This window comes from Molothrus aeneus, chromosome 3 (assembly GCF_037042795.1).
Source record: "Molothrus aeneus isolate 106 chromosome 3, BPBGC_Maene_1.0, whole genome shotgun sequence".
Taxonomy (NCBI): domain Eukaryota; kingdom Metazoa; phylum Chordata; class Aves; order Passeriformes; family Icteridae; genus Molothrus; species Molothrus aeneus.
The window spans coordinates 30,193,313-30,264,126 of record NC_089648.1 but is presented as its reverse complement, the minus strand read 5'-3'; the positions used below and the strand labels follow the sequence as shown (position 1 = coordinate 30,264,126).

General features: G+C 47.3%; 1 protein-coding gene across 5 annotated transcripts; it reads left to right on the top strand.

The window, feature by feature from the left end:
- The first annotated feature begins 26,360 nt into the window (after positions 1 to 26,360).
- Positions 26,361 to 47,839, top strand: VEGFA (vascular endothelial growth factor A). 5 transcript variants are annotated; one of them, XM_066546578.1, is made up of 8 exons: positions 26,366 to 26,507; positions 32,296 to 32,347; positions 37,444 to 37,640; positions 39,300 to 39,376; positions 39,793 to 39,825; positions 42,543 to 42,614; positions 43,753 to 43,884; positions 46,122 to 47,839. In XM_066546578.1, the coding sequence occupies exons 1-8, from the start codon at positions 26,442 to 26,444 to the stop codon at positions 46,141 to 46,143; spliced, it is 651 nt and encodes a 216-aa protein (XP_066402675.1). In that variant the 5' UTR covers positions 26,366 to 26,441; the 3' UTR covers positions 46,144 to 47,839. The 5 variants fall into 5 exon arrangements, with proteins under 5 accessions (XP_066402677.1, XP_066402679.1, XP_066402678.1 ...); XM_066546581.1 differs by lacking the exon at positions 43,753 to 43,884 and having other exon boundaries at positions 26,363 to 26,507; XM_066546579.1 differs by lacking the exon at positions 42,543 to 42,614.
- The last annotated feature ends 22,975 nt before the right edge of the window (positions 47,840 to 70,814 follow it).

The window sequence follows — 70,814 nt, the reverse complement described above, 5'->3', positions numbered from 1 at the left end:
AATGAGCTCAGTTTTTACAACACAGCCTCTTGGTTGCAATTACATGGAAATTTCAGCCTTTTTTATTAGGACTGGATAACTGACCTTCAGAAATGTTTTTTCAGGTGTCATTTTTGTGGGTTCACCAGTGGGGAAGGATGGGATGAAACAGTGGAGGCTTGAGGCAGACTGGGGACAGCAGGAAGTGTTCCAGAAATGGCAGAATCCCTGGCTTGAGAAGACTCATCCCAAGCCCTGTATTGAGACCCAGAAGAGCGACTGGAAATGATCTGGCCTGTCTTTACCCAGATGGGTGGAAGGACTGGAGTGATGGAGATTTAACCATAGTTCTGTCTTTGTGTGGCTTCTTCTTTCAAAGCTGCATTAGGAAAAAAACCCCACCTAATAAATATCTTACCTTCTTGGAGATCTTCCTGGTACTGCTAGCAGAGATTTGCTGAATGCAAGTGTAGCTCTTGAACTGCTGAAGTCTGTGGCCTGGAGGCAGCCATGAGGTTAGATGAGATGTTCTGGCTGGCCCTCTATGGCCTTAAGGGGCTGTGAACTTCAGCTAAAACTATGTTACCCTGAATCAAGTTCAAAGTCTATGAATTGAGAATTCAAGCCTGAGCCTAGTTCAGGGGAAAGGAACAAATTCCTGGTATTTGATGACAGTGCAAGAAGTTACTAGGAAGTTTCCCTGTTTATGCATAGCAAAAGCCAAATAACTGACTGTGTTCATGTCCAAAACATTTATTTTTTTAATGGAGTGATAACAGAACCTGAAGTGCAATAAATAGCTTCTAGATCTGCCTTCATCTCAGTGCTAGTGCAGGAGGACTGGTAGTTTTAAAAGCTTGTTGGAAACCTGAGCTTTGATTGGTGCTATCAGGGTAGCTGCTGCCTTTCCCATGGTTTCATAAGGGATCTGTCCCCTAAATTTGTGCCTGGACCTAAGTCTGCATTAGAACCACTGGTGCACTTGGCTTTCCTCCCCATGGTGTGGTTTCAGTGATGGTGGGACCATGTGTGTGCTGGCTTGCAGATGCTCTGCACTTTTGCATGTCCAAAGAAGGACAGTTAAGCTGGTGAAGGGTCTGGGAAACATGTCCTGTAAGCAAGGGTTTAGAGAACTGGGGTTGTTTTGTCTGGAGAAAAGGAGACTTGGGAGGACCTCACTGTTTACTACAAGTACCTGAAAGAAGGCTGCAGTGAGGTGGGGACTGATCTCCTCTACCATGTCTCCAGTGAAAGGATGAAAGGAAATGGCCTTATGTTGTGCCAGGAGAGGTTCAGATTAGTTATTAGGAAAAAAACTCACTGAAAGAGCACTTCAGCATTGAAATGGGTTGCGGAGGGAGGTGGTGTAGTCAGCATCCCTGGAATGTTCAAGAGGTGTCTGGCTGTTGTGCTTGGGGATATGGTTTAGGGGTGATACTGGCAGTGATGGGTTGATGGTTGGACCAGATGATCTCGAGGGAATCCTCCAGCCTTAAAGATTCTGTGATTTTGTGATTCTGCGATATGGGTGGGAATATCTGTATGAAGAATGACTTGGAGATCTTGCTGGGGTTTAGACCTCTTCCTAGCAGGTTCTCCCTTGAGCTGGGCAGGTGCAGAAACACTTCATCCAGGTGACCACAGACAGGTACTTTAGGTAATGGACGTGAGAAATAGTAAATGCTCAATGGTTGCTCACACAATGAAGTCTGTCAAATAGCAGAGAGCTGATCATGGAAGTGTTATACCTTTTGTAGGCTAACAGCACAGTCAGTGATTGTCAGGGGCTTCACAGATTTTTGGTTTGGATTTCATAGAATTGCATTGTTGTTTTGCAATGATGGAAGAACAAAATACCTGAAGATAGCATATTGCAATCTGGCTTTTTACAAGCACAGAAATTGTACTTTATATTGCATTTTCAATTTTCAGGACCAAAGGATGAGTTATTTCTTTTCTTGCTTGAAAGATAACAAAAACACCACTGTGACTTTTTAAAAAAATTACTTCTGCATAGTAATGTTTCATTTTTCTTTCAGAGTCTCAGGCAATACCAAGGTGACAGCGGTATTTCTGCTGAATGGCACAGGGAACATCAAGATCACTTTGCTGAACTGTTTAGAGCTGTTCAGCGACAGATCCATTTCTACCTTGAAGCTGAACTCTTTGTTAGTGTTCTAAAATGTGAGTGAGGTTTTGCAAAGGGCTCATTGGTTCTTTAGAAAGTTGTTTAGGTTTTTTCCTGCTGCTCTGAAAGCATATTTTTGTTTAAACCCATGCTTTGTGAAATTCTGCATGCTTTTGCTGCCCAAGTAGAAAGTTATAACTGCGAGTGGTTAGATTTGATTCAAATCTTCTCTATGCTCAGGTGTAATTAACATGCCAACCTCAAGAAGCTGGCAAATGGCCAGCATGCTCCTCAGCACTGCTAACATCTGTCACCCTGGCTTTTCAGGAACCAGTTTCTTCTGCCTCCATAAGCAAAAGGGCTTTACTGATGTCAGGACTCTGCATGGTCCAGGAGGCAGAAACAAGTCTCCAAGACTGGTCATTACACTCAAAAACATCATTTGGTGGGGTCTGTTTGACTTCCTCCTCAGTCTCTGCTGTTCTTCTGCTGTCATAGTGGGGCAGAGCAGAAAGGGCAGAAATGTTTCTCTTGTGTCTGTACTCACAGAACTTTTGAAACTTGGGTGAGTGCCTAGATGGGATGGGCTCAGGATGATCCCATTCTGCATTATGATTCCAGGCAGAACAGGGTATGTGCTCACACTGCATGCTGGATTATGTGCAGTCACTGCTCAGAGGGCTGCAATAATGTGGTACAGATTGCCTGATCTATTCATGTCTTTTCTTCTTTGGTCCCCATCACCACAATATCTGAGCAATGTCTCTGGTAAAGCAGGGGATTTGGTAACAAGGGGACCCCTGGTTATTAATGTTAGAGTGGTGCTGACAGGTGGAGGCATTAGCATCCCTTTATGCTCACCTGGGGCCCAGGCATGCTTGTCTTGAAACTCCAGAGGGAAATACATCCTTTGCCAGGCTTTGCATGTTCCCTACACTGACTAGTCCCTGCTTGGGTTCCTTCAGAGAGCAATGGTGAATGAGAGGGATCTGCAGGCCCTGGTGCCTCCAAGGCTTCTCCAAGGTACATAGGGCTGCTTCCTAGTTTCACAGAAGGCACCTCTGGAACCTCAGGCAAGTGTCCTGCTCCTCAGGAAACTGAATATTGCTCTCTAGTACCCTCTAGGGTTCAGAAGACACAGAACCTGGGAACTCATGGATGTGAGATGGAGTCCATAGGAGTAGAACCACGGGTTGGGCAAGAGTGTGAAGGAGACACACTGGTCAGCTCACAAGTACTCTAATCCAAAGGCTCTGAAGCGCTGTTTTCCACAGGGGTGTAACTTGCCATTGTCTTGCGGGCCAGCCCGAGGCCCTCACATCACCTCTGTCCCACCTGCAGGGCTGACCCAAGCAGCAGATGGACGGGAGTGAGTCACCACCTCACAGCCAAGTCACTGAATCAGAGCATTTAGAGGCAGAGGCGTGGTAAGGATACTTGGGTTAAATCCCGACACTAAAACAATGAGCCTGAGGGGTCTTTATTGTCCGTGGCAGTGCAGACAATAATATTTTTGTTACCAGAGCAATTGCTAGGGGGATGTGGAGACAGCAAGCCCTCTACATACCACAAGGCACAAGAAAATATTGCTTAAAAGTTGTGTCATGTTTTGGATTGCTACTCTTGATTTATTGCTTCTCCCTGCCTCTGGGGATGCAGTGCTGAGGCAATCCAGGAGTAGGGATGCTGCATTTTTGGAGCACAGTCAGGGCTGGACCGTCAGCACTATTTGTAAACACAGTTTAGGTCTCTCACCAGGAATAAAAGCCATTTATCTGACAAACAAAGCTTGTTCAACTGTAGGCCTCTAACATGCTTCACTTTTCCCCTATTTCCTAAGAATAAGATAAGCTTATAATTATTAAGCTTAATAATTATAAGATAAGCTTATAATTATTAAGCTTAATAATTTTCATATTTTAATGATAAGGTAGCTATCTTTTTAGTTCCTTTTTCACTTTTCTTGCATTTGGACTTGTAGCCATGAACCCAGCCCTAGGCTTCTCTACATTAATTTCTTCCTAGAAAAAGCAGGCTGCAGATGTTTCCAGGAAAATTCACTCCCAGCCCAGGGCAATAGAAGAGATCTCTCTGAGCTGTTTCTTTTCCTTTACAGAGTCTCCAGGAAGAATATCTGCCTCTGGTCTTGGGGGAGGATCTTGTGGGAAAGAGGCTTGAGCGGGGGGGAGCGGGGAGAATGAGGGGGTGCCGAGGGGGAAAGTGGCAGGAGGTTTTGCTGCAGGCCAGTAGGGAGGGAGAGCACTGAAGTGGGCTGACCTCAGCCCCTGCCAGAAGGACATCCTCCACGCCACCAGCAGGACCCACTTAGATGCAGCCTTTAAGGGAGTTAGAAAAGATGTCCTTGAAGAAATGGGGTTGCTAGGGCATACTTTCAACGAGGCTAAGAGGGGGAAATAATGGGACTTAATAAGCCTCCTGTCCTGGGGAAAGAAAGACAGAGGAGGGTTGTAGCTTATCCTAGAGGTATCCCCATGGTTCACAGCAGCCAAGGGAGACATCCAGCTAGATTTCAGTTGTGTGAGGGTCAGCTTGAAGAGAAGGAGGAAGTTGCAGTGGGACACAACAACCTGAAAACTCAGTGGAAGCTGGGGTGCAACACATGGTAGGGCCTGCCCTGACATGAGCAGGAGCAGACTGCTGGCTCCCCTGCTATGTCTCAGTGAACAAATTGCCAAGGTGTGAAAGAGCCTGCCTTGCTGCAGGAGGCAGAGCTGTGCCTGAGCCTCGAAACTGGAGAAATTATCTATGTAACAGGAGGGAAGCAACATCGAGAAAGAAAGAGCTTGAAACCATGGAAACAGGTCTCCCCCCTCCTTCCCTTCACTCCCATCTGTATTTCCCAGAATAGACATTGAACTCTGGTTTCTTTTGATGAGACAGACTGGGGTCAGTAAAGTTGAGAGTGAAATGGCCATTGCCAGGCTAGGTGAAGCAAAAAACCAAAATCCTCTTCCTCACTTCTCCTGAAGCGGCCTCTTCATCTAGAGGCAAATTACCAGTCCCTCTGTCAGGTCACAAAGTCAGAGGCCAGGATTAGTATGAAGGGCTTCTAGGCAAACAGCCTAACTTTCCTCATCTCCTCCTTATCTTGTTTGGTGCCAGTGATTCATTTTCTCAACTGCAGATCTATTGGCCTTTTGAGCAGAGTCCTGACATTTTAGCTTGGCTCCAGAATTTCCCTCAAGATTTTGTTTTTAAGTGCATACAGACCACACTGCCCATATTGCAGATCCAGTAAGATTTCAGCAGCCACTCCACCCACTGCTGTTCGCACGCACGAGGAAAAAAATCTGTGCCCTAAACTTGTAAGTCTGGTAGGGCTGGGGAATGCAAGGATGAATGGTGTGAGATGGCTGGAGAGTCTTCCAGGGAAAATTGAGATATGGAGAGTAACTGATGAGGGCAAGGGCACCTGAAACCAAGGACAAGGGACAGAGTGGAAGGGAGGAGGAGGAGGAGGAAAGTCTGATTATGCATATGTAGAAACAGATGATACAGCTGAAGATTACTGAGGCCGTCAAAACTTGTGTGTTCATTCATGACTGCTAAAAAGGATCAGTTACGCTCAGGTAATGTTTGAAGAAGAGGGCGGCACTGATGGGCGTTTCACTTGAAACTGTACAAGGGGAACATGGAACTCTTGGGAAGGGCACCTGGAGGGGTTATGATGACTGTGCAGTGACAATACATCCTCCTTTATCTCTGCTTGGCTTACACTAGACAACCACCAAGCACAAAAATTGTTCTGCCATGGCCTCTCTCCCTCACTTTAAAAAAAAAACCATCCAATCAGAACAGCCTCTTTGTACTGATGCACCAAGATAGGCATGCTGCTAACGAGACAGACACATCATCCATAAGAAAATCTTTGTACTCATTCATCTCCATCTCCAAATATGAGATGTCAAGAATGGGACTCTCTGGGATGGTGAAAGGATAAAATCAAAGACAAATGAAACAACCTGAAGATGAAACTGAGGATGTAGTGAGAGAATTCTTCACAAGCAAAAATGAATATTCCTTCTGGAGATGATATATGCTCTGGGATGTACCAGGTGGCAGACAAATGTCATGAGAGGATAATTTCTAGCTAAAAGACGTTCCAAACTGAGGCAAGCAGTTTTCACTGTGAGCAAGAGATGAGAAGGGTCTCTTGCTTACCTCAAGGACTCTGGCACTAAAGAGAGGTAATGAGAACAAGGAGAGCTCCTGCATACGAAGACAAGCCATACTTCCTAAAGCAACGCCGAACACACTGTGTTCTTGGCAGTGCTTGAGCTTCAGCTGTGTTGAGATCAGGCTCAGCTGCACCCCTCTGCAGTAACACTAGCAGAGATATGCAGCATTCGCAGCGCTGGGGCTCCATGAGGCACAGGGCCCTTAGATGGATGCTCAGATTGCAGAACGCCACACTGAGCCCTCCCGCCGCCTCCAGGAAGTCCAGCGTACAAAGCGCTTTCAAAAGCTTTCATTATGATAGACACCACAGGGGGCTGAGGAAGGAGCCTGTGGTCACACTAACCTGTGCAAGCTGGGGATCTGTGGAAAATATTATTTCTGGTTATAAGGAAAGGAAGCCTTCCTTTTTGCAGTGGTATTTCTGGCATGGTTACAACCCCAGAAGCAGTGGAGAGCTCCTGGCTGGAATGTTGTGGGCATCTTGATACTGGAGAGAGCAATAAAACTGGCTAAAAAGCTCTGTTTTATGTAAGAGCAAGGCATGCTACAGGTGCCCTGCCAAGTGAAAATACAACTGGGTTTATGGCCTTGTTTGTTTGTTGACATTGTGTAATCAGGACAAGAAAGTAAAATGGGAAGAGGGAAAGGTTTCTGTTTCTCAGAAAGAAACAACAAAGTTTTTGCATTGGCATTTTCCTTGATTTTGATGTATGTTTCAGAATCTGCAGATGTCTCCTGTCTAAATTTACAGAGGGGTTGTTAACAAAGATACTATTATTTTCCTATTTTTATTAGGTGTCAATATTAAGAAAAAGAAATTAGTCCTTTGACTTAGAAGTCAACATGATTTTCTCTTTATTATGATGTAGGAAGTGCCAATAGTTCTCACGCCATGTCTTGATGTTCAGGTTATAGGAGTCTGAGTATGAAAATGAAAAGAAATCACTCCTTTTAAAATGCTATAAAAACACTGTTAAATATCTGCCTCTTTAAGCCTATAAATTCAAACAGGTTTTCTTTGGAGGTAAAGTTTAAAACATTCTTAAAATACAATGCTGTAATTCAGAAATTTAGCAGAAGAATCACATTTAGATGCAATCAGAGATTTTGAGCAATTGTTTTTCCTTGGTTTTGATTCCCATTATCCCATTCTTGTTTCTTCATATCCTTTCTGCTCTGGTTTTTAATTCCTAGCGGAGGTCAGACATTTGAAGCATCCAGTTCTGACTGATTGCCGTGGAAATAGCGATGAGGCAAAAGTGACAGCAGTGACATCATGGGAGAAACAGATGGCGAGAGCTGATGAACTTCTAAGAAACAAAGACACTTCTGCCAATAAGTGTTCCTAGAGAACAAAAAAAAAAAAAAAAAAAAAACAAAACAAAACTGAGAAAAACAATCCTAGTTCATAACACAAAGAGAGAGTGCAGGGAAATTACTCCTTAACAGTAGACTGTCTGAAAGGCAGAAGAACTAGAACTGTGGATAGTTTTTTGAACTCCACTAGGCCTTTGAGACAAATTAAATTAAAGCATTGTTGAATACTTGTAGAGCAGATCATTCAGGGTGCAAAACCTCCCTGACACTTCCACATTATTAGGAAGGTTGTTTTGAGTATAAAACTCACAAAAACCTTCCTCTTTGCTCAGGCATTTTTTGAAAATTTGCTTTTGGGCAACAAGACTCCCCACAACAATCCAGGGCTTTGCAGTTATGAAGAGATATTGGTGTCTTTAAAAGCCTTGTTGAGATGCTGACATTGTGTGAATGTAGCTAAATTTAGAAAGGAGAATGGATAAAGTGACAGTCAGCCCTGCTAATAAAGAAAGGAAAAAACAGTGCTTATCTGTTTTCTTGTATGAAAAGCATGAAGAAATGTTTGATTTGGAGAGGAGAGTGTCAAGGCTTTTGAGATTCATTCTACCACCTATCATAATATTAGCATTACAATTACTCTGGTGTCTAAATATGAGAATATTTTGTGATTACAAGGTTGATTAAAAGCCTGCTATCTGGGGTTTCTGGTCTGCACCATCAGTGCTGGTAGTAATTGCAATGCCTACTCTTAGGGGAGTCTGAGTGTGGCCTCCTCTCATGAGATGGACAAACTGAGGTCTCACTGGCAATGAGGTGCATGCTGTGCTAATGAGGGCGGCTGAGTTGATACACCTTTTTGAAACAAATTTAGAGACAATTAAGTATTTTGCCTCACATTACTCCGGGGACATATGAGCTGGCATTATGGAAGACTGCATCTGCTCAGTCTTCCAGCTCTTCCAGACAAGCAGCTCTTCCCTTCAATGAAGTTTGCTGTAAAGTCATTCTTCCTCTTGCTGAGACAAGGCAATTTGGTTCCATTGATGGCAGCAAAAATACTCGAACTGAAGTTGCTGGGTTTGAGTCTGAGGCTGAAGCCTGACTGTCTTTAGGCATGTGAGCAGATACCTCAAAAAAGGACTAAAGGGTTGTGATTCCTTCACAGAAAATACTCTTCTTTCTTTGCTGTTGCTATTTGATCACATAATGGAAAACACGTAGATATTACTCCATGCACTACAAAGACCCAAAGCCCAGTGACTACTGAAGTGCCTTTCTATTAGGCACTTTGAGGATCATACACTTTCATCTCCCTTAACTTTTGATGTTTATGTTTGAGCTTCTGCTCCAGGCAATCTTTATAGCCAATGGAGAGAGATAGGCACTTCCAGGACTTGGTTCATCTGAGCGCTTTTCAACATCTACCTTAAAATGAGATTACCCACGTCCCAGAATGCCTGTTTCTCTCTGCTGACTGTTAAAGTATGTCTAGACGTCTAGCTCTGATGTAAATGCCAACATCTGGACAGGTTTATCCCACAAGCAAAATGTCCCCATGTAAAATCCAGAGCAATTAGTATGTTTTCTTGAAAGGACAAACACCCAAATGAGGGGTGAGGGCAGAGAAGAGTGAGTCTGAAGAGAAATCCAGGAAGAAAATGATAAAGTGATCAAATTTCCACACCACTTCAAGGCCAGTAAGGATCAAAATGGATGCAGAGGCCTGGCTCATCCCCTTATCTATGGATTTGGTGGGAAGAATTTATAGATTTCAGAGGGAGGAGCAAGGAGGATCTGAATGTTTTGATATGGTTTGTAGGAATGAGCTAATAAGTACTGGCCCTGTATGTAAATGAAGTTACATAGTCCTGTTAGCCTAAATTCTATGATAGTGCTCTGGCATTGAAACATGACCTATTATATGCAAAGGATCTAAACGTTTTTGGGGGAAAAGCAAAGAGAAAAAAAAAAGTCTAAAACCAAAAGAAATTAAAATATAATGCTTCAATGTCTGAGAGGAACACAGAGCAACTGTGGCTTAGATTATTCAGTGACAACTGTACTGTTTTTCCACAATAGGAGAGAAAAAGCAATCCTAGGTGGAGTTTCACCAAAGAAGACTGCTTTCTTTTTTATCAGATCCCCCAGAACAAAGGATCCTACAGATAGCTGTTTTCTCACATACTCGAGAATACTTGACAATTTTTAAATTTCTTTCTTTTCTACCCCCACTCTTCCATCAAACCAATAGATACTGAATTATATCTCTTTAAATTTGGTCCCTTAGATACTGCAGCTTTAGAGTGCTGAACTTGCCCAAGACAGCACAACACATAATTTTGTGTTCACTCATTCACAGAAGCGCATCTTTCTTTTTCTTTTCTTAAAATTTCCTTCTTGGAAATTTAAGATACATCAATTCCTGTTGCTGCTTGTAAAGGCAATTACTGTTTTGTGTGAGCAACGCCCTCTGTGTGACCACAGTATATATTTATGACTGAGTTTTCTGCTGTAATAGAGTCAGTTAAAATTCATTTAGTGCAAGGAGTAAAATACCAGTGTGACTGGTGGAAAATAAACCAGCAACAAATGTCCTACATAGGTGTATTCATATATGACTTGTTACAAAATACAGCATAAAATATGAGAGGAAGAATGTTGCTATAATTAAAAACAAAGGACTGGAAGCAAGAATATCTGGTTTCTGCTTCTGGCTGTGTCACAGACGCTCTGTGTGGCTATGGAAGGATCACTTCTTTCTCCTGTGGGTTTCCCCATCTGGAAAATGTTCTAATGATACCTTCCAAAAAGGTGCTTGAGAAGCATGACTCATTAATATTTGTAAATATCCAGGGATCAAAGGGCCTGTGGATATACAATGTAACATATTATTATGCCTGTTCTTAGCCAATTTCCCTTCTCTGTAAGGATGAGCTCTTTGAATTTATTGCTTTTGACCCAGGAAAATGGCCCCACGGGACTCTGTGTTTTTATTGACTCCAGATGAAGTTTTCTCATGTTTACAAATAAAGTCATAACTTAGTGACCTCCAATGCCCACCACGCAAGCCCTCCCTTGGATCTGGTTCCCAGTTCTCCCTGGTGCATGGCAATAAGCAAAATGCCACATTTCTGGTGAGCAGAACCAGTTTTGTCTCTCACAGCTGGATGGCTCCTGTGGGGATAGCACAGAGGGAAGTGCCCTGGGTGGGAGTTTTGAGAGTAAGAAGCACAAAGCAAACCCAGTCACCTCAGCTCTGAAATAAGGAGTCATCACAGCTACAGATATTTTGCAGACCATGACACAATGCTGTTTTAGTAATGATTGGTCCTGTTTTCTCTGCTCTGGGATGCAGAGAGTTTACAGGTCTTCTTAGGAGGAAAATCACTTCTGCAGCTGCTCTGCTGAACCGGAAGAGCCAGAAAGCAGCTCTTGCAAATTATTTTCTCTAACTGAAGAGAATATATTACCAAACCAAAAGGGTCTTGGAAGCACTTGAAAATAACACCAGAGTTATAAACTTCCAGCTATTGGAGTTTGAGAGAGGGTCTGAAAGTGCAGGAGTCGACTGGATAACATTTCCAGAGAGTGATTCTGCATATTTGCAGTCAAAGTGTTTCATCAGCCCTTAAAATTTACTTCGAAATTCATTTATTGCTATTTTGTTCTTCAGGGACATCTGAATAAGTTTTCAGCTTGGTAAGATGAATGGGTAACTTTTACTTACTGAATACTTACATCTTTTGGAGGTGGATAGAAACTGTATTTTGTTTAAAATAAAATGGGTGAGCATTTCAGATATAGATTTCTCCAAGTGCACTGTATGACCCACTAGAGAAAAAAAAAGTCTGATGGCCTGAAGCCAACATTGGCTAAATTAGGGACAGAAGTTTTACCCAGAGGAAAAGTGCTTTAGTTTTGGGTAATTTTTTAAAAAAAATATTATTCAAAAATGTTAGCTTCATGGGAACAAGAGGTTGCAGAAGAGGCCAGGGCTGGCCACTTTGAGCAGGAAATTATTAACAATTCTTATCTTCTGGAATTTGAGTAGATTTGGTTGGTGATCTTTATAGAACAATATTTATCTTTCCCTGGTGGACTTTCTTTTTGTCTCCACCAGCTATCACAATTATAACCTGGCGTTCTGCTTGAGTGCTCTTGCAACTGTGAGCCAAGGGACCCAGGAGCAAGGACAATAGAATTATGCTTATGGTTGGCAAATTGTGAAGACTTTTTGTTTAAAGGTTGGATGGTAATTACTGGAGATTGGGGTTTGTGATTACTCATGGACCTTCAGTCCCCTCTCCCATGTGAGTCTTTGCCTGTACAGAGCTGCAAGTAATTGCATGGAATGAGACTTTTTTTTATATGCTGTAATGTGAGTTAAGATTTCAGCATGTTTTTTCCCCTTCCCCTGTTCTGTGTTTATGAAGGAGAGGAGAAATACTAATATTCTTTGGAGATCATCTAATGTTCAAAACTTTCTCATTCAAATTCATGTCTTCCTCAACCTCTCAACTGCCTTAGGCAAAATTTCTCATTTTCTTTCCTTCCTACACCACCTTATCTGTCCTTCCTCACTCATAAATACACTAGAATCTATATGTTTGTATGATTATTTTTTCTTAAACTATCTTGAGCTATTCCTGCTGCATATGCAATAGTAAACAATAACACAAACTGGTGGTGTTTTTTACTCTTTGTATATAAATGTGCCTAGTCCCAGTTGTTGGGAAAAGTTGCTCTTCACTTCCCTGCTTGAAAGCTGGTAGTGTTTTGTGGGTAAACAGTGTGAGAAATGTTCTACCACAGAGGAAATCAGTGCTGGATTCCTTACCAGATAGGTTCAGAGATATACTAAAAGTTTAACCTATTGCTGGTGGGCCTGTTCTGTCCCTTTTACAGCAAGGTCTGTGCTCCCTTACTGCTTTATTCAGAATGGTTGTGTGGTGATGTGCAGCCCACAGACCAGGTCACACACTGGCCTGTCATGTTGGTAGGCATACCAGGGTCCTTTTGTGCCAAAGCCTGGGATGCATTTTTCCTCATGAACCAAAATTCTGAAAGAGAGATTTGGTTGGGGTAGAGGGGGAACTTCAGCAAGAGTTACAGTCTTATTTTGGCAAAAAGATATTGCCAGAGAGATGGGGTTATCCCATGGGTTTCTTAAGCCTCAGCTTTCTCCAACTGATGTAATAATCCTGTTTTTCATCTTTGGAGTTTAGCAGCCTTGCCACAAAGTTCTCTACACACAAACAAAATGCTCAGAGTAGCTTCAGTGTGCTCAGGGTCAGACCTTCTAATGGCCTGATAGGATCTGGGGACCACAAGAAATATGAGGTGCAAGGCCAGTTGCATTTCACTCTGGAATTTTTCTATCTTCTTTCAGCTAGAATACATTCCCTGGAAAGCTCAACCAACATGCCCCTCCATTAGCTGCATGTTAATTATTACCAGCTATCTCAGAAACGGAAATCTTTACTCATTTTTCTCCTTAATCCCTATCTTCAGCAGAAAAGTCTGTCTTCAGAGGATGGCTGTCAGGAGGGAAGACCATTCCTTTGAGTCCTCTGTCTAGCTTCTTGGGAATAACAACAACAACAGCAATGCTAATAAGTTAATTTTTAGCAACCTCCTTCTGCTGGGGTTATGACCATCCTGTCAGAGGGCACAGGTAATGGGATTGTACTTCCAGCTATGAGTGATGCAAGGTGTTAATGATATTCCTGTTCACACACCTGCCCAATGGGCCTCCTTTGGTGCTGTCAGGTCTCTCCTATGGTGGCATTTGCAGGCAGAGACTCCCTTGGCTCAGGTGCCTGTGTTTTCACAGCATTTTTAATTTGTAGCATCAGCTGAAAAGGGGCACTCCTCATTGTTCCCCTCATCCAGACTGAAACCCATGGCCTGTCGAAACACGTGGGTAAGAGACATTTAATCCCACATACCTCCAAGGCATGGGAGTGGATGTCACTGTGATCTGTTACCCTCAGAATCGGGAGCAGAAAGCGCGGATGGAGCCAGAGATGGGTCGGGCTGCTGCGAGCTCCCAGCCCGCTGCCACCAGCAGGGGGGAGTGTGTGCAGCACGGAAAGGCAGCGCTCCGCTCCTCGGGGAACACTGCCAGCCCTCCAAAAAACCCTGCAAGGGGGTGAATGCCGGGGCGTGACACCCCAGGCTGTCTGCCCTGGGTCCCTTCCCTGCTCTCCCATAACGCTGGAGCATGACCTGGGCAAGCTGATAGTCCCGGGAGCTGCTTTACCTGCTCAGAAGGTGCCTTTAGCCACCCGTGACTTGAGTGTGAGGCAGCTCACAGCTGCTCGCTGGAGCTGGAGAGAGAGACACGGGCATCTTCCCAGGCGTCTGCAGGGTCTTCTTCCAGAGACATCCCTTGGGATTGAACAGTAGGAGTAGGGTTGGAGGAATGTGGAGACCTGGGGACACCAGGACAGGAATGTTGCAGTGGGGAGCCAGGAGTGGCCTGTGAGAGTTGGAACCTTGCGGAAAGCAAGAGGGAAGGCGATGTCACAGCTTCTGGTGACAGCAGTGAAGAAGGAAAAGAGGCTGTCAGGAAGGGAATTGCTACTGGATGCAAAGAAACAGCACTGACTGACCAGCAGGTAGGTGTGAATCCCTATTGCAATCAGAGCAAGCCACAAATACAGCTACAGAATACGACTTCTATAATAGATCAAGAAGCGTAGGTCAGAAGAGACTCTGGTGACCATCTCATCTGATTTGTATAACACCTGACAAAGAAACTTCCTGAGTTTCTCCCTGTTTCACTTATGGAGAAACATGCTCTTTTCTAGAAAGCTGTCTAGAAAGATTTCCAGTTTTCAGAAAATCCACCAGAGCTTCTTGTAATTTTCCTCCGTTGTATTTTTGCCTCATTTCTAATCTTCAAGATTTCCTTGCATTGTCTCCTCCCATTGGCTCTTTCAATATTTGTAACTAGTAAACCAAGGAGAACCTTGTTGGTGCACTCCTGTCTCTAGTAGAAAATTCTTTTATGCCATTACCAAATCACCCATGACCTTCTCTTTCATCCAAAAACAGGCTACATCATGGCAACCCTCCTCCATGGCATCTTTTTCAGTGCTGCAGTCATCCTCTGGCTCTTCTCAGTGCCCTCCCAACTCCTCCCTGCCCATGCCATGATCCCAGCAGCAGTTTTCTTGGCACTAAAGGCTGGCATAATGCAACCTCCCTTTTCCTGTTTAATAGTTCCTGTTTTGCAGCCCAGGATCTTATTACCCTTGACACTGTATTTCACTCTGGCAGATACTTCCATGGCCTCCAAGTCCTCTTCAGATTTCTGGCTTGCTTGGGTAGAAATCCCTTTCTGGTAGGAGGACTCCTCCTTTCTGCTACAGCTGAGTCATACACTTCTGCATTAAAATGCATCATGTTTGCATGAGCCCATGCAATTTGTATTGTTCTGCACCAAAGACATCCTCTTCGCCACTTAATAATTCCATCTTTACACTATCTTCAGACTTCAATAGGAATCATTTTGTACACATTTTTGAGTTGGATTTGAATGAGGTGGGCCAAAAGCACCAACTATCAGTGACTCTTCTCCTACAGCATCACTTCCCAAGACCTACTAGTTATCCACTTCTTAATCCTTTTAATAAGATTTGTGCATATTTTCTATCATTCTATGGCATGAACTAAAATGGCCTGAAGAAGTTAAATAAATTACTTCAACCCTTTTACCTCTGTCAAGCAAACTTATAATCTCAGTGATAAAAGCTGTCATCATACCAAGTTGGTCCATTTTCTGTGTATCTAGACACACTGATGCAAATTATACTGTCCCCTTGAATTAGTTCTTCCTAACTGAAAAGTTCAGGAATGGAAGTTTCACCAGGTCTCTGGGTATTTTGCTGCAGTGCCACCCAACATTCCTGTTTTATTAATGGTAATGCTGGTACAGTGCCACCCTGTTTCTAGGCATATGAAATCTGTTTTCCCAAACTTATCAAGTCCCTCAGAACTTTCTCCTAAAACACTTTTTAGTGCTTTACAAATTGGGGTTTTTGTGTGTGTTCAATCTAAATCACTGCCTTCAGGTTTCTTTTGCTTCTGTTACATTTGTAAAAAACTCCACAGTCTCTTTTGCGAAGAAAATATGTGTCATCACAGTCCAAGCTCCTTACAGCCATATTTGTTGTCTACAGCTGTTCCCTGTATTATTATAAGATAATTTAATAAGATTAATTATATTAATATTAAATTAATAAGATTAATTATATTAATATTAAATTATTAATTAAATTAATAAGAATTAATTTAATTATAAGATAATATAAAAATTATTCCACCAGTAGTATCCCAAAGTAATTGTCTAGAACTATTTTTTATATCCTTTGGTTTTACTCTGCTAAAAAGGCAGGCTTACTACCCTTAAATCTCCTATTCACAGATACCTTCATGTGCTTTTTCTCCCCATGTCAATTTTATCCAGTTGCAATCAATTAAATGACATTAATTATTGCTACTAGTTTCTCTCTTTCCCCCATATCTACATATATACAAATCCATACAGAGACCAACATCTACATATTTAATTATTGCTTTATTTTCCCTCCAAACTACACCTCTTTCTCAATTATGATATTTCAGCACCAATAAAAATATTCAGTTTCCTAACTATTCCATTTTTTCTGTTTGTGTTTCTCTCCCATCTTATTTAGCTCAAAGCTGAACTGTTTTCCACTTTGAAAACTGGCCTTTTTAAACCTTCAGGTTTGTATATGAGCAGTTTGGACTTTATTCTGTTTGCCTGTAACAAATCACATTGAGTCATGCTCATTTCAGTCTTAACTAATCAATAATTAATTTTCAGTTCTGGTGTTGCTAGTTCTTGCTCTAGTGCAGAATACTAATAGGGAATGAATCTCCTCCAGAGGAAAATATTTTGGAAGGTCCATCCTGACCCTTTCTATCCCACTCTCCCTCTGTTCTGCCTGCAGACATGTGTGCAACTCTTGTGGGGTCACCTTCCATGTTAGCCTAGGCATGACCAGTGGTGGTCAGAGTAAAATATGTACCAATCTTCTGGGATGCAGGTGACTGTTTTGGTCTTAATCCTGCAGTGCTTTGGCGCTGGACATGCTTTGGTGCCTTCAGGACAGAAGCAGCCAGCAATAAACCACCCTGGACAGTTTTTTTCCTGTTTGCCAGCAGGTGACTGTCCCTAAAGTGTCTACAACAACAGAGCACAGCCCATCTTCTGAAAGAAGGCACAGAGGTGCTGTGCTGGCTGGCTCCAGCTGTGTGCTTGGGTGCCTCCATCTAACTGTTGTCCATCAGTGTTCAGGGACATCCATGTGGCCCACATCCTGATTCTTGTCTGGTTTCTGCCTCCAGGGGAGGAGATTACTCCTGCACTGGGAGCCTGCCTTAGTGATGTCCCCATCAGAGGCCTTCATTCTCCTAGATGTCCAGATACAGAGGTGGGATGCCAGGAGAGCAGTACCAGCATGACCCTCTCAGTCCTCCTCTTGCCAGAATGAGTCCTGGATGTGGGAGAACAGTGTAGCTGACCCAGTAGTTGCTCTCTGAAGCACATGTGCACATTGTTGGAGAAAAATGCAGCCAGCCCAGACAACCTCAGCAGCTGCTTAATGAATTTTGGCTTGTACTAATTTGCCAAACTTTTGACTGGATGAAATTGGCACTGGCTGATGCAGTTCTTTCATTTACACTGCTCAGCCTGGAACAAAATGAAAAGCAAGTGCTTTTGACTGAAACCTGGCATGAGCCCCCAGCCACCAGCCTCAGCTCTCTGTCACACAGGATGCTGTCCAGCAGTGAGGCCAGTCTGCACATGGTCTGCACCTGGGTCAAGAATCCATGTTCTTAAAGAAGGCAACTCCCTTGGCAACCACTTCATTCTTCAAGGTGGTAGCCCTTGGGCTTCTCAGTGTCTCCTATTCCATCAAAAGTGCATAGTGAAATGAAAGGTTGTCCTCTTTCCATGGAATTCTCCAGGCATCATTTTCCCCCATGGGTGAAGAACTACAGACCTTCTACCAGCACCTCCTCTAGCAAGCTCTGCATCATCCTCTCATCATGCACTCTGCCCAGCCCAGTCATGTGTGCTCAGACCTCTCTTCACCCCAGAAAGGGAAAGAACAAGGGTACATGCGCAGCAGGTATGTTCAACAGGGAAAGAACTGAAGTACAGAACAAGTTATTTCCCTTCTAGAATTCACCTCTTCCCCTCAAGGACTTTAAAGCCGCCTTTCTCTCAAGCAGAGAAGGCCAGCTAAATCACAGGCCCAAATGGTGCTTCAGCAAAGCTTTGCTGCTGGAGCCATTCCCCACTGCAGGGTCCTTCTGCTGAAAACCACAAAAGATCAAAGCAAACTCCCCAAGTGGAGTGCAGTGAAATGTGTCAGTGTGCAAAGAGGAGAGTGAGCAGATGTGTCAGAGACAGGACTGCTGGTCTCCAGAGCCAGGCTAGCTAGCTAGGCATGGTACTTCACGAAACACACTTATTCTTGCACTGAGTTTCCTGCCTGGATTCGTTTGCTTAATTATTTGTTTTCCCAGATAGCACTGGTTTGTGCAATCATTTTCTTTGAAAACGGAATTCAGCTCATGTTATTTCACCTAACTGGGCTGATGTTGAGTAAAGCAAAAGTTGTTTTGCTGACAGCCCTGGTCCCCGGCCAGTGACTGTACCTGGGATGTTGCCTCAGAGAACAGTTGTCTTGTCCCAGTGTCAGGTGTGTCCTGCGGCCCCAGAACAGCACTGCGCATGGCACTGGGAGACATAAAAATGAACCTTCCCAAAACTAATTGCACAAAACTCCAGCTGTGGCATAAAGATATTTTGGATGGGCAGGATGGCTTTTTGCCATCCAAGCTTCAGGGTCGTGAGCATTAAAAGGTAAAGTGATTTAAACATTTATTTAATTCAGGGTAGAGAGGGTGTTTTGGTGCTTTTGCGGCTTTTGAGAGTGTAAATGAGAAAAGGAGATGGAAAGAAACATCATGCTGCTGTTTGTAAAGGGTGAGGGAAACTTTATTCTAACTGGACTGCTTCTCTTGAATGGACAAGCTGGTTGGCTTGGGACAGGGGCTCTCCACATACAAATGCATTCCTGTAAGAGCTGGTTTAGGAGTCACTTTCAGCAAAGACAAACTGTTAGGTGCTTCATAGCAAATGATTTTGGAGCAAGGGCTATGGATTTTCCTGTGCTAGGGAAGTGCTTGCTCTTTCATGCCTGCTGCTGCCTCACATTGCAATGACAAGAGAGCACTGCCCTATGCAGGTTTGGAGCACCGGCCTCTTGGTCCTGTGCTGTCCTGCAACACAAGTACAGATGGATTCTTGTCCTCCCATAACACTTGTGAAATGTCCAGGAAGGGGAGGAGGTAAGCCTGCACTGTGTTTTCAGCTACCAGGATAGAGAAAATATTTTAGATTCACTGGTGATTTACAAACTCACATCCCTTCCTCTGTCTGTTGGCCTTTAAAAGAGTTAATACTGTATATTTAAGAATACAGATAATACTGAAAAGCAACTTCTCTATCAAATTATAGATGTCAAAAGCTATGTTCTTTGACCTATAGTTTAGTTCCAGAAAAACCACTTCTTTTCAGATGAGCAGAAAATAAGCTGGAAATGATGAAACTGATCATGTGTTTGAACTTAATTTTGTTGATGGATGGCATTTGTACAAGTAGCTGTCTCTATGGTTTTTGTTTTAAATCATTTGGGCTTTTAATATTGACCTTTCTGTGAATTGGTGACATCAGAAAACCTATTACCCAATTCAGATTATGCCAATCTTCTTCAAAAGTAGTTTTATTTATGAATATTGTACTTGTAAGAAAGGAGGCCTTTCTGACATCTCAGGCATTCTAAGCCTCAGCTACATTTTGTCCTACTGGTGTCAGTGAAGTTTTCCCAGAACTGACACTAGTGAATTGCTGTCTCAAGTTAAAGCTGTTTTGGACCAAAGTTCCTTCCTCCAAGATTTGGCTTCAGAACTCAGTTTTGAAATGCTAAGAGGAAAAAAGAATTTGGGAAATAATAATTAGCAAGGAGGAGGCCGATGAGTTTGCCCAAGGATGAGGAAGGTTCTCTCTCAGCTTCTTATCTCAAGAAATGCTGTACACCCTGCATTTCAGTTCCAGAGCTGAGAAGAGCTCCCCCAGGAGACTGAGAGCTGGAGAATTTAGGAGCCTTCTAATAGACTATTTGCCCTTATTTTGATTTTTAATTAGTTGGGGTACTGCCCAACCTTTTTTGGGGTGTGAAGGTGTGATTCTGGGCAGACAGCCACCAAGGTGTGTGGGCATCTGTGGAGTCTAAAGGCAGAAGGAATTAAAGAAAAGTCCCCTGCTTTGACCAACCCAACATGCTTTCATGAAATTTCTCACTGAATTGTATTCAATATGTTCTAATTAAGATCCTCACAAAACTGAAATACAATCTTGTGTAAAATGCAATTGAAAAGAGTTATAAAATTTCCATTTATCCAAAACAATTTGTAGGGTCTGTTATTTTTTAAAAATTGCATGTTTTTAGAGTATAGAGCCAGACACTAATATACCTCTGAGATGGAAGCCTTGCAATTTATATATGGTTTGTGATTTACACATCAGATAATAATCTAGCCTAAGTATGAAAATTTAACTGGCATCCAGCTGCAGATTTTATTGGAGCATCCTTTGGTTGGGGTTTATAGTCCACACAATTGAGTAGGCAGGATTTCCTGAAGAGATCAGGTCCCAGGTCATTTGTGGAGGTGAAAATGGGATGATCACGAGTTACTTGTGGGAAAGGGGTTGGAAGGAGGAAATGGTGCAAGGAGGTCTACAGTCACCTGTGGGGAAGTGGTGTTTGGGGAGATTCCCTACCTCAGGCCCTAATTACTGAGGAAGAGGCGTGGGGTATTGTTTTGGTACATCTATATTTCACCTCCCTCTGGTACCCTGGGACAGGGAACCACAAATAGCCAGTAGCTGCCCTCTGGCTTTTCACTCCAGGGAAGATATACCTCCACACATGCCCTATTTTTCATTGTAGAGGGACTTTTAGGTCTCACCAAGCAGATGAGAGGAGGTTGGGTCAGCACTTGTTGACACCATGCCTGTGTGGAAGGCCTTCTGTGGCTTCTTCCTTCTAGGGGAGCACTGGAGAGTGAGAGGCCAGAGAAAAGACATGACCTGTGGCAAGGTGTGCTCGTGGTCCTGTCCCCATGTCCCCAGAATTGATTCTGACTGTCAGATCTATGGGCAGGAGGGAGTTCTTTCTGGATCAGATCGACACCACTGGTTGGGGTTTGCTACCTTTCTCCTTGGTGCTAGTTGTGCAAGTGGTTGTGTGGGGCACTGGTGCAAACCACAGCCTGCCACTGCCAGGACTTTGGAGAGAGCCTTGCCCTCTTCCCTCTCTGTGGTGAGTTATGTTTGTGGTATTTGGCCTTTGCTTCAGCTCTAAAGTGTGGTGAGAGGTGCTGGGGGGACTTTGAGGCCCCTGGAATGCAGAATAGGTGCTCTGTGGGTTCCTCTGGACTGAAGTCCTGTTTGCTTGTCTTTGCAGAGGACTGCATATGCAGAGGACTGTCCAACTTCTGTGTCTCTGTTATTGTACTCATTTGGTGCCTCACTGAGGTTGTTCTGATTTGATTGTTGAATAGATTTTATTTATTGTTCAAGTCAATATTGCTAAATGCCACTTGATTTGCAGAGGAGGGATAGGTATACTTGAGTTTAGTTTTATTTTTGTTTGGTAGTTACCAAAATGTCGAAATCTGAGATCAAGCCGTATCTCCTTCAGCAAGCAACATGTGTCTAGCACCTGGGACAAACATCAAGTCATCAACCTCAGACAATAGAACAGTTTTCCTGAAATTAGCATTTGGTTCTTAGACCCATAGCCATGAATAACACCCACTTCTTATGCTCAGAATGCAAAATATGAGCTCCAGGACAAATGATAATAAATGAGCCCAAATGAATTCTCCCCTACAGGAAATGATTTAATAAGTAAGGCTGCCCCATCAGATACTTCTCCAGGGAATGTGATGTAAGTGTAAGGTGAAGTACTATCACAAAAACTGTGTGTGTACTCCTACCAGATCAATTAGCCAGGGAAATCTAAGTCAGGGTCAAGATGATTGTACCCTTAAGCTGACATTACATATCGTTTTGGCAGGAAGAGCTGTTTTGTGTTTCTTGATCTCTGTGTTGATGTTAAAACAATGCTGCTGGCGGTTGAGGACCTGTCCTGTTACCTCCACTCACTTGGCACTGCCCTTGCTGCTTACTGCAAAAGGATGATACAACGATCCAGTCAGTGACAGGAGACAAAGGGTAAGGAAAGGGATGCAACTCCTCATAACATGATGTGATTATTTACTATGGGAAGGTGTCGAGGGAAAAAATCAACCCAGAAGGACGAGATGAGTGACAGTACTGTGCATTCATGAACATTTTTCTCTTTCCAGGAGCTGAAGATCTTTGGGAAACTCCTGAGTGACAGAGGTAAGTGAAACTGCCAGTGGGTGGTGCATGGGCATCTCTAATACTTGCAGATCCCAGCTGAGCGCTGCCCTTACCCATCACATGTATTCTATTTACATCACAGCAGAGGGAGCGTCGGCAAAGCATCTCAGAGGAGCAACCTTTTGTTATACCTACAGCTGCTCCCTTCCCTGTTAGTGCAACCAACACAAAAATAATCACAAGACTCATGCAGTTAATTGATTCACCATTTTGTGACCATTGCAGACAACTTGGCCATAGCTGGGTTAGTGCATCTTGTGTCCCCGTGATTTCTTACAGAGAAAGAAACACCTGAAATACCTCAGGATGTTTAGGATTGTTTCACCTAGCAGCTTCTCCCAAGAGTTAACTCCATTCTGGCCTTTTTTCCGTATCTGCTAGAAGGTGATAGCAAAATGTTGATTTTTCTTGTTCTGTCCTCCATGCTCTGCACTGAGGGACTATATTTGAAATCAGTGAGTGAGCTGTGTGTTAAGAAATAGCTCTGGCACTAAAATGCTTAAAATTACTCTTTGTTTCTCTGACTTCTCTCCTAATTTGGATTATCCCCCTGGACTTGCCCACAAGATGGAATACTAAGAAAATATTGTTTTGTTTAATTTGGTTTTTGATGTCCACATTTCTCACATTTCCTGTTCCAATTTCAAAGTAAGTCTGAGCTCCTCCACTAACATTGCTCCAGCTGTTATTTTGGGGATCTGAGAGAGGGGATTAAAAATAAACGAAGTGCAGGTAATGTGTTTCTTGCCACAGGTTCTCTTAGGCAAGTCACTAAAAAGTTATTGACATTCATCTCTTTTTGGCTTAAATAGAGGGATTAGATGAAGGGTATTACTAACACAGGTCAAGGTATTAAAATATGGATGCCTAAATTTAGGCTCCTAATTTTGTATTTTGAGCCCCTAAATAAGGCTTGATCTTATGCCCTTTGAAGTCAATGCCAAAACATTGACTGAGTTCAATCTGCAAGATGAAGTCCTAAATTATTCTTAAAAGTTTTCAGCATCTCACAGCTCCAAATAAGCCATTGCCCTGCCTCTTTGCAAATCACACATCTTTCATTAAGTTCCTAAACATGGGGATTGTGCTTTTAGGTATTCCATATTTAAAATCCTGCCTGTTGATGCTTTCTGTCTCAGGGGCCATGGACATGGGAGCGTAACAAGGCTAATAAAGAAGCCTAGCTGGGACACAGATAGATTTGCTTTTTTGGTGAGCAGAGCTTAGCACGAACACTGCAGATTCTATAGCAATGTCAGTATTTATTATGGTGTAAAGTTAACATGGAAGGCACATGAATGTCCTTGCTGGTGCCAGAATTCAGCAAGTACATGACCATTTGCACAAACTTCGCATACACTGCTCTCCTGGTAACAGGATGTTGGCAGGTGGGAAGATCATAGGATCCAGATGAAATATAAAACGAGATGAGCAATCCTGTAGTGGTAATTTTAGAAGCTGGGTTCTGTACATTATTTACAGTACATTGTAGCTTTACAGGGATAAGGCTGACCCTTGCCACTCATGGATTTAATGTTTTCTGTGGGGTTTCTGTGAGGGACTTCGCTCAAAGCAGCAGCTGGAGGGATTTTGTCCATCCAGAGAAGTGTTAGAATTGGAAGTTATTTGCAGTAGAGCTACCTTCATTCATAGAAGGCTCATCTAGCACGAGGGGAAAAGGCACCTAAGACCTTCCACCAAATAAAAGGATTGAGTGAGTTAATCTGCTTGCTGTTGGTCTGAAGTGCAGAGGCCTGGCATAAAGACGGAACTGTTCACAGTGAACTGGGACAGAGCCGAAGTGGTTCCTGCCTCTGGGAATTTTAAATGCGCTTTACCTTCAGTTAATGAAATAACCCCTCTTTTTCCTGGGGGAGGTTGAATTCTCCTTGTCTCTTGGAAGGCATTTTTGGCAATTGTATCCTAAATATGGGGAACTCTAGTTATTTTGGATGGGTATTTGTTTCTTCAGAAACCTTCTGCAACAATTTGTAAAAAAAATTACAGAAAAAGCAAAGGAAAAGAGATTATTTTGCAATGTTTGAACCCACCACTCCGCTGTAGGAACATGATCACTGAGGAGAAAGGGTTTATATTCTCCTTCGGGCTTTCATCTGGGCTGGATTTCTACCCTTGCCCAGATGGAAGGCTGTGGGTACAAGGGGTGTGGGGCGTGACCTGCAGCTGGGGCAGTGGAGGGGCCAGATGGGAGCTGCTCCTTGCTCAGGCAGACCTGTCACTCATCTCCCAGCCTGCCTCAGGATCAGTGTGACCAAGGCACCATCCCCACGTACTGCACCAAGCGGTGACACAAAATCTTGAAAAATTAAACAAAGGGACGAACAGGTCTAAGATCTACCGAAAGCAAAGATTTTCTTTGGGGAGGGAGGTGTGGGGGGGTGGGGTTGTTTCATGTGTTTCTCTCAGCCAGCAGGTGCCTCTATAGAGCCAATGCTTTGCCTGTATCACTACGAGTCTGTGGCATAGCATTGAAATACCTGCTTTTAAATGACAATATAGCCTTTTCTTTCTTTACTGTGGGGATTTGCCAGTCTGGACTTCCACTCCATCTGCCACATAAGGTCCTTGGAAGATGAAAGCAGGAGAAAGATGTATGTTAACACACACATATTGTTACTATGTATGCAGTATGAAGAAATGTTCTGTGTGACAGGAACCAAGTAGCTCAGTTGGGGAATGCCAGCACGAAACACAGCGAGACAGGGCTGCCTCCTTGCCCTTCCAATACCTTCTCAGAAAGCAGGGTGGGGTTTGTCTGGCAAAACCTTCATCCCTTCAGTATGACACCCTTCTGCACAGCCGGGCACCACTCAGCCAGCACAGGCAGGCACTGGAGCCACTAGAGAATACCACTGAGTTAAGAGAAATAAAACCCACCTGAGGATAACGCTCCTTCAGCCCTTTAACACATAGGTGCTAAGAAATCCCTGTATCTGAAAAGCCACGTCGTGGGGGGTGGTCAGATGATGGGTGTGATTACCCATGTGTGTTTGTCCCCCGCCGCCCCTCTCCCCAAATGGCTCTGCTGGACTTTGGAACAATTCCCACGGGCAAAGTGAATTTTGACCCGAACATGTATCCATCGGCACGGCAGAAGGCGCGGCGAGAAAGCAGGGCAGGGAGCTGGATTCGAAATGCGCGAGCCGCGGGGCTACGGCTCTGGCGTGCGGAACCGCGGGGCCAGAGAGGCGGGGAGGAAGCCGGGGAGGAGGCCGGGCCATAGCCAAGGAGGTGGGACTTGCCGGAGCGTCTCTCCCCGTGGTCGCTGTGCTCAGTTGCAGAGTGCTGACGAGCGGCGGGCGGTGGGGCTGGCGCTGCGCGGAGCCGCCGCTGGAGTGCGCGGAGCGGGGCTGCCGCCGCGCCGGGGGCGAGGAGCGCACGCCGCGCCGGCGGGGGACAGCGCGCCACGGGAGCAGCCCTCCCCGGGCACCGGGACCTGCTGTTAGCTTGCCGCCTTGCCTTATCCTCTCGTTTAATTTATTTTTTCCCCACCTATACTTTGATCCGCTGGGATTTTTTTTTCCTCCCTTTCCTACAGAGCCTTCCCACGCCCCAGTTCCCTCCCTCTCTATCCAGCTTGGATTTTTTTTTCATCTATTACTATTCTGATTTTTTTTTAAGCGGTGGACAGAGAGAGGGAGAGACAGTAACGGAGAGGACAGGAGGAAAACGCTCTGTTCGTCCTTTCTGCCACCACCACCCCGATTTGCGGAGAGGGGTCGGGCCGAGGGGCGGCGGAATCAGCCCCTTTCTCCCGGGGAGGCGACCCCGGCTCGGGGAGCCGCCGGAGGCAGCCGCCGCGAAGAGGGAGCGCAGGAAAAGAGATGCATTGAAAGTTTCCGCGCAAACTTTGCCGTGAGTGCGCGAATCCGAGCGAGCGCGGCGCGGGTGCCTGCCTGCCCCGACGCGGGGAGAGCGCCGCGGACGGGCGCCGCTGTGGAGCTCGGACTGCCCGGCGGCGGGGGCCGGGCGGCGGCAGGGCGGCCGCGGAGCCTGCGCTCGGCCCGGCGGAGCGCCCACGGAAAGCAGCAGCGGGGGCCGGCGGAGAGCCGGGCTTATGGAGGGGTGAAACCGGAGACCCCGAAGAGGAACCCCCCTTACCCCGCAACCCTTCGCAGCGCCCGGCCGGCGGCACCCCAGGAGGCGGCGGCGGGCACGGAGGAGGCGCGGGCGAGAGCGCGGCGGGGCGGCAGCGGCAGCGGGGCGGCGGCGGCGAGGCGGAGCACGGCGGGCCCCGCTTCGCGGCGTGCGCCGGCAACCATGAACTTTCTGCTCACTTGGATCCGCTGGGGGCTGGCGGCGCTGCTCTATCTGCAGAGCGCGGAGGTAAGCGGCGGGACGGGGGCTTTTATGCCCCGTGTAGCGGAGGGGGAGGGAAGGCAGACGGCCGACAATACTTTTCCCCCCTTTTTTTGTCTTCTCGCGCCCCCCCTTTGCCTCCCACCTGCTCGGCGCGGTGCGGCCGCGCCTCTGGCGCCGGGTGCGGGTGGGTGCCCGCGGCACAGACACGTGTGCGTGCGGTGCTGCAGCGGGGGGACAGCGCTGCCCGCAGCTCCGCGGGGCCCGGGGCAGCGGCAGCGCCGTGCGGAGTGCCCGCGCACATGAGCGCGCCCCGGCGCGGGGCTCCCGGCGCGGCGCGGCCGTGGGGTCCCGCCGGGGCCGGGGCCGGGGCGCGGGGCAGGGAGGCAGCGCGCTGCCTTCTTGCATCAGCCTCGGGTCTCCTGACATTGCAAAAGGCTGCTTCGGCGATATTTGCCTTGGGTCCCAGCTCGGGTTCGTGCCGCCGTGTGGAGTTCAAAATGCCTAGCTGGAAAAACAAATAAGAGATCAAAGAGGACAAAATGGATCCAGAATTTCTTCCAGATTGGAAAAAAAAAATCAAAATATAGATCTCCTGCACCGAGATTACAAAACCGAGGATTTTTCTCTTTTTCTTCAGTCACTTTTACCTCATTGTCATTCTTGAGGAATTAGAAACCAATTCTTCCTCCTTTCCTTTTTTTTAAGAAAAAAGAAGGGCAGCTTTCTTTGCAAACCTGTCCTGTACATCTGTTTTCTAAAGAGTCAGGAGGGCTGTGTTGCCAAGAGATATTAAGGGGTTTAGACAGAGTGCCCACGTGAAAGTGGCTGCTCGCAAGGCAGGCATGGATTACGTTTTAAAGGTTTTAACAGGTTAGTTCTTTCCTGCCATTTCTGCTCGGCACTTGGAGAGAGCATGGGCCAGATCATCTCCCACAGTCGTGAAAATAAACGTCTCTTGCAAACTAATCAGTTATTCACATTGTTTGTTCAGCACCGATGCTGGAAGGCAACTCCCCAATTAGGAGCCATTTCAGCCGTAACTGAAGTCATGCAAGCACTGCACGCTTTGTTTCTAGCCTGTTATATCTCTACTTTATCCAGTGACAGCCGCACATTAGGCTGTGCTCGGCTGTGCTCGATGGGAACTGAGGCGCACTCTCACTTGAGCGTGGCACAGAGCAGCTCCCTGCTGCCTTCCTGCCAGATTTGGCTGGTGGGACAATTGTTTCTGCTCTCCAGGAGTTTTTCCACCGTCACCCAGAATAGGAGTTTCTTTGCCTCCCAGCTCCTCAGTAAAATTGTACAGTAGCATCTGTTCCCCACCTATAGTATAGACAAGTCTGTATTGGTGTCCAGTGATAACACCCTTTAACCCTCCCCTTGTTCCTTTTCCCCTCCCCTTCCTCTTCCTCAGAAGAGGAAACGGCGGATCAGGTAGAGCCGAGATCTATCTGTCCTCATAAAAACCTCATGCTGCCTTTTCTCCTAGGCTGGAGAATGGTGCAGATGAGAAAACAATGTAGTGATGGAAAAAATGGTAGGGAAGAATTACAGGAGTTTGGGGGGAAGTGTTGCAGGGACAGACACAAGAGATAGCTGGAGGTTCAGGTACCTGGGTGCTGTGGGCTATGTAAGTGCTCAGGCAGATGGACGGTGAGATCTGCCCTTCGGTTCTGTCCTTATTTGTCCGTTGGTTGTCCGGGCACCACAGTGATGGGAATGTTAGGAATACCAGCAGATCTCACGTAGGCAGCTTGGTGATGACTCTGAGCATGGCAGGAGGCATGACTCTTCACACAGGACTAGGGTTTGTGCTTTGATGATAATATTTATCTGGCTGTCAGGCTGATCTAGCTAGCTAGCCAGGCACATAAGAGAGCATTAAATAAAAGCCCTGACAGTGTCTGAGTTGGGGAAGCAGGGTCCAGCATGTGTCAGGCAGCTTTCCTGCAAGTAAAGGAGAAGGGATGAAGGAATCAAGGCGCTCCTCTGGTGAGGGTTCAGGGGGATGGCTCCTTACTGAGGTAGTTGTTATGGTTGCTCCTGCAGCAAGTCTTAGATGGTGGGAAATTGTTTCATGGTCGTGTCTGGGCAGCACTGATGCCACAAGTGTCTGCCTCCACTGGTGGTGATAGCCTTTCCAGGCAGGCTAGGGAAGGAAAGGCACTTTTGCAGTGCCACCCTCCCAGCTGATTGATTGTGCTGAGCGGTGTGCAGAGTCCTCACACAGCATGGGATTGGAGAGGTTGCATTGTTGTCCCCTTCCAGTCCTCCCTTTCCTAGAGAATGGGGGACAGGTGGTTATTCCTCATCTTCCTTCATCAGTGGGTCTTGCTCCAGCCTGGTGACAGGTCACTCCTGATGATGGTCTGGGAGCTCTTCCCCTCCTGCCCAGAACAGCAGAGGGACCTAGATATACCAGCTGTATTGCCATGGGGAAGAGGCAGTGATCAGACCCCGAGGGAGGGAGAACACGCCTGTGACTAGACTGTTAATGATCACACACCCACCAGGCTGCCTGCCTTTGCTGTGCCTCTGCACCGCACCACCATGGGGAGCCACCAGAACCTGCTTCCACAGCCCTTAGGCAGCTGGGACACAGTAGGTCACCTTCCCCAGAGTCGTTCCTGTGCTCTGAGGATGGCTGGAAAAAGGAGCACTCCTTTGGGAGCAGGGGAGAGGGATGTCTGAGGGGCTCACTGATTCCTGAGCAACCCCAAATCCATTCTCCTGTCGGTTCTGTCAGAGGTCCCTTGGCTGTGCTGGCAGCTTGCAGGATTACTGACCTCTGTCTGCTTGTACAATGGAGAAGGAGTGCAATGAGTCCCATTCCCCCCCTCTCCTAAGCAGAAAACGCTGAGAATTTCTAGTGCCTAAGACGAAAAGTGCCTTAACTCCTGTCCCAGAGTCCCTCTCAAAGTGGATGGATTGTTTGTTCCAGTCCTAAACAGTTACAAAGCTCTTTTAATGAGCCCGCACAGATTAGGGGGAGGGGAAGGGAGAAAAAGAGTGCTGGTGGTGGTGGTGAGGGGGGTGATGGTTAGAGAGGAATGACTTGATTAACCTTTTCTCTCCCTTCAGAGCAAAGCTTGCTTTGGACAGGGACTGGGGGAGAAGGGAGGCAGGGAAGGTACAGACATGTGGATGGTGTGAAGTGTGTTTATTTGTTAGAGAAGGTTTTACCCCACAGAGGGAGGGATGTGCATTTGCTACAACCTGCAAAAGAGCACAGAAAGGAGCTTCCTCTGTCAGCCCCATTTCTGGGCTCATTTATCCTACTCTCAAGGCCAGGCCAGGGGTTGCTTCCACATTACTGTGAAACGCTGAAAATCTATTGGAAGGAAATTGTGTTACAGAACTGTTGGGTAATGCCAAAAGCCAGCAGAGGAGAGCATGACCTTCAGGCTCCTACCGAAGGGCACAGTTGGCCTGCTTGTCCCGAGGAATGTTTTTGGTTCCCCATGTCTGATATGTAGCAGACTGTTTTGAAGTGAGGCACAAGGCCCTGCCTCACCTGCTGTTCTAGTGGACGTGCTTTGAGGGCACTAGGCACAGGTGAAAGACACTGCTGAAAGGGCAGAAAAGTTACTTGGAATAGTGAGCAGAGAGCCTGTTACTGATAGTTCTGGGAAACCTTTCTAGTTTCTGCTGAGAGCTCCCCTGGGAAAGCTCAGAAGCTCTTTGCCCACTTTGCACTGATCTCGTTTCCCATCTTTGGGGTCAGATCACATCCCAGGTCCAGGTGAGCACTGCGAGAGTGTTCTGGCTCCTGCTCCACTACATCAGGGGCAGGGTGAGGTGCTGGCTAGGCACAGGTGAGTAGTGAAAGCGTGTGTGTGGCTTGCTTCTGCTTCTCATCATTTGTGCAGCCTGTGTGCTTGCACGTGAGGAGGCAGTGGGCTTAGCAGCTGGCTGGGTAGTTTTGCATAGAGAATGGGTAAAAATGACCCTCAAGGTGTCTCCAAACTAATTTTGCTCAGTCTGTCATGGTCATTTGTGTGTGAACCAGAAATCTCTCTGTGAAAAGTCTTGGGGGCATTGTGACTTGAATGAGCTGACTTGGCTCGTGATCCTCTTCCTGTGCCATAGCAGATTGAGGCTTTCCTGCCCTTGATGCGGTTTTCTTTTACCCAGAGATTGTCAGGCACTGAGTGGCTTTGGAAGGCCGCTGCAGCCTCCACTGCCTCCATTTTGTTTGTGCTGTTGCAGTGACCTTCACACTTCAGGAATGAAACTGTTTCTAGGAACCTGCTTTTTAAAGTGTTGTCACAGCACTGAGACTGGGCACACAGCCCCCCTCCTCCCCAGAGAAGAAATAGATCCACACATGGGGCAGCTCAGGTCTGGGCTGCTAAGTTATGCCCAGGTATAGAAAGACTTTGATTGAAATGAGAAACAAGTTCGGTCAGGGGGACCTTAGACAAAGGGAGCTATGCACAGACACAAAGGAATGTCTGGGAGAGGGGCTTCTAGCTGGCTCTCTTGCCCCCTCCTTTTAAAAGCTGACATTTTCAGCTGCTTGGATGGTGGTGCTGCCCTGTGTACAGGATTGCTTAGAAGACCATAGCTGGCAGATTCCTGTTGTGAGCTTGGGGTGGACTTGGCCTTAATTCAGTTCTGTCTTCAGCTGCAACATCAGAGGGCCTTTTTCTAAGCCTGAGCACAGCATATTGCTGACAAAGCAGTATTTTGTATGGACCCCCGTGCTTCTTATGGGCCTCTGCTGAAAGGCAGCAGGTTCTGGGCTGGATGGCATCACACAGGTGGCAACATAGCTCGGAGAAGTGAAGAAAGCTTGGCTTTTTCCATTTTGGTTCAGAACAGAACAGCAGGGGGAAGCCTGACTTGGCTGGAAAGTTACGTCAGAGCTAAAGCCCTCATGAAGAGCAGGAAGAGTGGCGTTCTTGTTTCACCTGGAATTAAAAAGACTTCCTTAGTAAAGTGGTGTAATATTTCTCCATACCATTTTGGGAGTGGGTTACCTGTCACCACTCCTGCCTGCATCAGTGCTTTGGAAATGTCCCTAGTCCCAAAAGGCAGCAGGAATGACTGCAGAGCTTTTCGGTTTTGGCCCAGGGGAAGCTGTGGAGCGCGGGAAAGGGATCCACGCAGGGGCTGGGGACTGGGACCAGTAGCTGAGGGCGCGAGTCGCCCTCCCTTCCATCAGAGAGGAAGAAAACCCGGGCGGTTTGGCGGCGTCCGTCGGCAAAGTGGTGCTGTCACAGTTAATCGCCCTGATACCCGGCCAGATGCCGACACCTCCGTGGCCACCACTGCCGGGTGACAGACATCTGTGACATCGAGAGGGGAGCGATGCCCTTCCGTGTCTGGCTGCCCTTCTGCCCTCTCTGCTCTCCCGGGCCAGATTCACCTTTACGGGGAGAAGCGCTGCTCGGGTCCATCGGTCGGTGTCGGCGGCAGCAGCATGTCCCCCCGTTACTTCTCTCCGCACTCGGGCTCGCTCCCGGTGTTTGTCCGCGGTCACTGACAGCAGCTCCCGGGGACGCGCTTCTCCCTTTGGGGCGTCTCTCGGGCCCGGCACACCGCCTTGACAGCCCCGTCGCCCGCCCCGGAGCCGTCCCGCCCGTGCACCTCTCGGCTCCCCCGGGGGACGGAGAAACAAAAGGGCCCTCTGTGCCCGCCGGGGGGAGCGGCTCGGCCTCGGCGGCGCCCCCTCCCGCCGCGGCTCCCGGCACCCCCTGCCCGGCGGGGCGACGGGACCGGGACCATCGAGGACCCTGCCCGGGACCCCCCGCGCCGCGGGACCGCGTCACGGTTCCGCATTGTGACCGATTTTCTGTTGTCTTTGCAGTTGTCGAAGGCTGCGCCTGCCCTGGGGGATGGGGAGCGGAAACCCAATGAAGGTAAGCGCTGGGCGGCTTCCCGGCGGGCGGGGACGGCCGGGGGCTGGGGGGAAGGAGCCCCCGGAGCCGCCGGCGGCCAGCTCCGCCACCTTCCGGGGAGCGGGACCGGGGGCTGCCGCCGGGTGACGCCGCCGCCATCAACCCCTTGGTGGCGGCCGCAGCGCCCCCGCCCCACGCCGCGGGCCCGGCCCGGGCCGCGGGGCCGGGGGTGGCCGTGGGGCCGGGCGCCGGGGCGGCCGCGGTGCCAGGGCGGGCAGCAGGGCTGGCCCAGCCCGCCCCTGGCTTACCGCAACTCAGAGTGAAACTGCGTGCGTGCGCCGGTGCACATACGCACGCTCATTTTTATATATATATATTTATTTATTTATTTATTTATTTATATATATATATATATATCTACACACACACGAGCGCACACAAAGAGCTGAGTAGTGGCGCGCAGTTTGCTGGGGATTCGCCACAGTGCTGTAGGAAGGGATTTGTCAAATTTTGTTGCGTGCCTCTTTCCCGGCGGTGCTGGTAATTCCCGGCTGGGTGGCCAGGGCTGATCCCTGAACAAAGGCCGGAGCAGCCCCCAGATGGCAGATCTCTGAGGAAGAGAAGGAGAAAGGGGCAGTCCAAGATGATTTTCTGGGCTCATGCCTCCCAGCAGTCTCAGGTACCCCCATAGTCAGGAGATTACTAAGCGCTGTAAAGAGCCAGGCTTGAAAAATACACCTTTTTATTCTGGTTTGGGCTGGCAGACTTTGCAGATTCAGGGAATGGCACTCTAGGGTTCTGATAGGTTCTAGTTATTGGTTCCTGGTTGTCCAGTATGGACAGGACCATTGCCTGGTGGGGAAACAAGGTGATATCTCTGCAGCTGCTGTGATCTTGTGTTTTTCCGGTTGCCGAAAGGCCAGGGTGTGACAGTGTCCCCTGCCTCATTGGTTCATGCAAGTAAATGTAGACCAGAAGGGCAGTCAGCCCCTGGGGTAGTCAGAGATATCTCCTGTGAGCTCCCTGTCTGGTGAAGCCCCGTGCATGTCAGGAGGTTGGCTTCTGTCCGCAGTCCTCAGTTCAGCAGTGGGATAAAAGGGCTGTGGACTTTGAAACCTTCAGGCTGAGGTGATCATCAAGACCATCCTGACCGTGTTTTCCCCTTACCTGCATAGCAGAGCAGATCACTTGTTGCATGGCAGGGTCTGGCAGATGCCTTGCAGTGTCCCCACGGGCTGTGACCTTCAGCGTTATTCCAGCCAGAGGTCAGCAGAGGGCTCCAGCACTGTGGGCCCAGTTTGGCTTTTTTTTTTTTTCCGTAGCAGTCAGTTTCAATTTCTGTAACTTTATTGGTGTGACAGACTCCATGTGTGTTGCCAGAGGTTTGTGGCAGGCTCTGCTTGGGATAGGTGTCCATTTTGTGCTGGCAAATTTTCTGATTTGCTGGTGGGCTGCCGCCTGTTGCGCTTGACCCTTGCTCCTGCTGAAGTCAACAGAAGAAGGTTCAGTGACTCCAGAGGGATCGAGATGGAGCCTGCTGTGAGGCTTATTTTGGTAACCAGCTCTCTGCTGTTGGTAGAAAAGAGCTAGTGTCCTCATCTGTGCCATTTGTTGTGCCCAACAAATCCCTCCTGGGGAGGAAAAGAATCAAACAGAATTAACTTCTGTCACAAGAAGGTTGATGGGATTGCAGGAGAAGCTGGTCTGGCAATGTAAGTGGTGAGACTTCAGTGTTATTGTCTGCTATTTCAGGTTCTGCAGTGTAGATACATCTGTGAAATAAAAGTCAGGACTCCTGGCTCTACTTCTGTCCTGTGGTTTGGACTTAGAATTCTTCTCTCTATACCTCAATTTCTCCTCTGTGAAGAGGAGATGATGATGGGCCTCTGTTACCCAAGGACGGTCCTGTAGTTCCTTCCTCTGAAGCTCTTAGGGGCTTGGGCTGAAAGGTGGGTTTGTGTCTTTGGCCATTTTATGCTTTCTCTGTGATGTCAAACTGTGACAGGTTTTTATTTGGGATGGACTTACTCTGGTTGGAGACTGTTATTTTAGCTTCAGCCCCTACCCTTTTGAGCTCAAGAGAGGCTTCCACATGTTTTGTGGTACAGGAAGTTGTAGAGGAGTCAGACAAACACTCTTTTGTTTCACGGGAAAAGATTTTCTGGTATAAATAAAGGAAACCACCATCACTTGTGGCTGCACTTTTATTTTCAAAATAACAGTGTGTTTGTATTGCTGCTAAGCCATTGATGGGGAGGGAAGCAAAATGATCAGAGACTTCTCCTTTTCTAGTCCAGCATGTTCTCACTCAACTGCTCCAAATTCGAACTTAAACTCTGCCTTGAAGAGTTAGTGTGGGTCCTGTCTGTGTTTTAACCTTCCTTCCACCTCCATTCACAACAAAGAACCTCTGACTCAAATCTGGAGGTGTTTTGTAGGGTAGGAGTGTGATTTAATTGTGGGATTAACTTCTAATGTGGGCTGAAGCCCAGATTGCAGGAAGGGAGCAGACCTAGTGGTGTTAGTCCTTCGGTGACCTTCCTGTGCTTCCCCATGAAGGAGACTTTCTTCTGTTTGTGACACAACCAATGGAAAGGAAGCGCAGGCAGAATCAGCCCAGCAAAGTGTGCAGTATAACTCCCAGTACATAGGAGTATGTGTAGGTATGGTAGAAGGGGAGGGCTTTGCTGTGAGGTTGACTGGACCTCAGTCATGTGCTCTGGTTTGGTTTGGGTGGTAACTGTGCAAATGAACTACAGAGTGTTGTGCAGTCTCCATGTGAATGCTCTGTGTCCAACAAAATAAGGCAATGTGCCTTTTGTGGCAGGATTTTCTGACTGGCAGCTAGGAAAAGATTCCCTGCTTCCTTTTCGGAGGCTGATTCAGACTTTGGAAAACCATCACGTGTTAAAGTAAAGGTAGAAACTCCCAAATTCTTCATGTGAACGATTTAGTCCTGTCAAATCTCTCAAATCTCAAGTATAGTTGTCAGTGTGTGGCTGTGAAAGTAAAGGCCCTGCAAAAGAAGTTTAATATGCTGTTCTGGGGCCTGTTCTGTAGTCTGGTTTCTCTGGTGTAATCCAAATGCCTGGATAATGCAATATTTAGGAAAGCATGACAGAGGCCGGTCAGTTTCACGACACTTTTCTACTCTTGTTTTCTGCCTCCTTTATGCCCCAGACTGGTGTGGTGAGCAGCATTTGATCTGCACAGGTAACTGCTGCTTTTCCCCCCCTCTTACTTTCCATCCCTCCCCTTGACGTAGGTTTGTAAGCATTTTGATCCTGAATTATGTCTTTACTGCCAGAGTTCTCAGATCCTGTGTCTGGCACAGTGTGAATAATCAACAGTGCAGTTCGGCGACTATCTTTGTGCCCGCAGAATTTCCCACGTATTAAATTGTTCAAGTTGTTGGAACATAGGCGGTGACTAAGGTCACTCCAAAGGGGAACAGGAAGAAGGAGGAGAAGGAGGTAGTCACAGACAAGATAGGAGAACAGACAGGAGACATACGGCAGTTAGGGGAGGAGGGAAGAGGAAGGGAAGGAACAAGGAACAGAAACGTTGTCTTCTAGACAAGGAATACCAACAAGCAGTCCATGCCTGCCAGGCTACATTTCCCTTTCACAAGCCACTTTCTCTTTTAATAGCTGCTCACGCTCTCTGACACTTCAGACTCCTTGGAGGGAAGCTCCTCCCCTCTTGTACCCACTCTCAGCACTTCAGCACTATGGCACTGTCAGCCCCGCATGACCTAGAATTAACTTTCAACAATTAACTGCGGGCTGTGAGCTCCAAGCCCTGCAGCTTTTGCATTTTTTGTGGCAAAGTAACCTTTATGCCAGTTTGTCACAAGTTCAGGGCACTTTAGAAGCGCTTACTGGAGACCATTATTTTCCATGATGCAAGCAGTTTGCTCTTATCACTCTGAGTTATCAACCTTGGTGCTGGAGGACTCTGCATGCTGTACAGGTGGATCATTATAGTGCATAACAGCATGGGGCAGGTACTATCTCCTTGTGCATACTCTTACCCTCTGCTCCATGTGAGACATCCTGTGTTGCCAGTGTGGTGCTAGAGCTAGGAAGCCTGGAGGGCTCCAGGTACTCACTGTTTGCAGCACTATACTAGCACCTGAGGTTTGTGTGTGTGTACTTATCTATACTATCTCTCATCTCTTTAAATCTCTCCAACCCTTGACCAAGCAGCAAAATGAAGCTTTGGCAAGAGACTGGGAAACATTGAGAAATACTTGTGAAATCAGTGCAGATCGCAAGCGGTTAGTGTTTGCTCCATTTGTAGGGAAGGCATGGGATAATGGCAGATCCACCCTGTTCCCCCTCCCACACTGTCTCATTGTGGTTCAGTAGCCAAATATATAGTCTGGTTAATCCTGGGGGTGCTGCGAGCCTACTTTGAATCTTTCAGTGGGTGGCTTGGTTCCTCGGTCTGGGAAAGTGGTCAGTGTGGAGACACGGAGGCTGTGACTTGTAGTGGATGCTGTCATGGTTCCCTGGTGACCTGCTGAGATGGATGTTCTGCATGGCCAAAAGAGGTAGATGACAGGAAGGGTGAAGATGCATAGCTCCATGGTTCAGAGCCTTTGCTTGCTCTTAGGAGTGTCTGTGCACTGAGGTCCATACAAAGGATGCTTCTGGCTTTAAAACCACTGGGGCATCCACTGACTGTTTTGAAAGGGAGTAAAGGGCAAACCAGTGAAGGGCCTTAGTCCAGAGCGCAGATTATCTGCTGCAGCTTCAGGGTTTTTTTGGCTTAGCTGATAGTCTTAGTGGCAGCACACCAGGAGTATGGGGAATAGCAGAGAAGAGGTTTGGGACAGAGTCACCTGTGGCATGCATCATGGTACAAGGAAGGCAGTGAGCTCTCTTGTCCATCTTGCCCTTGCCCTGAAGCAGCTGTAGGAGGAGATTGTCTTTTTCCCTTCCCACTTGATGTGTGTATCTGTAGAGCACAGAGAATGGATTTAGGCCTGCAAGACTGCTAGTGAAGAGCATAGGGTAGTTGTGTTGCAACTGTCTGGCTCACTTTAAGGGGTGAAGCCCTAGACATTCTTGAGCTAAGTTTGTATTAACTTATTCCCTCCATTCCTCTTTTAGTTATCAAATTCCTGGAAGTCTACGAGCGCAGCTTCTGCAGGACTATTGAGACCCTGGTGGACATTTTCCAGGAGTACCCTGATGAGGTGGAGTACATATTCAAGCCATCCTGTGTGCCTCTGATGAGATGTGCGGGTTGCTGCGGCGATGAGGGCCTAGAATGTGTCCCTGTGGATGTGTACAACGTCACAATGGAGGTGAGGGTCCAGCTTGCCATCTGCCATGCTTGGTTGGAAGGAAGCAAGACAGCCATCACAGCCACCCCAAGTCCCATCTCCCAGCTAATTCAGAGGAAGTGCAACCTACCCCAGGGACCCTTTCTTCTGACCCTGGTGCTCTGTGTTACACCACGCAGGGTTAAAAGATGAGTTGCCTGTGTCTATTTAAGGCTAAGAAGAGAGTGTGTTTTGGCTCCTGCCCAAATACAGTAGGTAGGAGCATGCAAAGAAGAGTTTCTGCAAAGGAGCACTTTGTGCTTAGAGGATGCAGAGGAGCATTTCTGATGGTGTTATCTCCCAGTTTCTAAAGATACTCCTTGGACCCTTGCACCACCTTAACTCTACACACAGCTGTTGTTCTGAAGGCAGCTGAGTAGGGCAAAAGGGGAGAACCTGTCAGTACTCTCTCCTGAAGGGCATGTGAGGTCAACCTGTATCAACAGAGCACGGAATTTGGGTCTTTAGCTATCCTGCCACAGCAGGGGTTAAAGGGGATCTATGAAACAAACTGTTCTATGTCAGCTGGAAAAGCCTTTCTGCCTCTGGGCTCTTCCTCCTTTGTTTGGAGACTGCTGAAGGTGGCCATGATAGCAAAGGCTGGGCCTTTGGGAAGGATTCAAATTGCTTTAGAGAGAGTTATTGCCCTTGTCTGTGAGACTGGATCCCAGCTCTTGTCCAAAATTGTGCTGGTGTCCATTACCCATAACCTATAGCTCCCTCACCTACTTTTGTCCCTTAGCCTCTTGAATGGCCACTGTAAATATTGCTGTGAATTTTTAATGTCAATGAGAGATGTACAGTGCTAAGTGATTAACCAGCAGGTCCTTTTATTTGAATTTTGGGCTGTGTTTGAACTGTGTTGGAGAACCTGCCTGTGCCCTCTCATGGCTCCCCACACTGCTTTTCCACTTGCAGGCTCCAGTCATACTAGCTTGGTGTAGCTAGGGATGGTTTTCTTCCTACCATTCCTTGCTGAATTACAGTTCCTGACTGGTATGCCTGCATGCCTGTAAAGGGTCAGAGGCAATAAAGCAGATCTCTAGAGCTAGTTTTCCAGCCATGTTCTGGGTTAAGAGAATGTGACAGTATTCCATAGCTTCTAAATAACTTTCCTGGATATGCCTGGGGCTGGGGTCTGGGTTTTTCAGGACTCTTTTAAACACAGATCTCCAGATTTGTGTGTCAAGTTACTGAGAAAGTGAGATGTCAGCTGGGAAGAAATGGTGGCTTAAGGAAAAGGAGTTGGATTTGGAATTTTCATTTGAGACCTTTGTGTGAGACTGAAGCATGGCTTCTGCACAAGCAGACTGGATGTCCAGCATCAGCCAGGGAGGGCTCATTGAGGACCTTGCTATGGGGTACACCCTCTCCCATGCCTGTCTCCAAGGCAGTCCACCAGAGCTGGCACTGGGCATGCACGAGCAAACAGAGCTTTGGCACAAGTCTGGTGTTGCCGCTCGCTTGTGATCAAAGGCCTTCCCTGACTGGGAGAACGGGGCCTCAGAGCTAGCTCGAACTCTGCCCTGCTCTTCCCAGGAGCACCTGGGGTGTGAGTGCTTAGCTGCACAGCAGCCTGATTTGGGGCTGTGAACATGAAGAGTGAACAGGCAGTGACCCTTTCTGTTTCTTTCATTCCAGATCATGAGAATTAAACCCCATCAGAGTCAGCACATATCACACATGAGCTTCTTACAGCACAGTAAATGTGACTGCAGGTGAGAATGGAGCAGCACTGGCTCCTCTTGCAATAAACTTACTCTGAGCCTTTCTTTTTTTCTGCCATTGGGTTGGGACTCTTGTTCAGATGCTTCTGCAGCCTTCTTGGTTGGTTTGCAGTGGGATGCCTGAGACTGGGAAAAGAAGCCCTCTGCTGTCAGGGCTCTTCCATCTCTAGCTATCACTGGTGGACAGTGCTAGCCTGCATCCTGGGATCTTTTGGCCCTAGCTACCAGCAAGGGTCAACAGGAGAGCAAAACCACCTTGAGTCGGGCCCCTTAACCAGGGCCGAGGGCATCCTGCAACGCTGCCTGTACATGACCTTCCCTGGACTTGGTGGGAACTGGGGATAGTACCAGAAGTATATGTGATAAGCTCTCTTCTAATGAGGCCTTTGTTCTGTCTTCCCCCACAGACCAAAGAAAGATGTCAAAAACAAACAAGAAAAGTAAGTGACAAGCTTTTCCTCCTTTCTCTTTTGGTGGTTGGTTGGCATTTCCTCTCCCCACTGCCCCTTGCCCTTTTCTTTGGTTGGATATACTCACTTTAAGAAGGAAATGGCATATGGTACTGCATGGGGCGATGCTCTGAATCCATTCCAGGTGGTCACAGAAACCCACATCTGATGGTCCTTCCTTCATACCCCAGACATGGACCTTGCATGACCCATGGCCATGGCAGTCATTCCTAATGCTTTTTCCCGAGTCAGGGAAGTCCTGTCGTGTCTGTCCTGCTGGAATGGATTCAAGGTGCAGCCCCTGTTCTCCCCTTCCCTCTTCCTGGGGTGTTTCTGGTTACTGCAAATTGCTGGCTTTCTTTATTATTAATTTTTTTCTTGCTGCTTGAGTGAGTACTTGCTGGCTTCTTTCACAGCAGCTTTGGTAGGAGCTCTGCTGGCTACAGGGAGAGGTGGAAGTAGAGGCCTGGTGGAGGCAGGACTATTGCCATGCGGGATGTGACACTGGTTTTGTTTGGGTGGGGACCTGGGAGGGTGTAAAGGGAGGTGGATGTCCTAGCTGGGTTTCGGTGAAGGCTTTCATGAGGGGTTTTTTGAATCTGATGAGTTTGCTTTAGTGGCCTGAAGGAGATTAAGTCACAACCTTCCCTTTTCTTCCTCTCCAAAGTAAAAAGGTTGTGGAAAGTAGAAAAATAAACTCTAATCCTGCAGTAGTTGCAGAGATGAGCATAAAATACAAAACAACGTTGAAAAGAAAGAATGATCTGTCTGAGCGAGAGGTTCAGCTGGACTGCGCATGGCTGGGAAAGCAACTCTGCCATTTAGAGGTGTGGAGTTGGAGAGGAAGGAGTGAATATTTGGAGATGAGGCTGAATCTGAGACCGAGGGAGCAAACAGTAGAGAGAGAGCTTTTTTCACCCCTCTCCTGGTGGTTGTATGTTTCTAGCTGCCTTCCAGCCTCTCCTCCTCCCCCTGGAAATTTGCTCCTGGCTGCATCAGACTGTGTGCAGCCAACAGTCCTCTCTGCACAGGGCCGTGTCGGGGACGGTCGGTCTGTGTGGCTCTGTAGTTTGAAGGTGTGTGAGTTTGGTCTGTATGAGCTCTGGTGAGGATGGGGTGTGGGTGTAGCAGCCAGCTCGGACTGTGTTGCATTCACTTTTCCTCTTCTAACAGCACCTTGCCTGCTCTTTGGTGGTTCTGCACTCCCCAGGGAAGGAAGGGAAGGGAGGGAAGAGACTGGTGTGCTTTGATTTGTGCCAGATTGAAAGTCTTGTTATATTGGTACCCCTCTCCTCCCTTCAGGTTGATTTTCTTCCCCTCACCGTCTCCCTGTGACTCCTGCCTGACATGTAGGGCAGAACTGGGATTGAGCTGATGCTCTGACACTCGTTCCAGTGAGACGACTTGAACAGGGCCTAGGAGACACCTATGGTGCTTTATCTTCTGTCCCTCCAATTCCCTTTGACAGCTCTCTCCCGAGGTGGGCTGCACCAGGGAACGAGGGAGCCTTTGCTGAACTGCCTCAGAGCTGGGACTCATTTGCCTGACAAGCCCTGGTGCTTTTCCTAGGGCCTTCTCCTTGCATGTCTCTCCCTTGCTCCTGTGCTAATGTGGCTCAAGGAGCAGTACAGGCTCTAGCCTCCCTCGCTCCCTGTGCTCTCAATGGCCCATAGAGATCCGTGGTTAGTGTCCAGGACTGCATATCCTAGCCCCTGCCTGCTTAGCCCCTGTCCAAGAATCAGAGGCAACTGGTGAATTTTTCAGAATAGAGTCAGTACCTTGGCTCCATCTGCTTGTCTGTCTGGCAGGCCCATGTGGACAGTGACAGGAGGGAAGAACTGAAAGCTGCTTGCTGATTATCTCCTGGGTAAAATAACTAGGTCAGGCCATCCTCTTCCCCCTCTTTACTCTTCAGTACTCAGAATAGAGGCTGCCAGAGGAGATGTTATAAACATCCAAGTAAGGTCTCCTGGAGTCCTCTGAACCACAGGCAGGAGGTGAGGTGGATAAGCAAAGCCTTCAGGTTGGATAGCTCCTCAGAGATCAGATCTCTTCCTTTGTATGTGGAGTGCTCCTGTCCCAAAGCAGGATTGCCACCCACCCTGCAGCAGAGCTACTGGAGCTCAGCTGCCCCCTTCTAGGCCCAGTACTGGGCAGTGCATCAGGTCAGAGTGGTTTCCTCTTCCCTGAAGAGAGCCCGTTCACTCAGGTTGCCTTTTGTCAGTCGTTGTGCACCTGTGCTTGTCGCCTGGAATGGTTGTCTGCACTCACCGCGGTGGCGTGATGCTTTCACAAAGCTTTCTGTTCCTTCCCCCTCTCACCCCCTGCCCCTTTCCCACTGCCCCTCTCTGGAGGGGGCAGGTGCCCCTCTGAGGCTCCAGCAGATCCGCCTCTGCTCGCAGCAGCCTTGCAGGAGGTGGTCTCTGCTGAGTTCCCTGGTGTTGGCTTGGCTGTGGGCAGGCTGGTTGCAGAGCTGACAGGAGCGCCGGAGCCGGTGAATGTGCGTGCAAGATGGAGATCTGTGCTTCAGCCCTGGGATTTACCCTCCAGTCCTGCCTCATGTGCTTCTCCCCTCCCAGCAAGGCACATGGCTGTATTTTTTTTTTTCTCTTCTTCCTTGCGTTTTCTTCCATTTTCTCTCTATTTCTCCCTTTCTTTCCCCCTCTCTCTCTTTCTCTTTTTTTTTTTTTTTTTTGTTTTTCTTCCAGAAAATCAAAGCGAGGAAGGGGGAAGGGTCAAAAGAGAAAGCGCAAGAAAGGCCGGTACAAACCACTCAGCTTGTACGTTTGTGTCCTCTGCTTGTAGACTCTCTTCCCTCCCTCTCCCCAAAGCAATCTGCCTGCTTGCTGCTCGCTCAAATCTCACCCTCCCCTCCCAGTCACTGGTGGGCTGCAGATCCTGCAGGGGCAGCGCTGGTGGTGGCACTGCTCTGGCACTAAGGCTATCTCAGGGAAAGGTGGCTTTAGCTTGCTTGGCTCTCTAATCATCAGTGGTGACCATTGTCCCAAGGCACAAGAGTGTGGTGGGTGGACGAGTACCCTGCACCTCTTCACGCCTTCTGGTTGTAACTCTGTCATCTGCTTTCCACCACTTGTCTCGTGTCCTCACTGCTATGATGACTGGTGACAGGCAGGCTGGCATCTGCCATGCATGTGTGTGTGTGTGTGTGTATGCGTGTACACATGTGCGTGCGTGTCTGGTGGAGTCACAGGTGGAGAGGAGAGGTGGGACAGTGGGAAGCAGAGAGGGGGTGCTGGGGAGCCAGGGGGGGCCTCTCTGTTTGTTTTTTTTTTTCCCTCTCTTTCTGCTGGATTTGGTGGCTTGTCTCTCTCTGTCTCTTTTGCTCTGCCTCTCTCATGGTGGTTCACAAAATTCTGCATTGTAAATTCACGGCCCCTCCATAGGAGACTCCTAGGTGGTGAGGTTGGGATGGGGCTTACAGAAAGGAGGGCAGTGCCAGCTGCAGGGTCAGCATGTGGTGCTGGAGCCCAGCTGCTTTCCAGGGGAGGAGAGACCCTGTGTATTTAACTCGTTTAGCCGCTGGCCTCTTTCTACTCCAATAGTCCACTTCAGAGAATTCATTTCACTTATGTGTCAATAGCTGGCTGAGACCTCTCACCTTCCCATCCTTGCTTTCCCCTTCTTCCTCCCTCTGGCCTGAGCCAATGGATCCAATGCAGCATTTGTGAATACTGTGCAGAAGGCCTGTTTCCTTTCTCTGCGCTAATGCAAGGGGTTGCTGTCCTGGGGCTGTTGAGGTGCTGCTGGAAAATCCATCAGCCCATGGCACTCCAGTTGGCAGCATGGGGGCTGCGGGAGGGGGCAAGGGGATTGCTTTGATGTTCAGGGTGTTGCATGTGTATTTTCTTTCTGCTGAAGCGCTGTAGCTTAGACATCTTTCCTTTTGCCTTTTTGCAGTCACTGTGAGCCTTGCTCAGAGAGGAGAAAGCACTTGTTTGTACAAGATCCCCAGACCTGTAAATGTTCCTGCAAATTCACAGACTCACGTTGCAAGTCGAGGCAGCTTGAGTTAAACGAGCGCACTTGCAGGTTTGTGTCCTGAAGGATGAAACACACAAAGAGAAAGAGAGAGAAAGAGAAAGAGGGGGGGAGCTTGCTTCCTGCTGACTTCTGGCACCAGTGCTATTTGATTACTTCTTTTCTCTGTCCTACGTGGGCCAGAGAGCAGAGAGTCTAACTGGGGTGAGGACAGAGTTTCCCTGTGTCAGAGGGCAGCTGTTTTTTTCAGGTGTGCTCTCAGGACTTGGATGGGGATGGCTCGCAGAGACAGGCCCTTTGTATCTCAGGTATTCTTTACCATAGAATAGCATAATGGAGTTCATGTTGCTGAGCTAGGCAGGGGAGGGTCTGTATCCCTCTGTACCTTACCTGTATGCCGCTCTGAGCATACTGTTGGACAAAGACAAATCCTTAACTGACTGGGATTTGACCACCTCTGTCTTCTAAGCCCTTTTTCTGTGGCTTGTAGATGCTCTGCTGTGTGCAGAGTGAGGAAAGCCATTACGAGCCTCCCTCAAGGCTGAGCCTACATTCTCCTTTGCCTCTGTTCTTCTAAAGGCCAGGGAGAGCACCCTGTGTTTTTGTACTGTGCTCACAGTTCCCTGTCCATGTCCTGTCCAGAATTGTGGTTTGAGAGGCTGCAGTCAGGACTGTGAATGGAATACAGCAGGTTTAAGTCTGACCCTGGGCGAAAGCAGAGGTGCCTGTTTCAGATGTGAGGTGGGAGACATAAAGGCACTGGGGGGTTAGTGTTTGTTCAGAGATCCATGTTGTGCATGTGTCATCTGAGTCTGTCACACACCGTCTGTGGCACAGACACGTAAAGAAACCGATTCCTGGTTCTCACCTGAGCACTTTGGTGAACTCAATGGGGTGTCTTGACTAGCACAAGCTATGTGTGCATCTCTGGTGTGGGATCATCCTACCTGTGTAGAGGGAGACACAGAAACGGAGTCGCTAATGAGCACTTGGCTGTGACTCTGAACTCGGATCCCCTTCACAGAGATCTAGGAGATTGTTCCTGTTCCTGCAGTATTGCAGTGGCAGCGGCTCAAGGGAAGAAGAATACAAGGGAGAGAGATCCAGGGTCCTCTGTGGCTCTATCTTGAAAAGAGGAGGCATCCATTAGCTAGGTGGCTAAGGCTGTTACAAGTAGCAAGTGCTTCCTTTGAGTGTGAAAATGCTTTGTGTCCAAGCCAGAGAGGCATTGGCACTGCCAGCGTGATGGAAACTGCTCTGTATAAAGAGAATTTTTCTGGGGTGCTGTAATTTCAGGGGGAAGGTAATTGATGGAGGGGCCATAATAGAGAGACTTTCAGAGTTGCACTTCTAGCAAGTAAAACCCCTGAAGTCTGAGACCAGACTTAGTGTTGGCCTTTTCCCCTTGTTCCTTTTCCCAAAGTCCAGAGTAACTCATAATTACCCCACAGAATTTGAAGGGTAGTAATAAATACAATGAGAAACAAAAAACCAAAGAAATCATGGTGGCAGAAGGGGTTTGCTAGTTTCTCTTTTACTAGTCCCTCTCTGTGATGGGATAATTGGTACTAAGGGAGGCTTCCATAGGTGATGTGTTGGCCAGAAAAATGGGAAGGAGTCATAGGAGTGGTTAGTTTATCAATTTCCAGATAAAAAGCTAGTTAAGCTTAAGTTCCTCTTACTCTTTCTTGTAGAATTAGTATTGGGACCTTCAGGGGAGGGAAAATTCTCATTTCTCCTGCTGCTTCTTCAGGCCACTGCTGTTCTCTGGTGCTAACCCCCACTCACAACACCTAGTGGAATGAAAAGCACTTACTTTTCACCTTCTTGCCTGCATGGGGCCTTGTTGTCTGCGCTGCTTCCAACCCAAACAAGAGACTAGGTGGAGAGCCGAGGGTGTGTCTCTGCATGCACTGCTTAGCCTTGTTTTTCTGTGTTTGTGTGTATTTGTGTGTATGGTGTGCAAAGGTGTAAACAAGACACTCAGCTTATCTGTGAGAAGCCACTGATTCTGCTCAAAAATTTTGTTTGAATATCCCCCCCTGCTCTGTCTAGGTGAGCCTGGGAGAATAGAATTCATTGACTCATTTGTGGGGTCAAGATTCTCAGCTGATTTGCCCCATCTGCACAGCACTTCACCCCACCAGTGACGTCATGCCATGTCTTAACACCATGTGCTCTTAAACACATTAGTCACCACCCTTCCTTCCCTTCCCTGCCCTAGCTGCACCCCCATCACAAACATTAACCCCTGTTCTCTTTTTTTCCTTCCTTCTCCTCTTCGACAGATGTGAAAAACCGAGACGGTGAGCAGCGGAAAAGAAGGGGAAACAGCCCTGTTTCTGGAGCCTGATTTCTCGCCTGGACAGAATAAAACAAACAAAACACTAATCCAAATGAACCCTAAAAATGAAGGATCGGTAGAGCACAGCACTTTCAGTACGGACGATGGACTCCGGAAGGAACATTCCCCAAGGCACCCGCCGCACAGAATTCACCTTTGGGTTTTGAACTGTTTTATTTTATTTTTCTTTTTATGCTGCTAAATAACAGAGCCAGGAAGACTTATAGGGGTGTATTTGATGGGTTTTCCCATGCATACATATATATGTGTGTATACATGCATATACATATATATATATGTATATATATTTTAACCACATCTATATATACATATATGTATATCTTAACCACACACACACACACATATATATTTTATATATATATATATATATATATATATATATATATATATATATATATATATACACTGATTTTTTTTTTTAACATTGCTAATGTTATTGGTGTCTTCACTGGATAATACTCGACTGCTGTGGACACAAGCGGGCTACTTGGGGCATAAGAAACAAGCTAAGACTGGACTTGAGTAGAAGCGCTGGGTGTAAACTTCTTAACTCTTAACTGACTTGTGCGGCCTCCGCTGTTTCTCTGTAGAGTGTGCTGTACCACAAACCACCTTCTCCTTGCCTGGGACAGGGAGGAGAGGTGATGGAGAGGATGGGCAGGGAGTTCCAAAGAGTGGCATCCTAGGGTGCGATGGGTCAAAGGCCAAGGAAATGGCCATCTCCATGATCAAGGATTCCTCCTCCCCTCTCTTCCCCCAACCTTCGCCCTTACTCGTCTCATAACCTGCCTGCCTTGCCGGGACATGGGATGTCAGTGTACATTTTGCGTTGACTTTATTCGCTGTAGAACCTTTGCCAGAGAGTCGTGCTGGCTTCTCTTAAGGATGGTGGGCAGCTGATGCGCACTGACTTTCTGTTCAAGGAATTATCACAGGAGTCTAGATTTCCCGCCCTTGGTGGCTGCAGAAGGACACAAGGTCTACAGTATGTTGAAGCAAGAATGGGGACCGGTGCATAGCCACACAGTTGTTCAGCACTGTCTGCTTTCTTCATGCACAGAGCTGCCACTCAAGAGCATCCAAGATGCTTATGGAACATTTCTGGAAAGGGATATTAATCAGAAGTATATACACAGTAGTGGGGGTGTGTGTGTATGCATGTGAATGTATGCATTTGTGTGTATGTATGTATGTATGTATGTATGTGTTTTTCTCTTTTTTATATATATATATTTATTTTTATACATATATATATATAAAAAAATAATATATATGTATGCCAAGATTGAAGGGGGGAAAAAAGAAAGCAACTTTTGCTGCCTTCAGTTCGCATGCCCAGTGTGAATGACCCTTAAGAACGTCAAGTTTTTTTTTTAATGACGTACTGTAAATATCAGGCCCCTTTTCCATGTCTTGGGCTGGGGAATCAAATGTGAAGACAGCTGGAGTCCCTTAGCTGTGTCGTGAGGTTCTTGGCTATGTGTGTATCTGCAGTGTAGGCTGTGGTGTACTTGAAACCCACCTTACACACGCGCGCACACACACACACCCCTGAAAGTGTGTTTGTACATCTATGTGGATATATATAATCTAGTTCTGTGATTAAAATTATTATTAATAATAATAATAATCAAAAAGGTACTCAGTCTGTGTCAGAATGCTGCCAAACATCATCTGCAATTGAATTTTCAACGCCTGATAATGTACAACACGGAAAGCTTCCAAAAAGACAAGACAGTCTAAAAACAGACTCACAACAAGCGACTACTAACCACTAGGATCTCCCCATCCGACTGATGGCTTTCAGAAGGAGAGAAAACACACGGGTGGGTGCTTGCATCTGCAATGTAGAATACTCATGCTGCATCGTGTGCAAGACAGAGGCTTCCGATCGGGGGAGGGAAGAGAAAGTGTTTTATATACTTATTTAATATCCCTTTTTAAATTAGAAATTAAACAGATAATTTAATTAAAGAGTAGGGATTTTTCAGTATTCTTTGTTAATATTTAATTTCAACTATTTATAAGCCGTACCTCCTTTTTTTTTCTTTTTTTTTTCTTTTTTTTTTTTTTTTGTACTGGTTGTGTATAAATTTAACCTTCCTGTTGTCCCATCCCGTCTCTCCCCAATTGTTGGCAGAGTCAGTAGCATGTTATGGGCAGTTATTTAATTAATTTCTCTAACACCTACCCCTACACATTCCTATTGAGACAACGGTTAGATATACATCTACATACTATATATATATTTGGCTATGTGTTTGTATATATATATATGTTTATGTATATGTGTGATTCGGATTAAATAGACACTACAATTTTTTTATATATGTAAAAAGAAGAAACAGGAAAAAATAGAAAATTCTACATCTTGAATCTCTCTCCTTTTTAATTTTAATATTTGTTATCATTTTATTTATTGGTGCTACTGTTTATCTGTAATAATTGCGGGGAAAAAAGATATTAACACTACATATTGTGTCTAGTGAATTTTTTCAAGATATTCCTTAGTACATATTTATTTTTAAACAAAGAAATTACAGATATATCTTAAAACAACAACGACGACGACAAACAAACTTTTTTTTGTATTAAAGAATTTAATTCTGACCTTGATTTCCTTTGCCTTCTCCTTCTGCCTTGCATCCTGGTTTTCTTCCATTGTGTAACAGTTTCTCCAGCATTGCCTCTGGAGGCTACAGGGCATCAGCAGCCTACCAGTTGGACTCTTGGATTTGTGCCCAGTTTCCAAAAGCACCTAGGCACCTGAAACCCACTGAAATGAATGGGAGGTAGGCACCAGAATCCTAGTGTGGAGCTCAGCTCGAGTTCCCTGCTTGGTGAGAAGAGGGTGGTGTGATGGGCAGGACCAAGGGGGCAGGACTCCTGGGTTCCTTCCCACCTTGATGCCAAGCAGTGTGGTGATGGTCCCAACCCTGCCTCTTGTCAGGAGCCAAGTCCCATGAGCTGGGTACTGTACAGGCATGAGTAGATGCAATCCTGGTGGAATTTACAATCCAAGGTGAAAGTAATGCTGTGATCCTGCCCTTTCTGGTAATGGACTTGGTGTTTGCAGTTGGATCTTTGTGCGTGTAACTTGCTGTCAGTGATGGCTCAGCCAGACCGTGCCATCCTGGATGACTTCGAACAAAAAACTGTTTAGCTCTGACAGTGCTCATCACTTCATGAGGGATCTTGATACCGTTGCATCTTTTGTGATGTGCTTTGGGGTCTAGGAGGAAAAGCTTTGGCAATGGTGTAATTTCCTTGTTATCCATGGAGATGAATGCGTCATGTGTCAGTCATGGAAAGGAGCACAGGAAAGGAGCATGCAGGATGTTTCCTGGATGTCTGGGAGGCAACTCAGGGTAATACAGACCACTGAGTTCATGGCTGCATCATTCCTGCTCTTGTGAGGGTAAAGAATCTGGCTTCTGTTCAGGATGGACTCAAGTAGCTCAACAGGTAGACCTGCAGTCACTGCCTCAGCAGAGGGTGGAGCAGAAGAAAGATGATGAGTACCTGAGGACATTTTGGTTCACTGTATTCAGTAACGTCTTGTGGACTGCAGGAGTGAGGTGAGAACATGAGCCATCTGGACGTTTCTGCATGAGGAACCCAAAGGAGTTGCTTCCCTTGTATATTCACCACTGGCTTTTGTTCTGTGTGGATCTATGGGCTCTTTTTCTTGTGGCTGTGCAAGGTGATGAAGACAGCAAGCCTATCCTCAGGAGACCTGCTCTGCCTGTTTGTGATCTGGGAAATGTTTACAAGTTATCAAATTGGAAAAATTGAAAACCTCAGGTAAGTGCTTCTCCTCTGGGCTGAGCTGGATGTGAAATCTCAGCATGAAGGGATCCAGGTCTCCTGTATGGATGAGTCAGGATGTTTCTGTCAGTCACAACACATCAAACCCACCACATCAAATTCCACCCCACTAATGGCAAGCTGGACTGGCTACTCCTGGTGCCCCTCTCTTTTCCTACTTCTAAGGGCTCAGAAGAAGTAGGATATCTGCAGAGCGAGGTGACCTGGTAGACACCTACTTCATGAGACAGTGGCTGGATGGCATATTTCAGATGGGACAGCTCACAGAATTTGTGTGGATGCAGCAGAGCCAAGGTAGCTGCCTTAAACATCTGCAGGAAGGCCCTGCCCAAGCCAGCTCTGATGGGGGTTACCTGGGGCCCCGGAAGCAATCCAACTCCTCTTTATTCTCCAGGGTGGGTGTAACTAGGCTGTCATCTCTTGTGAGGACCATGGTCATAGTTTGGTGTTGGAAGTGAGCTCAGGCTGGTTGGAGAGGCTGTACATGATTGAGAACCCTGCCCTTGGAGAGGCTGGAACGTAGGAGAGCAGCTGCCCCTCAGCCTCCCCAGAGTTTGCACCTGGCTCGCCTGTGCCGTGGCCCGAGGTGAGGCAGGGACACATGGAGGGAGGCCAGGTTGTCAGGCTGGCGCTCTGATCTCGTCATACAGCCTTTCACCGTGTGCATGAGAACTTTCCCTGAAAGGCTTCTGGTCACGTCCACGTTTTGGTTGCTGGCTAATTAAAATGCTATCTTCAGGCAGCCAGCTGATGCTTTCCTCGTGCCTGCTGCGTTTATTCTGTGTGATTCAGAGAGCGGAGGCACCGTGAAAGGCAGAAAAGGGTGCCCTAGGCAGACACAACAGAAAATACCATTGGCAATGGAATAAAGAATGCTTTTGGTTGGAAGCCCTGTCTGTCTCTCCCTTTTGGCACCTGCTAGCTGGTTTAACCCCTTGTTGCTGATGTCTTGCACTGCTCATCAGGTCTGTAAGTCAGCCAGGCTCTGCCTGGGCTCCACCACCACCTACAGTGTCTGTGTTAAAAGTGCCTATAAATCTCCTGTCCTTCAGCATGGTCCCACAAAGGACTTTGGAACCCCAAAGGAAATTCATTTCACAGGATATGTCCTCCACTGTCTCCCATGGGACCTTTGGTAGTGAGAGATGGGTATTTTTAAAGTAGTCCATGTGGTGAGTGAGCAGGCAGTCTCTCTGTGCTTGGGATGGCTGAAATTCAAGGCTAATCCGGATCATCTAGCACAAGGTCTGCAGTCCTGGTCTGGGCAAGCGCCCTGTTTGCTCCCAGCTCCCCATTTGGGGCCAGGCCAGTGTGGCCCTGGTGGCACTGTGCCACCCCACAAAGCAGCTGCTGGCCCTTGTTGTGCCCCACAGCACCTGACACCCTGCACGATGGGGTGGCTGAGCTGCTGGTCATCCCAGAGCAACCAGGCACTTGTGCCTATAATAAGCCTGGACCTCCAGCCAAGTACCCCATATCTTGTAAGAGGTGGTGAGTTGTGGATAAGAGCAGGGAGGTGATATCCCCTGCGCAGCCGTGAAGGAGGGTGCGAAAGGAATGCACAGAGTGCCTGACCACAGCTTTGGGGAAAGCTTGGCCTTTCGCGTGGGAAGGTGGAAGGACCCCAGAGGCTTTGCATCATGAAGGGAAAAAGGGTGAGGTTTCCCTTCAAATGTCAGAGGTTTGCTGGCTGTCTGCCTCAGGATAGTATCTGCAGAGGTGCAACTCTCTGTCTTGTGTGAGGTGATTACAGATATATAAAGGGAAGCAGGCTTATTGGGCAAGTGCCACCTGTTTACCTGCCCAAGCCTGGCTTCCCAAGGCCAAAAAGGCCTTTCCATCAGGATTTCTTTAAACTTGCTGCCTCCATACATCCAGGTGAGCAATGCTGCCTATCCACAACTGAGAGATGTCAGGAAATATCTGCAGTTCTGGGTTATACCTGTACATTGTGACACGGGGCTAATCTTGCTGGTTCATGCTCTATATTTTTACCTCGCTTTTTCAGATGCCCCAAGCACTTCTTTGGGAGAAAAAAAAAGCTCCATCTCTCCCTAGCCTGTGTGTGCCCAAGCATCTCTTTAGGCATCAGGGTGCCCACTGCAGCCAGCTGCCATCGGGTTCTGTGTGTTTAGCACCCACGTGCCTCTGCTGACCAGCCCACCACATTGCCCATCTCCTGGCCACGCCTGGTGCATGCAGCAGGGGGAAGGCATCCTGCAAGCCTGATGCCAGCACAGGAGGGCTTTACTTCAGGGCTTGCTTTGACACCTCCTTTGTCAGCTATTCTGAGAGTTGTTGCTGTGCTCCATGTTTGTAGAGTGTTGCATGGTGGGACCCAGGCTAGGGAGGGTGTCTGACTCTGCTCAGCCCCCTGCCAGGCCTGGTGATGAGTGTCAATTCCTGCTGAACATTCCTCATGGAGGCTCACGTAATCCCAAAACAATCTAGGATGCAGGTCAGGATGCCTTGCTCCCAACCTGTGTGGTAGCTTTGAGGTGAAATCTTCAGCCCCAGATGGCATTATCTCTGAATCTTGGTCAAATGAGTCTGTGGAAGGAAGGGTATGATTGATGCAAGCTCTTGAGCCCTTGCAACCCTTTTCAGTGGGAGCAGTATCTAAGGGGAGATAAAAAGGAGGAGAGGCAGCACAAGATGAGCATAATGATCAGCTTATGCAAGTAATTCAGTTCCATCAGCTCTTCAGAGATTTTAAGGCCTGAGCCCTTCACCTTCATTTGCCCATAACTCCTTCCTGAGCCATGGTGTACACTTTGGAAAGGTGTCCAAGCTTCCATCTCACTGCCTGGCCTTCCTGACCTTCTCACCTACAGAGAACCTGCTGGTACTGGATTCAGCCTGTGCCACAAACATATGAATACCAGGGAGTAGATGCTTATGTCATTGGCCTCTTCTCCAGAAGCAAGACCCACACCAGCATTCCTCCCTGCCCTTCCTTCTGTCCTCAGTTCTGACACCATGAGTGCAGAAGCAAAAGCCCCAATAGAGATTTATGATGGGCTCATTCTTTCAAAGAAACCCCTTACCCGGTTGCTCAGATGCCTGTGCAGAGACTAACTTCTGGAAATGCAACTTCCTGTTGATCCCCTCTACTATTTTTCTTCACCACTCCAATCTGCCCGTTCTCCCTCCAAGCCCCCTTCTTCGTGTTGGGCAGCTTGCTGGAAGGTTCAGGTCTTCTTTTTTGCACTGCAAGGACCTCACATCTGGGAGAAGCAGCCTGAAGACTCCTGAGCAGATTATGTTTGTTCCAAGGTGTTGTTACTCTTGGGGATAAGAAGCTAACTCCTACTTACTTTGATTTATCTCTCTACAGGTAGTGTGGTGAATGGGGGTCAACGGCACAGGATATGATTGTTTCCAGTCTTCGTAGGCATAATAAATTATGAGTCATTGGATCATCCTGAGTTATTCAGTGACTAATCTGACTCTGGTCCTGAGGCCGAGGGCCAATTTTTTGTTGCAGTATTGGCTTCCCAGAGCTCTGTGTTGTGGATGTGTAGTGTAGACCTAGTCGACACGCAGCACCTGGGAGAACTGGCTGAGCTGCCGGAGGAGGTGCTGATGAGTCAGGGGGTGGCACTGCCCTCTGCACCAGTACCCCACTGGGGTGACTGGATGCACGGTGCAAGTGGCTGTGACTTTTGTGAGTCACTTTGTGGGACTGAGTGTGATCCACACCCTTGCTGAATTGTTGGGACCAGTCATAGACTCAGAGACATCCCAAGAGGCACAATTTGTGGGTTTAGATTGTCTTGTGAACCACGTGCTACTGTCATGAACAGCCTAACCTGTTGCACTGCCTGGACTCTGTCCTTCTCTTTTCTCTAACTTAATTTCACCCTTAAGTTTGCAAATGTGTCAGTAGGTGTGTTCCCTTTCTCTCTGATGGTGACCCTCATATGCTTGTGGAGTCTAATTAAGTCCCTCTGGAGTAATTTCTTGGCCAGTGACATAAAATGGATCTTTAAATCCCATGGTGTCAGCTCATCGAGCTCTGCCCTCTATCATTCCTCTTTCTTATATCCCAACACCTTTCATATATAAAAATAATACTCCTTTCCCCTCAAAAGTTGTCTATTGCTAAACACGCTCAAAGGTGAGTCACTCCAAAAACATAGAAGAGGCAGCTGGCTCTGAACATATCCCCTTATGTCTCTCTCTAGATGCACCACTCCATGGTTGCTCTTTCTCAACCTCTTCTGGCAGTTCTGCTTTCCAGGGTGTCCCCTCCCACTGCAAAGCAGCTTTGCCCCAGATACATTAGCTTATCTTTTCCCAAGTTAAATCTCATTTTGTTTCCTGCTCATTTCTAATCTCTCTAAATCCTTTTGGAGGATTTCTCAGTTTGCTCTGGAATTTGCAATCACTTCTGCTGGATGTGCCAAGTTGGGGAGTTCATGAGACAACCTTCTCCTTGGTGCTGCTGAGTCAGGAGGGTGCTGTGGCTGCCAGTGCTGGGGTGGTGGTGCTGGTGCCCACGGAGTGGATGCAGTGCGGTCCTGCACGTAGCTATGCTCAATCACCTGGTGAGCCTTGTTTCTGCCTCACCATCAGATAGGGATTGCCTAGAACAGCTGAAGGAACCGTGGGAGTCAGCAAATCCTGGTCTGTAGAACAGCGCAGAGGTGTGGGAAGAGAAGGAGCTGGGTTCAGTTCCCAACTGGATCACTAATACCGCACTTTCCCTCCCTTGCCTTGATTCCTCCATGCATAAGACAAATCCCATCCTCTGTTTTTGGATCCTTGACATACACCAAGTGCCATTTACTAATTCTTATTTTATTTCCATTTAGTAGAAGGCTTCCCACCTTGCTGAAATGGTAAGGGTTCTCTGTATACCTTCTCCCAAAGCAGGTAAGTCATGGCCCCTCACCACGCAGTCCCAATGACAGTCCCATCTCCCTGCTCCTCTCCATCATTAGAGAGAGAACCTCAACAGGCATTTGGGTACCAACAGCATCTCCTTCCATCTGGTATTTAGGAAGGAGACAGGAGCAAACAGGATAGAGGAATGAGGGAGAGGGAGAACAACAAGGCACAGCTCAGGAGGGGCTTTGTTGGCTGGTTGAGGTAGGACACAGTGCAAAGGCAATGAGACTGGAAGGTAAGGGATGCCCTGTGAGGTGAGGTAGGAGGATGAGGAGGAGTAGGCTGGCTGTGTCTCAGGAGTGGGGTGGGGCAGGTCTGAGATTATCTATCAGCCCCAGGTGCAGGGAACCCTCCCAGTTACGAAACTTCCTGCACTCCCATGGACACATTTCCCACTGGTTTGAATTTGTTTGAGTGCTGGAAACCTCATGGTGAGGGTTTGAAGAAGGGCCTGAGCTTCCATCCTCCCCAACACCTGATGCACCTTCCCTGGACAGCCCCTTGGCCTCCCCCCTGCTACAGAGAGCCCTGCTGCAGACAGGGGGGTCAATATGCTGTGTATATTGACTATGCAGATGAAGAGGCACCTGCTAGAGCCCAAGATGGCCAATGCTGAGAATCTTGTGCTACTTACACCAGCACAAGACCAGTGTGGTGTGAAAAACTACCTGCTTTTAGCCAAACCAAAAAGATTTTGGTCTTTCATGCTCCTGAAGATATGAAATCCAATATGACCCAAGTATACGAAAAAGCTCAGAAGGCAATCATGCCCCAATTGCATTCGTTTTCAAAGTGCTGTAAGGTTCAGCTGGGCAAGTGGTTTGGCAGCAATGACTTTCCTTCCTAGCCTTGGATCCTGCCAGTAAATCCCCTCAGGCATCCTTCAGACTCCACTCTTCAGGCTCTTGCCATATCCCTTTAAATCCAGGTTCCACCCTATTTTTAATCTGCTCCCTATCTTCTGGTGTTGTCAATTGCAGACCTTTCCTAAACCTGGAAGGGAGCTGTATATTCATCCTTGTCTTGCTGTGGATATTTTACAATTTCTCACTCAGTTTTAAGTCACTTGAGATCTATTTGCTTCTTGGGCTGTAAATACACATAAACATCCAGACATCCAATCAGGAGTATCCACAGCAACTGCTAAATATTTTTTTTTCCAGAGGAGACCTTCAGGAAACGTTGGTGAAGAGGTGAAGTTCCAGCTGTTCTGTGCCAGGGTATTCACTTTCTGCCTATCTGGGGGCCATTTCAGAGGGCTGTTACACTGCTTCACACCAAAGTATCTTTACATCTCCTTCAGGCACCCCAGACATCCCAGCACCATGAGCCAAACCCATTAGCTCCTCATCCCCAGTGTCCTGGGATCACTCAGAATCCACCAGAGCACTGGCACCCTGCAGCTTCCTCACTGGAGGCTCTGCTCCAAGCAGCAAGTTTTCACTTCTTCTTTAATCACATCACCAAGTTTTAATGCCCAGCAAGAACTTTGACCCTTATCCAGGGATTAGTTGTTATCCTTAAGAGCTTTCTGTGGCAAGCCTTATAAAAGAACTCCAGCTTTGGAGAATGTAGGCAAATCATGTCCACTGGGTTAATTTTCTTTATTAGCTGACTACCTCGTTTTTCTATCCGCATCTCTCAGATATCGTCTCCTTGCTCCAGGAGAAGGGCTGTTCCCATCAGTTCACAGGAAGTTCACTGCTGGGATTCTTGCTAGCACCAAGCCATTTGTAGCAAGAAGGGGAGATCTTGACTTTGGTGAAATTAAGGGAAAAATGTTATGTTCCCTCATCAGGGTGTTTCACACCCCACCCCAGCACAATTAGGCAGTGATGGAGGGCTGCCAGACAGATCCTGTAAAGAGGCAAAATGTTTTAAATAGGGGCTGTAGAGGCAGCTGAGGTTAAGCCGAAGTAGCAAAATCCATTTGGCTGATTAGCAATTTTCTTCATGAAAAGAAATGTGGGTATCTGTGTGTCTTTCCTTGTATTTCTACCGTAGCCTATTTAAAGTATAATCCTGTTTACTGAGCAGGATTTCAGTAAGGCACAAAGGAGAAATTCTGTTTGTGTTATTGACTGTTATTTTTCATGTGTGTGCAAGGTACACAGATGCAGGAAAACCGGGAGCACAGTGTGTTTTGCTCTAAATAATTAGAGGCAGGATTCACAGGTATATTCTGGCTGCTTTCAGCCTTTCCCGTGACAGAAAGCAGCTGCACACCCAGCATTAGCCAATCTGCTAATAGGCTGTGTCACAAGACACAGCATCACCATGTCTCACAAAGCAACTGCATTGTCCTCCCTAAGCTTATTGTGTGAAATATCACGGGAACACCACCAAATCGTGTTCCACAGACCGTTCCAGACTAAACATCCACGACCCAGCTCCCTGATCCAGACTGAGGGTCCTTGAGGGAGGAGAGAAGGCACCTTGCTTTTGCTGAGCTGAGAGCACAAGAGGTCTGTGCGCTCGATCAGCATCTCCACGCGGACCTGCCTGTGTGAACAGATGCTAATGCATCCAGGGACTCCTCACTTTCTCATTCAGATGATAAATTTGTGAACATGCTAGTGACAAAAGTCTTTTCTGTGGATACCTCTGAACTAGATCCTTGGCTCTTTCAGTCCAAGCAGCCTGGAAGACACCAGGAAACAGTGGATCCTTTGAGTCCAGGGTGCTGGCTAGCTGGCTAGCACTGGATGACTGGTCTCTAACTCACTGAGGGTCAGAGGGTGTGAGTAAAGATGGAAGGCAGTTTAAGGATAGGGAACCTGCTCGGAGGATACTACAGAGAATGAAAGGAGTTTTGGATAGGATCTTGTAGCCAAGACAAACCAAAGCTGTAGCATCTATGCAAGATTCTTTTTGCTAAACCCTTTGCCTTTGTGTAGAAGAAACTCACTAAAATTATAGTGTTGTGCATTACAGATGATTCTGTATCTTGATATTCTGCCAGAGCTGGGAGTCTTGGGTTGTCTTCCCAGCCCTGTCCCTTGTTTTCTAATTAGTGCGGTGTCAATCACTTCTCTGATCTGTGCCTCAGTTTCCTCAGCTATTAATGGTGATAAGAGTACAGCAATGATAACAGTATTGAGCTGCCCTAGGGCCTGATTTGTAAGTGAATTAACAGTGAGGAGTTAAAGAAGAATTAATTGGTGTCCTCTGCTGAGTGCTCAGAGATTCCTGGATAGCGGGCAGTGAGTGGGGAGCAGAAGCTTTGTGTGCAGTGCAATGCCCAGCCTGTCCCTGGGCCTCTGCTCCTCGCTGCCTGACTCCAAAGGAAAGTCACGCTTTCATTAGGATGAGTGCTCATCAGTCATGTAATGTTAATTCCAGGTGTGCAGCACACTGTGTGGGCAGGGTGGATCAGTTTCCCAGCTGCAACTCGTCTTCCCTTGAAGCAATTTACTTCCCTTGAAGTAATGAGATAATTCAGGACTAACATTCCCTAGGAGACCCCTGCATGTTGCCTGTGATGACAAAGAGAAAGGAAAAAACTAGGAGAAACAGAGTGAAGTGGGATGTTGCTTGTAGCACACTTGTGCTGTAGTGTTTTAACCATAAACTGGTAAAAACTAGGAAACACACCCCTTCAGGAAAAAAACCTGGAGAGTGGGAAGCATCACATGAAGTCTGCTGGGATGGTAAGATCAAAAACTGGAAGGAAGTATCTGCTGAAAAGTGAATTTGGCCTCCAGCTCCAGAGTATGAACTGTGAGTCTGAGGAATGACAACAGCTTATTAGGTTTCAAGTTTTTTCAGTCTCTGAACCCTTGCCCCTCTTTCAGGACTGTTTCAGAGCTTTTCAGAGAAGCTGGGCATGTAGATCTTTGCAGAACACCCAGCAAAGTGTCCTACTCCATTGATTCTTCTGGATCACTAAGATCCAGATCCATGTAGTCATGAAATCTGTGGAGGTCTCTGGAGCACAAGCAGTAGATCACCCTTGGTGGATCATTTCTCCTCTCTACACCTCAATTTCCTTTCCTGTGGAACAAGGATGTTAAAAACCAGTGTCCTCCTAAACAGCAGCTTGGTACCTAGAGCCTGGCAGGGACAGAGCAGGGAGTCCACATAAAGGTCTGAGAGAGGCCCCAGGAGACCAAGGCTCTTCACGGGCAGGGAATGGTGCCTCAAGCACAGCTTAATGCAGTGTTGGGAAGAAGGTGGGTGCTCAGCACTGGTGTCTGCTCTGCACCCATTTGCACAAACTGCACTGCATGTTACAGCGGTCACTCCGGGGCTCTGAGTTACAGGCGTAGCGTCCTGGCCTGAGACACGGGATATCCCCCATGGGCTGGGACCCCAGCCTGTAACCCGCTCCTCTGCACTCACAGCAGGTCCTTGAGGCAGCCAGGCCCCCTCTCCCCCTGGGTTCTACCTCCAGAGATGGAGCCTCTCTCCCCTGAGAACGGAGCAATGTGGCAATGCTGTCAGACCTTGGCTTGTAACAGCAGTAACCTCCGAGCTGCTGACTGTTGCTCAGCAATAAACACCACTCGTGCTATTAATAAACACTATCTGTCAGCCTTGGTATTTTTAATGCCGGGACACTGTGCCCTGGCATGCGGAGCCACTCGGAGACTGAAGGCCGGATTCAGAGATGAACCCAAACTGCTGCGAGGCTCTCCATTGTGCAGCCCTGCAGCCCATGTCTGCTGTGGGGTGGAAGGGCTCTGTTCTCCTTGCTGTGTTAGACAGGATCCAAGTTCTGCCCCACAAGGGATTTCCCCTCCTGTCCTTTGCAATCCCAGAGCACTGACGCTCACAGAAGGCTCTACCCACAGTCATAGGCTGGGATAGATCTAACAGGATCTCTGGACCTGTGTGAGTCAGTGAAAATACTTCAGCTTTTTTCCCGTGATGATGTGCCAGCACATTTAGCTGAATCAGCAAGGGAATGCTGTCTACTTGCACTGTGTCTTTGGACTCACAGTCCTGCTATGGGAGGTTTCACACACCAGACCTTGAGAAGTGCTCCCCAGTGCATAGAGGCTGTCAAGAGATCGACTGATGGGATTGGTGCCTCTGAATGATGCACTTGGATATGGCCTGCCACACGAGACCTCTCTGCTGGTAGACTGGAAAATAATAGGAAGGAATAGGAAAATTTATGGGGGGCTGATCATGTTGTACTGTTGCTCCTGGCTGCTTCCAGGTGGCTGCAGTGTGAGCCATCCCTGCACCCATCCGGTGTGTTCTCCGCTGGGGTTAGCCTGTTCCCAGGCTGCGCTGGGGGCATTGCCGTGAGGCCGCGGCGGGGCCTGCATGGCTGGCAGTCCGATGCAGCAGGACAGAGCCGCTTTCACCTTCAGCCCCGGTGTTTGTCCCTGACAGTGGGGCTGGGGTGGTGGGTGTGTGGCAGGGCTCAGGGGCAGCGAGGGGTGAGGGTGATACCAGAGAGGAGCAGGGCGGCCCCGGCGCTGCCGCTGCTGCTGGTGCGGGCCGCGGGCTCTGGGGCTGCACCCCAGGGCTGCTTCACCCTTTGCCACCACTAAAGCAGCCGTGGAGGGTTTTGGAGGGGCGGTGGGAGAGGAATAGCCGAACAAATAGTGAGCTGGCCGAGCAAACAGCGGCTGATGTGAAACAATCGGGTCCCGTTCTGCTAAAGCTCAGCAAATACTGCGTAAGGCCTGCTGCTGGCAGTGGTGCTTGCCCTAGTCATCAGGTAAAGTATCAGAGGGCAGATACAGAACAACCTGGGGAGGCAGGGAGAAGTTGTGCAAGAGAAAGATCTGGCCAGCATGACTCAACACTCATTAACAGCGGCACACCTACGAGAAGCACATTAAACCTGAAAGGAAGAAGATCAAGTACCTTATTTCTTCCCTTTGCTGTAAATAATCTCTTTTATCACAAGCACATCTCAGTGTCTGCATAGAGAGAGCAGCACTGTGTATTATAATCCCCTCCTAGCTCTGAGTGGACTTATCTCTCCTGCCCCACTTCCCTCACCAGCCCAGCTCCAGGCCTCAAAGAGCTCCCCAAGACTGACAGGCTTGTCAGTGGTGTGATCCTAAAACCATTTCTCACCCACTGCTGTGGATTCTGCCTTCTTTAGAGCCATCCACCCTCATGTCTGCAACCTCTTACAAAGGCTGAAATAGCTGAAGGACGGCACTGGCCTTGCACTGTGAACCATCCTGCACTGGGCTGACAGTGCCCATAGCACAAGTTTAGAGATGCCCTCAGCTTTTAGGTTCAAGCTGGGCTCTCTGAACACCATCCACTTGCACCTTGCCCTTGCCTGCTGGCTGGTTTCTTGGACATGCAGTTGAAGAAAGCATTGAATGAGGGAGGGACCAAGGGAGGAGACTTTTTTATGTCTAGGTATAAATATCCTGACCTGGGGGATGTGTGCAGAGTGGAGACATGAGCAGAAACTCTGTCTGCAGTACACCTGACACTGGTGCCCCTTGCTGGTACATCACTGGGAAAATGGCTTTGTTTTTCTGCTCCTATTAAAGTCAACAAAACATAGTTTTACACTGAAGTGCTCAGTATACAGCTGTAGGACTGGCCAAGGAGCAAAACTCTCTTAAGTCACTTCTCCATTAGTATTTTACAGGGAGATAGCTAAACCCAGCCATCCATTGCATATGTCTGCATTGTATTCCAGCGGGGGGATTGGACCCTGATGAGCTTGGGTTTTAATCTGAGTTTTAACCTAGTTTTCTGTCTCACAGCATGGATCCCAGTAGTGGCATGTCACTGAGATGTCTGGACTGCACACCCCTCTTAGACCAAGCTTGGCTGTCTGCTGCTGCTGCCCATACTCTCCCATTACTCTCCATCTAGTCTAAAGATAAAGGGATGTCTTCTTAAGCCATTCCCATGATTTTGGACTGCTCTTTTGTCACTTTATGTCACTGTCAAAATCTCATTGCATTTTCTATGGCAAATCCACTCCAAATCCACCCCAAGTGTTCCCCTTCTGCCCTGCTGCTCCTAATATGTCTGAGCTTTTGGGTTGGCTGGTCTGGACTAGGGTGGGCAGCCCTCTTGCAGTTTTGAAGAAGGGAGCTCGCTGCAAAGGCAGAGGCTCTGGAAGGTGTGCTGTGTGCTGCAGTGGGGATGGACCGTCCCAGCCCTCTGAGCCCAGTGGCTTTGCTGTTCTAGACTGTTATCTGCTGCAAAGGAGACAGAGAGACCCCTCCAAAAGGCTTGCTGTGGGCACTCTGAGAATGGGAAAGGGACACAGGAAGGAAGGATGGGGCAGGATTAACTCAGAAATACCATCTTAGGCCCACTGTCTATTATCTGATTCAGATTAAGCTTCTTCCTGCTTTTCTCTTTCTGCTGTTGACACACAGAAGAGTGATGCCCCCACAGGGGAGGGTTCAGATATGCTCCAAATGATGTCAGCTTTGATTTATTATTGTTTAATATCATGTTGCTTACTGTTGCCATTTCATGGAGTTAGCTCAGTTTGGGAAAGACTGCTATTCTTTGGACAGGACAGATGGTCTGAAAATTAATTTTTTTCCCTTGCCTAACTAAATATCCAAGGCAGGCTGTTCTGTCATCAGAGCTTTGCTTAGGCAAGATCTTTTCTTGGCAGAAGTGGTGGGGGAGAAAGGGGGGATAAGGAAGAAGGCAAGAGGGGGATGTGTGCGCTCTACCACAGTTGAGGTTTCTCAGTTTGTCTCCTTGTCTCCCCTCCACAGAACCTCCTTCCACCCTTGCCAGTTTCCCAGTGGTTTAATTCAGAGTTACATCTGGGATGGGGCCAGTGCCAGACATTGCAGGGAAAAAGGGCAGGAAATGGAGCTGCAGGTAATTACAAAACAACCTGCTCAGATGCGTCCTTTTGTCCCTGTCAGTCAGGGCTGGCTTGTATTTTGGAGGAAGAGGGCTAAGATCGCTTACATTTCTATTCTGTCTCATGTAACTCTGGTGTTCTTTTTTATCCATTGAAACATCTGATCCTTTCGTGCTTCCTGCAAAGCTCTTGGCCTCCCTGATGACAATGATTTCCATCTGTGCTCTCACTCAGATCATTTCCAGGCTCCTTTTGGTGAGCATGTGGATTCACAAGGATCTGGGCTCCCGTTTTGTGAATGAGCTTAAGGGAAGATTGCTTGAGCTCTTGCTGCCTCTCAAGCTCCACAAAGCTCAGCTCCCTGTCCTGCAATCAGCCTGGTTGGTGTAGGTGGATCTCCATCAGGGTAGCTGGGTTCTGTTGCGGTCCTTGCCAGGGTGATGAGCCAAATTGGTGAACTGTTCAGAGCAGGGAGAAGAGGACTTCAGGCAGAAGGAGAGGATGTTTCCCAGAACCACATGCTCAAAGCCAGGCCTAGTTTCCACCTCAGCCAGAACCCTACCTGACACACACTTTACTTCTCCAGTGTCCACCAGGAAGAGAAAGATCACTGCATTTGTTGCCACTGCCATTTTTAGTATGCAGCTCTCAAGCACATAGACTTATATAATCTCAAAATGTTTGCTTATTTTGTTTGGCATGAATTCTAGAGGACATAACTGTGGGTTTCCGAATATTTAAGGCCAATGTGTTATTTATAAGCAATGTTGGAAACATCCTGAGCATGTGGATTTTAGCAAGGGTTTGGTATGTCCACACACCTCAGGTTTGCCATTCTGCTATGCTGTTTGTGGTGATTGCATTTGAGGTTAGCAGTGTCTGTAGTGGTGCTAGACTCATGACATTCTCTTCTCAATATCTTCAATCTACTGGCAAACAGCAATGAAATTATCAAGCAGGTAGTGAAGGACTGAGTGAGACCCTGCTTTTGAATCCCTTGCAGTGCTCCTGTTAAAACTCCCAGAAGCCATCACACCCCTGCTCCCTACTCTCCTTTGTCCCTCAATAGAGCCCTCATCATTTTCGCCTAAGACGGCAACCACCCTGCTTGGCATAGCACCCGAACCTGGAACTACATCCCCAGGGAGGAGCAGGATGCAGAGAACTGAGCCTGCTCCTCTGTGTACTCCTCTGTCCACCCATCCCTCATGGTGTTTAAACAAGGTTCATCTCCATGCTGGCTGCCACAGCATGCATCTTCATCAGCCTTTCCTCCAAGATACACAATCCCAGCAGCACAACTGCCTGACAATTAGCCAAGAGCCAGAGCAGCTCCTGTGGCCCACGTTTTCCTTCTGCAGGAGCAATTAGGCTGCTCGAGACTGTCTTCAGTAGGCTGATGTTATCTGTGCCCTGATGAAGGCGAGCAGCCCTAAGCCCTTGTGCTAACTATGCCAGGGTCACAGAATCACAGGATATACTGAGTTGGAAGGGACCCACAAGGATCATCGAGTCCAATTCCTGGCCCTGCACAGGAGTATTAAATTTTTCCCCTCTGCCTGTGTTCCTCTATCTGCAAGACAGGCTGAGCTTCAGAAGTCTTCCAGCTATCTCCAGCCAGCAGGCAAAGATTTTCCCCTCTGCCTGTGTTCCTCTATCTGCAAGAAGTCTTCCAGCTATCTCCAGCCAGCAGGCAAAGATTTTCCCTTAGCAGCACCAAAGATCAAGAAACCTTTCTGCTCTGTGCTTGAGTCAAGCCTGCAAGGCTTTTTGGAGAGGTATCCTGCACTGCCTGCAAAAGCCACGCTTTTCGTAGCATATTGAGGGTAGGGAACCACTCTGGCTGGTTCTGTAGGGGAGACCCTTAGCTTTCCAACCAAACCACAAAAGGTCTGACATTTTGCTGTCTGCTAATTGAGACAAGATAAGTTTGCATTAGGGATGCCTGTTCCTGCTGACACTGTCATATCCAGAGGGTCTGCTCTAATTGGGTGTTAATTGTGTCTAGGAGCACTTCCAGCCACTCTGTGTCACAGCCCAGGGAGAAACGATCTCTACCCTGGAAAGCTTTTACCTAATTGGCCAAGACAGATAGGCAGAGAGACAGAAAGAAGGAAGTGGCAAAAGCCTTGCCCAGGGCCACGTGTTGGGTGAGTCGTGGCAGCAGGATGTGCAGCCCAGTCTTGTGATATTTGCACTGTGGATACACATTACGTCCACCACAGGGATCAGGCACAGCATGGTACCAGAACCATCCCAGGGTCCACCTTCCAGCTCACCCTTCCCCTGCCTGAGGGTACTTCCCTCTCCTGGCACAAACCTCAGCTTGGCAGGGAAAGCCTGGTTTGGCTGGGAGCATGGGTGGAAGGACAAGGAGGTAAGCCCTGGCCAGCCAGCAGCCCTCAAGAGCAGATGGAGGGTTTGGAGCATTGTCTGCAGGGGATGGTGACATCTGGGCAGATGCAGGGTATGTGGCACTGAAAGTGATGTGGCTGATGCTGGTGATAACCATGCAGCCTCAAGAGTGATGTGTGTGGTGAGCCCTTCCTGTGTATTGGTGGTGGGACCCCTTCCCAGAGCAGCCACAGCACTGATCACGGAGCCTGGGGTCACCTCTCTGACACTGTGGTGTCTGATGCTGCATTAGTCACCAGAGAGAGAAGACCAGGGTCAAGTTCCATGCATGTCACTGGTTTAGTTGGACTCTGTTCCTGGCTAATGTGGAATTTGTCACGGGTCAAAGAAGCCAGATTGGCACCAAAACTGTTCCTTTGATACCTGCCTTGCCTTGAGTGGCTCCAAAGTAAAATTAATGAGACTATCAATGCTTCTCTCTATGCTGTGGCACACATTCTCATAGGTCAGCCCCAGCCCTGTCCTGATCTCACACTGGCCAAGGCTCTACCCCATACCATCCAGCTTTGCTGCAGAGTTTGAGTGACAGGACATGGAAAGAGACCAGTCCAGCCTAGGGGCCTTCTTGATGAGATGTTTTATTCTTCTACCCATGATTATTTGGGGTACATCAAGATCTTTAGTTTAACGTTCTGGAGGAACAGTTTATAACTTACAGCGACTGCAAGTTCTTTAAACAGCAAGCCAAGGTCTTGCTAAGGAGGAGAAGGGCAGGAATGAGAGAAAATAACCCTGAACTGTGAGACACTGAATGGAAAAAAGATCCTTATTTCAAATGTTTCAGCAGAGTTTCTTCTAAATACCAAAAATCATTTGGGAACTGCTTGCTGCTGCCCAGAGCCCAGAGGATGGGAGAGGAGGTAAGTTAGGAATGATGTGTTTCCAGCAGGCTGGGAGGATCATGGCTCCTGGGCTTCAGAATCAGCCTGATTTGCAAGCCATTTCAGTGTATACATGCCACACATTATTGCCCACAGGACTCCTAGTGTGTCTGTTTGCCCTGTTCAGCAATTTCTGATATTTGGGATCACCCAGCATTTGGCTCAGGGGCTTTGTTCATTGAGGAAAGTCAGCTGGGGCAAGAAACAAGAGATTTCACCTTTCTCCCTGATTAGATGAACCAGTCCAATGCAATTAAGCAGCTTAGCTTAAGGCAACAGAAGCCATTCTTGCTGGGCTCCTCTGCTCTTCTTGAACTCTGTTATCCACACCAAAAATGTCAGAGGAAAAAAAATTTTCCTTCTGTGCCTGGCGTCTCCCTGGCGCTGGCTGAGTGGCAGGTGCATATCTGAGATAACTCTGTGTGCATCTATCTGATCACCTTCTCTCCCTACTTCAGGCTGTCTCATTTGAGGTGGGATGGGAGTCGGCCTCATAAGAACACCTCAGCCCTCTTTATGGAAAACCTCCTTGTTTTGGCAGCCTTCCTCACTGTCAGGGACAGAGCTCATCTTGGCTGCTGAAGGCACCATGCAAAAGTCTCCACCTGCCCCTTAGGAAACAGCAAGGGTTGATGAGAACTCCTCTAAGATCTTTGGGCTTCTTCATCCTTCTTCTTCTCTAGGCCTGCACCAGAGAAGGGGGGATGCCTGGGGAAGGCATGTAACACACTCCACTTTTGGGATAATCTTGTGACTTTTTATCTGAGCCTGATCTTGATGTGTACTGCTGGGTTGGGAGGGGGTTTGCAGACTGGCATAAATATTGCATGGATTATTCTCTTCTACTTATGGATATCTATGGTACAGTCTCACTCCTCCTTATTTCAGCAAGAAAATGTGTAACATTCAAAGAAAAACACACACACACACACACACAGATGCATTCATGTACATACATTCATACACAGCTGTGCAATACACAGAACTGATCCCTATACCCATCCCCAAACACAAATGGAGCTTGAGGGCAGGGCGTATTCACTCCTGCCCAAAACACAGACCGTCTCTTCCTTCACAGCTGGTTCCAGTTGATTTCCTATTTACCCAGATGTCACTAAGCATGGCTCTGCTACTCAGACAGGTTTCCCAGTAATTATTCACTGTGAGTTTTTATATTCAGGTCCTGGTCCTGCTATCACCCATTCATGTATTAATAAAGACAACTAAGGGCCTGTGTTTAGAAAGAAATCTATTTCCAGTGAAAATGCCTCTAATCTATCTTGCTGGTTAGAAAGTCCTCAGTGTCCATTTGGCACAGCAGGAGTTATGGTCCAGTAGTTGCTTCCAGCTAAATAGTCTGAGAAGTTGTCCCAAGATCCCTGAAAGGGATATGGGCACTTCCATAGCACTTCAAACACCACTTTTGCTACTGGCTATAAAGTGTCCCTGCAGGAGATGTTGGCATATATCACAGCTGCTGCAATGTGATGCTTAGAGCAGAACAGCAGAGCTTGAGAGACAGGGTTCAGAGGGCAGAGTCTGAGCCAGGAAAGGGTGCAGAGATCGGTGGAGGTAAATACACACCAACACAGACTCCTGTGGACATAATAGAAACTGCAATTATGGAGACACCTCTCTCTTTCTTCTAACAGACACAAGACTCACACTGTACCCTGGGAGAAGACCAGAATGGACTGGTTTGGCTTCAAGGTGAGTCTCTGTAGAGGATTAAGTTGGAATATGAACTCTTATTCTCGTGACAGACCTCTGACTAGAATTGAAAATCTCATCCCTTTCCTTGAAGAGATTGCATGAGTTTTAAGAACTAAACTGCAGCAATGAGCAACAGAATTTGCTGCCAAATGGGTAGAGCTCCTCTGGGCTGCCAGAAGAGCTGTCTGATGGGCTGTCTGCAGGAGAAAAAGAACATCACAAGCCTTTCCATCTTCTGTCTCATGCATAAGAGCACTTGAAGGTTGCTTTCTCTTCCTGTGATACCTGGTGAGGAAAATAAAACACTTGCATTACATTCATGCTCCTGCCTGTGGGAGAGGAATGAGGAAAGGAGTCCTATAGGGTAGATGTTAGTCAAACTGCCTCAGGTGCTACCAGGAGGTCTTCAGACACCACCACGATAGTTTGTGTAAGGAAGGGATCAACTCCAAGTTTGTGTTACTGTGGGATAGGGGTCATGGCTGCTGGCGTTTGGGGAAGAGTCATCAAAGCCTCAGAAGTGAAGAAACGTCTGCTCCTATAAAAATGACACATGGATGGGGAAGAAAAAGGAGGGCCTCTTTTTGTGAAATAGAGTCAGGAGAGAGCATATTTTTTCACTTTAGCAGGTAGCATTATTCTGGGACAAACAATGATGGTTTCATTTCTGAAGCTGCTTGTCCCTGTGTTCCTGCAGACACAAATATCCTCCCCAATGGTTTTACAACACAGAGAGGAAAGTGACTTCATGGTATTCCTTTTCTGACTGTTTCTCTGACATGTGCTTTCTAAACATAGATCTAAAAATCAGAAAGCACTGGGAGAATTACGGGTTTCTACACCCTATTGTGCATTATAATAATTATAATTATTGTAAATACGGCCCAGACACTGTAATTTTCTGCTCTCCATTGGGCCTTTCTTTTTCATTTTGTTCTTCTTTTTATGACTGTTTTCTAAGAAAGTTTTCATATGTCACCTTATAGATGGGAAATGGCAGAGTCAGCTCTTAAAATAAAAGGAAAGGAGTGGCTTGGGGGGAATGGAGAAAATTATGAGAAGGGAGTGAGGAGAGGGAAATGTCATATAATCTGGTGAGGGCACCAGTGGAGACAATCGGGAGACTTAGTGCTGTACCTAATCTATTGCCAACTTGCTGTGTGATTATAGGCTCCATCTTTGTACGTATTTTTGGTTGTGGAAGCCTTCTCTTATCTCTTATCTCATTGCCTGGCTCAGCAACTATGTGATCGTAAGTTTAGAGGTGCTGATCACTTCTCACATGCAAAGTCTGGTTTAAGTTTTTGTAAGGAGGTATGGTAAAAATATTTGAACAGGTGGAGTTTTTACATCATTGTTCAAGTACAGTCAGAAAAACCTGTTTCACATTTTGGATAGAGAGGTACACTATGGTACAGGCTCTAGTTCTGTGCCCTGTGAGTCTCCAGGGCAGAGAGGTGGCTTCAATACATCTTCTTGCACAGGCAATTTGATCCTCTTCCTGTGGACATTAAGGCATGGCATAGAAACATTGAGACTAAGAATCAAGTATATCCAGCATTGCCCCAGCAGGAAATCAGAATTTGGCCAGCGTATGGACTTAGCTGTGTAAAGCAGAAAATGCTCCTACACCTCAGAGAACAGATACAAGTAATGCCACCTACAGCTGGGTGAGCAATGAGAAAAGGAAAGATGCAGCAACCAGCATCAGGAGAAACAAAATATCCAGACACCCTGGAGTCAGGAAAGAGAGCTTACCCTGAATTCAGACTGAACTTCAAGAAAAAATTATTAAGAAAATGGAAAAAGGTAGAATAAGATGGATAAGACCTGGGGGATATAGTGCAATGAACAGTAGGAAAACACCAAAAATATCTATGTGATGTAGAGAATAGGAAAGAGGAAGGCAGACAAAGGAGAAATCACCTGGAATGAGAATCAGTGTTCTGAAATAATGAGCTGAGTTGAAACATCACCACCAAAAACACAGCAAGAGATTCAGATTGAACTGCAATGATTTATTCAACTTTTGCCCGAACAGGAGCAAAGTAGTTTGGAGAAGTCTCTTACTGAGAACTTGGACTTCTTCCTCTCCTCAAGAATCTTCACTGGAGACTTCCAAAGGAAACTAAAGAGCAGGAAAATGCACTCTGCTCCATGACCAGAGGGACTTTGCTTTTACATAATTGCAAAGAAAGTAAATGAGTCTTTCTGGGTGACTTTCTACCAAGAGTATAATATTTAGAGTGTGGGCTAGGAGTGTGAGAGATGTAGGTATTACTCTGCCAATGAAAAGGGAAGATTGCAGCCAGTGCAATCAGGATTTTGGCCTCTAATTCAAGGCTGGAGAAGTGATTGACTGTAGCCTGAAAGTGGGTTAGTAGAGTTTAATTTCTGCCTTTCCCACTGTCCTGCAGTAACCTCCTGAATCACTCTCTTAGTACAGCAACTCCAATCAGTTGCTTCACAGAGGGTTTCCTTGATGCTGAATGTGCTGTTTGCAAATGTCCAGAAATCCACTGCTGAAAGGACGAACATTATCCCTTTGCTGTATGGGTCAAGAAGTTCTTACAAGAAGGTCTGTGTATTTGCCTCTGGCTGTCCATAAATACAGTGCTACTGCAGGCAATGCAATAGGCTGAGCACAGCCCTGTGCATTAAGAGGAACATTTGCCGTAGTATTTGGAAATAAGTCAAATAATCTGCTATCTGCATTTCTTACAAATACCACAGATTCCTTACATTTGTGCCTCCACCATTCCAAGCTGTTGCTTTGACTTGCTAATAGGTCTCTGTTGTAAAAAAACCCATGTGTGCTTCTTTTTTTTGTTTTATGGAGCTAACACTCAGATGTTACTTTCTGCCGAGAGAGACAGCAAGGACACAGAGTCTGCTGGATTCCAGGAGGAAAGGTCTGCAGGGCTCCTGGAGGGAAAACTACCAGACAGGTATTTATGAAAAGATGATCAGGTTGAATTCAAGACTGTATTAGAAACTATGTGCTTATCTGGTGTCAATTGGCAGTTTCATTGAATTAATTGGAGCAGTGCTGATTTAAAACTACTGAGGGTTTAGACAATTCTACATAAACAGCCCTAATGAAGCCCCTTTCAAGGCA

What these genes read in the sequence shown, in the direction of transcription:
- VEGFA (XM_066546578.1), top strand. Translation starts at nt 26,442, where the DNA reads ATGAACTTTCTGCTCACTTGGATCCGCTGGGGGCTGGCGGCGCTGCTC. An exon ending in TGTACAACGTCACAATGGAG is followed by an intron (nt 37,641 to 39,299) that starts GTGAGGGTCCAG and finishes CTTTCATTCCAG; the next exon opens with ATCATGAGAATTAAACCCCA. An exon ending in CGGTACAAACCACTCAGCTT is followed by an intron (nt 42,615 to 43,752) that starts GTACGTTTGTGT and finishes GCCTTTTTGCAG; the next exon opens with TCACTGTGAGCCTTGCTCAG.